Raw genomic sequence first — 71,623 nt, forward strand, 5'->3', positions numbered from 1 at the left:
TCGTCGTTTCCCACCGACCGGTCTAAGATCGCTTATATCATCACCCTGCTGTCGGAAAAAGCCCTGGCCTGGGCTACTGCTGTGTGGGATGCCCATACTTCATGCTGTGCCAGCTACTCTGCCTTTGCTGAGGAATTCAAACGAGTGTTTCAAGGCCCAAGCAGTGGTTCTGACTCAGCCAAACAGCTCCTGACTCTCCACCAAGGTTGGCGCAGCGTGACGGACTATGCCATTCAGTTCCGCACGGTGGCAGCAGCGAGTGGTTGGAACAACGAGGCGCTCACGGTGTGCTTTCTGAAAGGCCTTTCCGACACTATCCAAGATGAACTGGCCACTCGGGAACCACCGGACAATCTCGAGTCCCTGATCAAGTTGGCCTCACGCATTGACCAGCGTCTGAGAGAGAGAGAACTCAACCGTAGACCTCTAGCCCTATCAGTCCCAGCTCCGAGTCCCCACCTTTATCCTCGCTGGCTCCACCGGAACCCATGCAGATTGGACGCATCTCCCAGGCTGAGAGAGACCGCCGGATGAGGGAGCGACGCTGTCTATATTGCGGCAAACCGGGCCATTTCCGTTCCACGTGTCCCGGGCTCCAGGGAAACACTCTGTCCCGTACAGACCGGGGGAACTGTAACGGGAAACATAACCTCCTCCCATCCGTCCAACTCCCGTCTGCTCATTCCAGTCACCCTCTCCTGGGACAACCACAAGCTTCACCTTCAAGCCTTGGTAGACTCTGGAGCCGCAGGTAACTTCATGGATGGTGTCTGGGCGAAGGAGAATGGCGTTCCCTCTGAACCTCTAAGTGAACCCATGAGGGTCACTACATTGGATGGAAGCCCTTTGGGATCTGGACTTGTCACTCATGTCACTACCTCCTTGCGACTTTCAGTTTCACAACACCAGGAATTGATGAACTTTCATTTGATCTCCTGTTCCGAGTTCCCTCTCGTCCTTGGATACCCCTGGCTTCACAGCCATAACCCTCACATCGACTGGTCTGTGGGCACTATCAAGCAGTGGGGTCCTACGTGCCAAGCTACTTGTATTTTCCAGAATTCCCCGAGTTCTACTCCCGAGTCTTTAGAATCCATCGACCTGACCCGAGTTCCCGAGTGTTACCATGACCTCAAACTGGTGTTTAGCAAACAGAGGGCCACCATGCTACCACCCCATAGACCTTACGATTGCCCCATCGACCTGTTTCCGGGCACTTGCCCCCCAGGGGTCGGATCTTTTCCCTATCTCCACCCGAACGAGCTGCTATGGATACCTACATCAAGGACGCTCTGGAAGCAGGCCTCATGCGTCCATCCACCTCCCGGCGGGAGCAGGGTTTTTCTTTGTTGCCAAGAAAGACGGTGGATTACGTCCTTGCATCGACTACCGGGGACTCAATGCCATAACCGTCCGTAACCGTTACCCGCTACCCCTTATGGCCACAGCCTTCGAGCTGCTCCAGGAAGCAGTTGTTTTCACTAAGCTTGACCTGCGGAACGCATACCATCTTGTGCGGATCAGACCTGGTGACGAGTGGAAGACCGCTTTCAACACGCCTACTGGTCACTATGAATACTTGGTGATGCCCTTCGGCCTGACCAACGCCCCAGCGGTGTTCCAAGCGCTCATAAACGATGTGCTTAGGGATATGCTTAACATATTTGTGTTCGTTTACTTGGATGACATCCTCATCTTTTCGAGCTCCCTTCAAGAACACACTAAGCATGTCAGACAAGTACTCAAACGCCTCCTGGACAGCCATCTGTACGTTAAGCCGGAAAAATGTGAATTCCATTCATCCCGAGTACAATTCCTGGGATTTGTAGTGGAACCCGGTCGAGTCCAAATGGACCCCAGGAAGGTAGGGGCGGTAGCGGATTGGCCCACCCCCAAATCCCGTTAAGGAAGTTCAGCGTTTCCTGGGCTTCACAAACTTTTACCGCAAGTTCATCAAGAACTTCAGCTTGGTGGCAGCCCCTCTCTCAGCTTTAACCAAGGGTGGCAATGCAAGGTTTTTGTGGGGAAGAGAAGCTGAGACGGCCTTCCAAGGACTCAAGCAGCGCGTTCTCTCTGCTCCCATCCTGATACTACCGACTACGGATGAACCATTTGTGGTGGAGGTAGACGCATCAGAGGTTGGTGTTGGAGCTGTCCTGTCTCAGAGGGGTGAAGACAAGAAGCTTCATCCGTGCGCTTTCTTCTCACACCGGCTTACCCCGACTGAGAGGAACTACGATGTGGGGGATCGTGAACTCCTAGCGGTTAAGATGGCATTGAAGGAATGGAGACACTGGCTCGAGGGGGCTTCTCACCCGTTTCAAGTGCTTACGGACCACAAAAATCTGGAGTATATCCAGCAGGCGAAGCGGTTGAACTCTATACAAGCTAGATCGTCTCTTTTCTTCAATCGATTCCAGTTTATCCTCACCTATCGGCCCGGGTCGAAGAATCTCAAACCGGATGCCCTGTCCCGAGTCTACGCTCCTGCCATTCGAGATGACACGGACATGCCTGTCCTTCCTGCTGCTAAGATTGTGGCTCCGATCTCGTGGCAAGTTGAGGATACCGTGAGACGTGCTCAAGCTAGCGAACCGGACCCGAAAGGAGGTCCTGCCAATCGGTTGTTTGTCCCCAAGGCAGTGAGGACTCAGGTCCTTCTGTGGGGGCACTCCTCTCGCCTCACCTGTCATCCGGGCGTAGGTCGCACCTTGGAGTTCATCCAGCGTAAGTTCTGGTGGCCTACCATAAGAGAAGACGTTGCCACTTTCGTCAATGCCTGCCCCGTGTGCTGCCAGGGCAAATCTTCTCACCTCCGCCCTCAAGGACTCCTTCACCCTTTACCTGTTCCCCACAGACCCTGGTCCCATATCTCATTGGACTTTATTACTGGACTTCCTCCATCCCATGGCAATACTACTATCCTAGTCATAATCGACAGGTTTTCAAAGGCGGCCAGGTTCGTCCCTCTGACTAAGTTACCTTCTGCCAAGGAAACGGCTGAGTTAGTTATTAATCATGTGTTCCGAGTCTTCGGCATTCCTCAAGATATGGTTTCTGACAGAGGTCCCCAGTTCGCCTCAAGGTTTTGGAAGGCCTTCTGCCAACTCATGGGGGCTTCTGCCAGTCTATCTTCAGGGTACCATCCGGAGTCCAACGGCCAAACAGAGAGGATGAATCAAGAGCTGGAAACCACCCTCCGATGTATGACTCGTGACAACCCGTCCACATGGTCATCCTTTATTGTTTGGGCCGAATACGCGCACAACACCTTGCGCTCCTCCTCCACTGGTATGTCCCCGCACGAGTGTCAGTTTGGCTATGCTCCTCCATTGTTCCCGGACCAGGAGGCAGAAGTCAGAGTGCCTTCAGCCTTGAAGTTCGTCAGACGCTGTCGGCTTATGTGGAGGAAGACCCGTCTTAATCTTATGCGTTCCTCACAGAGGTACCAACAACAAGCCAACAGACGTCGCCGTCCCGGGCCTACCCTGCGCCCCGGCCAGAGAGTCTGGCTCTCCACAAGAGACTTACCACTACGGGTGGAGTCTCGCAAGCTGTCCCAGAAATACATCGGTCCCTTCAAGGTTGCCAGGAGAGTTAACCCAGTTTCTTATCGCCTACACTTACCCAGATCCCTTAAGATTAATCCCACATTTCACATTTCATTGTTAAAACCTGTTGTTTTTTCTCCCCTTGTCCCGGCAGACAGACCTCCGCCTCGTGTCATTGGAGGCCAGCCGGCTTATACCGTCCATCGGATACTGGATTCCCGCCGGGTGCAGCGGTCCTGGCAGTATCTGGTGGACTGGGAAGGCTACGGTCCCGAGGAGCGCTCCTGGGTTCCTGCCAAAGACATCCTGGACCCTGACCTCATTCGTCAGTTCAGGGCCCTCCACCCTGAGAGAGCTGGTAGGAACGTCAGGAGCCGTTCCTAGGGGGGGGATTCTGTCAGGATTTGGCCAGGGTTGTTCCGGGTTTTGGTCACTAGATGCCCCCATTGTGCTTTTTGACCTTATGTTTTTTTCCCTTGATTCCCATTATTATTTGCACCTGTGCCTCGTTTCCCCTGATTGTATTTAAACCCTTAGTTTCCCTCAGTTCTGTGCTCTGTGTTTGTATGTTAGCACCCAGCCCTAGTGTTCTGTGTATTCTTGTCGATTCCGGTGGACGCTCTTGTGGAATTCTGTTTTTGTTTTTTGAGTATCTCTTGAGGCTTTTTTGTGCTATACCTACCACCTTTTGGATTTGCCATTTTGTATTGAAGGACTTCTCCTTTTTACTTTATTAAATACACCGTCTTAAGTACTGCTGTGTCTGCCTCATCTTCTGGGTTCTGCTGACTATTCGTGGCTCAGTTGGTTAAGTGACTGTTTCTCACTCCGGAGACCCAGGTTCGTAACCGGGTCCTGACAGGTTATTGACTGACAAAGACCTAATAAAGCAGTCAACATTTAAACCATATTGTTGTGTTCTGGTGCACTATCCCAGTTCATTACTAGAGACATACAGGTATTCTATCCTACCCACTGCATACAGAACAGAGTACAATTCATTATTAGAGACATACAGGTATTCTATCCTACCTACTGCATACAGAACGGAGTACAATTCCAACAGGATATCAGAGATGCAGAAGAAGAGTATTCATGTGGTGATGATGTATGCTGTGTTGGAGTGCTCAGCCTGCTGGGTAAACTTCCCCTTAATTCTACCATCATGTCGTCATGTTACTGACCCTACTACACTACATATGACACAACCGCTGCTCACACTATTAGGACATCTACTCTGACTTACTTCAGCTTCATCAGTTTATATGTGGGATCCACCAGAGAGGCTGAAAGCAGTCCCCCTGCAGAGTCTCCTGGGTGATTGTAGCTCAGATCCAGCTCTTTCAGGTGGGAGGGGTTTGATATCAGAGCTGAAGACAGAGCAGCACAGCCCTCCTCTGTGACCAGACAGCCAGACAGCCTACAGAGAGACACAGCAGCTGTCTAGGTTGATGTACTGATGTCAATCATCTTGTAGGACACAAATACATTTGTCCATGACACAAACATTGTGACGAAAAATCAGGTTTATACAGTATTTGCTTTACTAAGCTCAGTACAGACCTGACTGAAACAGCTGTACTTACCCCAGTGTGTGTAGTTTACAGTCTGGATCCTCCAGTCCAGCAGACAGCAGTGTAACTCCTGAGTCCTGCAGGTCATTGTCTCTCAGCTCCAGTTGTTTCAGTTGTGAGTTGGGTGAACTCAGTCCTGAGGCCAGATCTGAACAGCAACCCTCTGTCAGACCACACTGACCAAGACTAGAGGGCAGAAGAGCACATGATTAACACATGTTTAAAACATCCACATAGTAACTCATACTGAAGACAGTTAACTCACACTAGTGTCTGTATGTTGCAGAGTGGACTGGTTAGTCCAACACAGAGCAGCTCCACTCCTCTGTCTCCCAGGTCATTGTAGCTGAGGTCCAGTTCTCTCAGGGGGCAGTTTGGTGTCTGCAGAGCTGAGGCCAGAGTCTCACAGGATTCATATGTGAGTTTACAGTCTACCAGTCTGGAGAGAGGAGATATGTCGATACACTGTTAAATATGCAAAGCTTTAAGAAAAAGAGATGCATTAAGACAATAACAGAAGGAAATGATTAACCAATGTTAAATACATACTAACTCAGTCAAGATATTTAACTTTAGTGTCATATATTTATCACATTTGATGAATGTTTCTGCATATTTAAGAAGATGTTCAAATAATGTTAAAAACATAATTACTACAAATATATAAACACTATAAAGACAGTGGATACTGAAGATATGTAACTCACACTAGTGTCTGTATGTTGCAGAGGGGACTGGTTAGTCCAACACAGAGCAGCTCCACTCCTCTGTCTCCCAGGTTATTGTAGCTGAGGTCCAGTTCTCTCAGGGGGGAGTTTGGTGTCTGCAGAGCTGAGGCCAGAGTCTCACAGGATTTATATGTGAGGTAACAGTCAGCCAGTCTGGAGAGAGGAGATATGTCGATACACTGTTAAATAAGCAAAGCTTTAAGAAATTGAGATGCATTAATACAATAACAGAAGGACATGATTAACCAATGTTAAATACATACTAACTCAGTCGAGATATGTAACTCACACTAGTGTCTGTATGTTGCAGAGTGGACTGGTTAGTCCAACACAGAGCAGCTCCACTCCTCTGTCTCCCAGGTCATTGTAGCTGAGGTCCAGTTCTCTCAGGGGAGAGTTTGGTGTCTGCAGAGCTGAGGCCAGAGTCTCACAGGATTTATATGTGAGTTTACAGTGATCCAGTCTGGAGAGAGGAGATGATCTGTTAGATATACAAATCCTTCATTATAATGACACTGTAAACATCAACTCAATAACAGAACTTACAGTGCTCTCTTGCAGGTTTTCACTACAGGCAGCAACCTCTGATAACCTTCCTCTGATGTTTTGTACGTCTTCAGGTCAAACTCCTCCAGCACCTCCTCTGACATCAGTAACAGGTAGGCCAGGGCTGAACATTGGTCAGGTTTTAGTCTTGTTTCTGAAAGAGTTCCTGAATGCAGGGAGGTCTGCATGTCTTCAACTAGAGAGTTGGAACCAAGTTCATTCAGACAGTGGAACAAGTTGATGATCCTTTCTGGCGAGGATTCCTCCTTGATCTTGTATGAAAGGTACCTGACTGTTCTCTTAACTGCTTCCTCATTGGTCTGTGTTGTACTTCCTGTCTGTGTCAGAAGGCCTCGTAACAGATTCTGATTGGACTCCAGTGAGAGACCCAGAAGGAAGCGGAGGAACAGGTCCAGGTGTCCATTCTCACTCTTCAAGGCCTGGTCCACTGCTGTCCTGTGTAAGTCAGACAACTGGATTGACTCCTTCTCTTCATCATCACTAGTGGGGGAGAAAACATTTTCCTTCTTGCCCAGACATGATTCTAAAGCATGCACTGCTGCTAGAAACTCCTGAATGCTCAGATGCACAAAGCTGTAGACCTTATCTTGGTACAGTGCCGATTCTTCTTTAAAGATCTCTGTACACAATGCTGAGTACTCTGATGCCTCTGTGACATCAAGGCCACACTCTCTCAGGTCCTCCTCATAGAAGATCAGGTTGCCCTTCTGCAGCTGTTGGAAAGCCAGCTTGGCCAGTTTCAGGATCATCTCTTTGTCTGACTGAGACAGTTCCTTTGGGTTTGTCTCTGTGGCTTTGTTGTACTTCTTGTTCTTCGCAATGATTTGGATGAGTATGAAGTGTGAGTACATCTGGGTCAGAGTTTTGGGGACTTCATCCTTCTCTGCCTCTTTCAGCATCATCTCAAGGACAGTGGCTGATATCCAACAGAAGACTGGTATGTGGCACATGATGTGGAGGCTCCTTGATGTCTTCATGTGTTTGATGATTTCATTGGCCAGATTCTGATCTGTGATTTTCTTTCTGAAGTACTCCTTCTTCTGTGGATCATTGAACCCTCGTACCTCAGTCACCTGGTCAACACACTCAGGAGGGATCTGATTGGCTGCTGCAGGTCGTGAAGTTATCCAGAGTACAGCAGAGGGAAGCAAATTCCCCTTGATGAGGTTTGTGAGCAGCACGTCCACTGAGGTTGGCTTCGTGACATCACAGCACTTCTCATTGTTTTTGAAGTCTAGAGGAAGTCGACACTCATCCAGACCATCAAAAATGAAAACAGTTTTGGTTTCACCATCTTCAATGCTGTCAATCTCTTTCAGCTCTGAGAAGTAGTGGGAAAGAAGTTGCATCAGACTGTATTGGTCCTTTTTCAGGTTCAGATCACGGAAAGGAAGAGGAAACATGAAATTAACGTCCTGATTTGCTTTCCCCTCTGCCCAGTCAAGGATGACCTTCTGCACAGAGACTGTTTTTCCAACACCAGCGATTCCTTTGGTCAGCACAGTTCTGATAGGTTTGTCTTGTCCAGGTAAAGGCTTGAAGATGTTGTTGCATTTGATTGGTGTCTCTTGTGTGGTTCGTTTCTTGGATGCCATCTCTATCTGTCTAACCTCATGTTCATTATTGAGCCCTCCACTTCCACCCTCTGTGATGTAGAGCTCTGTGTAGATGTCTTTGAACAGACTTTGGTTTCCATGGTGTCCAATTCCTTCAGATATGTGTTGATACTTGTGTTTCAGTTTAGCCTTGATGTCTTGTTGGACTGTCAGCAGAGTTTGACCTGTATGAAAACAATGAGAGTTGGGACTCATAGGTTTGTTTGTATGTTTTAAAAAAGGCCTTTGTACCATTCTTTGTAATATTATATGAAACACAGTCTTACTTCTTCTGTCCAGAAGGTTGTGTGTGATCTTTAATACATCCTCACTGTCCAAACTCTCCACTTCCTTATTGTCATCTGGCAATGGTTCCTGGCTGAAAGCAGGTGGCTGATCACTCCTCATTGATAGCAGGCTGGTTGTAGGTGACTCTGCTCTGGGCTTCTGGACACTGAACAAAACAGGGAGGCAGATCACCTCACATCAATATCACATTAATACCTCATCTACTTCATTTTAACATTTACATTTACATTTAAGTCATTTAGCAGACGCTCTTATCCAGAGCGACTTACAAATTGGTGAATTCACCTTCTGACATCCAGTGGAACAGCCACTTTACAATAGTGCATCTAAATCATTAAGGGGGGTGAGAAGGATTACTTATCCTATCCTAGGTATTCCTTGAAGAGGTGGGGTTTCAGGTGTCTCCGGAAGGTGGTGATTGGCTCCGCTGTCCTGGCGTCGTGAGGGAGTTTGTTCCACCATTGGGGGCCAGAGCAGCGAACAGTTTTGACTGGGCTGAGCGGGAACTGTACTTCCTCAGTGGTAGGGAGGCGAGCAGGCCAGAGGTGGATGAACGCAGTGCCCTTGTTTGGGTGTAGGGCCTGATCAGAGCCTGGAGGTACTGCGGTGCCGTTCCCCTCACAGCTCCGTAGGCAAGCACCATGGTCTTGTAGCGGATGCGAGCTTCAACTGGAAGCCAGTGGAGAGAGCGGAGGAGTGGGGTGACGTGAGAGAACTTGGGAAGGTTGAACACCAGACGGGCTGCGGCGTTCTGGATGAGTTGTAGGGGTTTAATGGCACAGGCAGGGAGCCCAGCCAACAGCGAGTTGCAGTAATCCAGACGGGAGATGACAAGTGCCTGGATTAGGACCTGCGCCGCTTCCTGTGTGAGGCAGGGTCGTACTCTGCGGATGTTGTAGAGCATGATCCTACAGGAACGGGCCACCGCCATGATGTTGGTTGAGAACGACAGGGTGTTGTCCAGGATCACGCCAAGGTTCTTAGCGCTCTGGGAGGAGGACACAATGGAGTTGTCAACCGTGATGGCGAGATCATGGAACGGGCAGTCCTTCCCCGGGAGGAAGAGCAGCTCCGTCTTGCCGAGGTTCAGCTTGAGGTGGTGATCCGTCATCCACACTGATATGTCTGCCAGACATGCAGAGATGCGATTCGCCACCTGGTCATCAGAAGGGGGAAAGGAGAAGATTAATTGTGTGTCGTCTGCATAGCAATGATAGGAGAGACCATGTGAGGTTATGACAGAGCCAAGTGACTTGGTGTATAGCGAGAATAGGAGAGGGCCTAGAACAGAGCCCTGGGGGACACCAGTGGTGAGAGCGCGTGGCGAGGAGACAGATTCTCGCCATGCCACCTGGTAGGAGCGACCTGTCAGGTAGGACGCAATCCAAGCGTGGGCCGCGCCGGAGATGCCCAACTCGGAGAGGGTGGAGAGGAGGATCTGATGGTTCACAGTATCGAAGGCAGCCGATAGGTCTAGAAGGATGAGAGCAGAGGAGAGAGAGTTAGCTTTAGCAGTGCGGAGCGCCTCCGTGATACAGAGAAGAGCAGTCTCAGTTGAATGACTAGTCTTGAAACCTGACTGATTTGGATCAAGAAGGTCATTCTGAGAGAGATAGCGGGAGAGCTGGCCAAGGACGGCACGTTCAAGAGTTTTGGAGAGAAAAGAAAGAAGGGATACTGGTCTGTAGTTGTTGACATCGGAGGGATCGAGTGTAGGTTTTTTCAGAAGGGGTGCAACTCTCGCTCTCTTGAAGACGGAAGGGACTTAGCCAGCGGTCAGGGATGAGTTGATGAGCGAGGTGAGGTAAGGGAGAAGGTCTTCGGAAATGGTCTGGAGAAGAGAGGAGGGGATAGGGTAAAGCGGGCAGGTTGTTGGGCGGCCGGCCGTCACAAGAAGCGAGATTTCATCTGGAGAGAGAGGGGAGAAAGAGGTCAGAGCACAGGGTAGGGCAGTGTGAGCAGAACCAGAGGTGTCGTTTGACTTAGCAAACGAGGATCGGATGTCGTCGACCTTCTTTTCAAAATGGTTGACGAAGTCATCTGCAGAGAGGGAGGAGGGGGGGGAGGAGGATTCTTGAGGGAGGAGAAGGTGGCAAAGAGCTTCCTAGGGTTAGAGGCATATGCTTGGAATTTAGAGTGGTAGAAAGTGGCTTTAGCAGCAGAGACAGAGGAGGAAAATGTAGAGAGGAGGGAGTGAAAGGATGCCAGGTCCGCAGGGAGGCGAGTTTTCCTCCATTTCCGCTCGGCTGCCCGGAGCTCTGTTCTGTGAGCTCGCAATGAGTCGTCGAGCCACGGAGCGGGAGGGAAGGACCGAGCCGGCCTGGAGGATAGGGGACATAGAGAGTCAAAGGATGCAGAAATGGAAGAGAGGAGGGTTGAGGAGGCAGAATCAGGAGATAGGTTGGAGAAGGTATGAGCAGAGGGAAGAGATAATAGGATGGAAGAGGAGAGAGTAGCGGGGGAGAGAGAGCGAAGGTTGGGACGGCGAGATACCATCCGAGTAGGGGCAGTGTGGGAAGTGTTGGATGAGAGCGAGAGGGAAAAGGATACAAGGTAGTGGTCGGAGACTTGGAGGGGAGTTGCAATGAGGTTAATGGAAGAACAGCATCTAGTAAAGATGAGGTCGAGCGTATTGCCTGCCTTGTGAGTAGGGGGGGAAGGTGAGAGGGTGAGGTCAAAAGAGGAGAGGAGTGGAAAGAAGGAGGCAGAGAGGAATGAGTCAAAGGTAGACGTGGGGAGGTTAAAGTCGCCCAGGACTGTGAGAGGTGAGCCGTCCTCAGGAAAGGAGCTTATCAAGGCATCAAGCTCATTGATGAAATCTCAGAGGGAACCTGGAGGGCGATAAATGATAAGGATGTTAAGCTTGAAAGGGCTGGTAACTGTGACAGCATGGAATTCAAAGGAGGCGATAGACAGATGGGTAAGGGGAGAAAGAGAGAATGACCACTTGGGAGAGATGAGGATCTCGGTGCCACCACCCCGCTGACCAGAAGCTCTCGGGGTGTGCGAGAACACGTGGGCGGACGAAGAGAGAGCAGTAGGAGTAGCAGTGTTATCTGTGGTGATCCATGTTTCCGTCAGTGCCAAGAAGTCGAGGGACTGGAGGGAGGCATAGGCTGAGATGAACTCTGCCTTGTTGGCCGCAGATCGGCAGTTCCAGAGGCTACCGGAGACCTGGAACTCCACGTGGGTCGTGCGCGCTGGGACCACCAGATTAGGGTGGCCGCGGCCACGCGGTGTGGAGCGTTTGTATGGTCTGTGCAGAGAGGAGAGAACAGGGATAGATAGACACATAGTTGACAGGCTACAGAAGAGGCTACGATAATGCAAAGGAGATTGGAATGACAAGTGGACTACACGTCTCGAATGTTCAGAAAGTTAAGCTTAACAACTGTATAGTGGAACTTATAGAAGTCCTGATGTTTCTTTTAAAGCTACAGTCTGCAATTGGTAAATCCATGTTTGGTATTTTAAATTAATTATGTAGATCTACATTCCATGTCATTTGGGATCACTTTTCATTAGTTAAATTTTTTTAATTGCAATGTATATTTTGCAATTCATCTCTTACCTCTTTGAACTGGTGTCGAGAGTCATTTTAGAGGCAGTGGTCTCCTCCTCTGTCTCCCCAGAGAGACTTGTTTTAGAAGCAGTGGTCCCCTCCTCTGTCTCCCCAGAGAGACTCATTTTAGAGGCAGTGGTCCCCTCCTCTCTCTCCCCAGAGAGACTCATTTTAGATGCAGTGGTCCCCTCCTCTGTCTCCCCAGAGAGACTCATTTTAGAGGCAGTGGTCCCCCCCTCTGTCTCCCCTGAGAGACTCATTTTAGAGGCAGTGGTCCCCCCCTCTGTCTCCCCAGAGAGACTCATTTTAGAGGCAGTGGTCCCCCCCTCTGTCTCCCCAGAGAGACTCATTTTAGAGGCAGTGGTCTACTCCTCTCTCTCCCCAGAGAGACTCATTTTAGAGGCAGTGGTCTCCTCCTCTCTCTCCCCAGAGAGACTCGTTTTTGATGTAAGTCACAGCTCACTCAGCTACAATAAGAAATAACAGAACAGTCAATATGTCTGAACATTGAATAACCATTAACAATGACAACACTTTTATTGTCAGAGGTCAGAGTTCAGATACTTCTTGTTGCATTTAAACATACACAGTCCAATATTATTAATTTGGTTTGGATCCCCACTAGCTGACTCAGTAACAACAGCTTGTCTACCTGGTTAGATCCCCTGACTCCATAACAACAGCTAGTTTTCCTGGTTGGATCCCCTGACTCCATAACAACAGCTAGTCTCCCTGGTTGGATCCCCTGACTCCATAACAACAGCTAGTCTACCTGGTTAGATCCCCACTCGCTGACTCCAGAACAACAGCTAGTCTACCTGGTTAGATCCCCTGACTCCATAACATACCTTAAGGGAACATTTTGACATTTGCTGTACGGTTAGTGAGAAAGTCCATATTGCAAATGTACGGTCCCTTACTAGACGTCCGAAAACGTTTGTAAAATTCGCGGACGGCGTCGGGCCGAGCGGCAGGGCCGGACCTACCGGGAAGTCATCAAATGAACTTTGTCGGATATTCGGTTTCCGTTTGATAAAATAATCAAATTTTGGTCATTTTTCCGCTGTCCCGGAAAATCCCACAAGAGGGCATAAGCAATCATATTGCAATTGGACAAAACATCACGAATCACGACGGGGCCTTATCTCGAAAACGGAAAATATTTCGAGCCGACACTTGGTGAGCGTAGGTTTGGCGTAATGGGCAGTTGGCCCCGAACAAGATGGCGTCTAGGCCTCAATGGTTTTTGAGTTATGGCCATTTCTCTGGGATTAAAGGTCCAAAATGAAAATAGAGAAATTATTTTTCCACTTCAAGTCAAGGAGCCTCCGGTGTCAATAAAGAAAGAACCAGCCATTTATCTATCGTCATTTAAGAGAAATCGTACAATGACAGATTGGTGATGTTCAAAGATAGTTTTTTTTAACAGTTAAGGATCCAGTTGCAGAGTGTTCATACAAATCTTTTTAAAGTGTGCTGCGGAGCTCTGCGAGATTTCTGTGATTTTCTATGATTTTCTGAAATAACACACACTCACTAAACCCTCCGTAAATACCTCAGTTCTTAACGTAAAGACTTAAAACTCAGGATTCTGTAAAGGCATACCCCAATCAGGATATGAGTTTATTTATAGCTTCCTGTGCCAACCAGAAGTGCCTTTAATTGGGTCACACTGTCTGTTTTGAAGGGTTAAAAAAGTCACATCTTTCCAAAACTTCATATGTGTGACTAGGTAACCCTCCTAAACTGTAAATCAGTCATTTCTCCCAGCAGATGTCAAAGATAAGCTCTCACACACACACACAGCAAGGATGGAGTGAACAAGTGTGGTGCCTCAAGACACAGAGAGCAGGCAATAGCATAAACATAATATCTAGGCCGTGCCGAGTTCAACGAGATATCCCGCTTGACCGTAGCTCGCTCGGTCTGAGCGCAGCGACCATGAGAAAAGTAGGCCCAAAATGAAGCCTGCCCCACAATGTCATTTGCTTTTGGGTGACAGCGGCGGAACCGTTGGGTTTAGAAGGACAATTCAACCACAGGAATGTTCCTAAGGTCCTCCCGATCTATGCAAGCCTAACCTTGACTGTGTGGCATTAACCTTTCACAGTTAAAAGAAGGTGTTTACATCAAAAAGTTTGCATTGACTTCTCTCCCCATAGGAATACATTGGCTTCACCTCGAAATTTAACCTGAGGCCTATGTGGGTTATGAATGCCTTATGAACCTGTCTTCTATGACATTCCATCAGACCACTATGAGGTCTACCTGTGTCGATTCTATGCTTCAACCCTGTGTAAATCAGTCAGTTCTTAACGTAAAGACTTAAAACTCAGGATTCTGTAAAAGCATACCCCAATGAGGATGTGTGTTGACTTATAGCTTCCTGTGCCATAATTGGTGTCTCAGGGGCTGTTTCGAGGGGTTAAAAAAGTCAGATCTTTCCAAAACTTCATATATGTGATTAGGCAACCCCATGAACTGTAAATCAGTCATTCTTCCCATAAAATTTCAAAGGAAAACTAAATCACACACACACACAGCTTGGAAGGAGGGACCCATTGGGGTGCGTAGATACATACACTGCCTGCATTAGTTAACCTTGTTGGACCTTTTAAAGAACCGTCAGACCTAGAGTTCCGAAACTTTAGAATCCTGTTCTCGACCTCAGGTCGATAGTGCGTGGTGAGTTAGGTGGCTCTAGAAGGTTCTCGGACCGAGAAACAGCCTCGTACGTTTGCAATGACTTCAATTCATTTTTGCATCACGAAAATGACGACATTTAGAAATGTCCCAGAGTCACAAGACTAGGTGCATTGCGACCGTCTCGGCCCATAGAGACAAAACCCAACGTTTCTGTCCGATAGCTCATTCAAGGACCCCGTAGCAAGTCATGGAAAAAAGTGGATTTTCAGCACCATTTAGAGTTTTGCTCGGACACCAAATGACCTATCGAGCCAAAACTTGGGATTCGGGGTCGCCTCAGCTAGGCCTACACATAATATCAGAAATGGACCCGCAGCTAGAACGTAACTACGTGTTTTATGTTTTTTTTATGGTTTAAACTGAAGGCCTTGTGAATTTTGGGCCAGCTCTGAAGTATGTGATAGTTGGCTACTAAACGAGCTGGAAAAAGTGGGTTTGGTGTCAGTTTGTATCAGTTTGATGTCAGAATGATATCTAATTGACTGATGGACGGTGACTTGCTGGTGACTCTTGTCCATTTGCAATATGTTTAAACAGTGAGGTACCATCACCATAGTGACATTCTGAAATCAACCCTAACGAGGGATGGAGAGGTACCAGAATCACTGCCCAGCCATCCCGAGTTCATCGGGCCAGTCAATTTTGCATTCCTGCACGATTTTTATAGCATGACAAATTCGTGATGGTAAATGCCCATTGAACCATATTGCAAAAGTGAGAAAACATCACCAAATGGACATAATGAAATTAACAGAACGAGCGATGGAAAGGAGCAACTATCACTGCCAGGCCATCCTGTGTACATCAGGCCAGTCAATTTTGCATTTCTGCATGATTTTTGAGCATGCCAAATTCATGATGGTAAATTCCCATTGAAACATATTGCAAATGCACATGCACTTGCAATATGATTCAACAGTGAAAAAACATCACCAAATGGACATGATGAAATCAACAGAACGAGTGATGGAAAGGAACAACAATCACTGCCCGGCCATCCCGAGTTCATCAGGCCAGTCAATTTCTTATGACATTTGGCCCCCACAAAACATATGCCTTATGCACAAGTAAAAAATAAATAATATTTTTCTACTTTTGACTTTTGACTTCCTATGAAATCATACTTTACACGAATCAACGCCAGAATGGGTGGTATTGGACACCGTGTACATGGTTTGTCCAATGCCAATGTTTTCCCATTCATTTTTTCCCATTCATTTTTGTCCATTTCAGGGGGGTATTCTCTTACAACAGCTCGTCTACCTGGCTAGATCCCCTGACTCCATAACAACAGCTCGTGTGCCTGGTTGGATCCCCATTAGCTGACTCCATAACACCTGGGGTCCAAACACAACTAACTAAAAGACATTACAGTTTACAATGAAAGACGGTAGTCAACATTATAAACATTTACCAAGTAGACATTACAGACTGTTAAAACAGCTGACAGGTATTTCTTCCTAACCCTTCGGCCTCATCAAGCAGCGCTTCAGAAAGATCAGAGTGAAAACTTTGTCTGAGATTGCTGGTGTTGTGAAGAACAGCACAGTGACAGGGGTCATCATCCCACAGCTGGTTGGACTGGAGGATGGTACGGTGCTGGTGGAAAGTTATGGCTGGCAACAACACCTGACTCCGGTCTTCAGGCCACTGCCACAGATCAAGAAGTACCAGCACTTCAGGTGAATATCATTTTCATTGCATTGTATGAGGTTATTCTTCATTTCTAAACTCAGGAGGTGAATTGATGTTATGCAAGGTGGTAATGTCTTCTCAATTGGTGTAGTTATTTCCTGTTTTACAGCATTGATGCTCTGAAGCCTGGTGTTGTTGTCACCAAGGAGCGTTGGGACTCAGTCGGGACCAGGTTTCAGCTGCTGCACAACGCTGACATCCTTCCTCCCATAGATGGTCTGCCTGTACAAGCACCACCTGGACTGGACACAGCTCGACAAACTGATATTTTTGAGAAGATCAGGGAGTTGTGCTACGAAGAAGCTATGGACAACACATGCCCTGCACCAAAAGTCAAGGGCAGGACAGAAACAGGCTCTCTGAATATAGATTCCCTTGTTCATGCGTGGTTCAGACAGCCCAGTTCATCATTGGGGGAGAGTTCACAGTCATCAGCACTGTCTGCAGTGCTTCTAGTCACATGACTCTCTCCTAACACACACCATACGTTGTTGCTACTTTAAAAAAATATCCTGCTGCTCAGCCACTTTACCTATACTGATTGTATACATGTAACTACCTCATCTATCACCAGTATCACTGATATGCTTATTGATATTGTTCTTCTACATACTATATAACTACCTCATCTATCACCAGTATCACTGATATGCTTATTGATATTGTTCTTCTACATACTATATAACTACCTCATCTATCACCAGTATCACTGATATGGTTATTGATATTGTTCTTCTACATACTATATAACTACCTCATCTATCACCAGTATCACTGATATGCTTATTGATATTGTTCTTCTACATACTATATAACTACCTCATCTATCACCAGTATCACTGATATGGTTATTGATATTGTTCTTCTACATACTATATAACTACCTCATCTATCACCAGTATCACTGATATGGTTATTGATATTGTTCTTCTACATACTATGTAACTACCTCATCTATCACCAGTATCACTGATATGCTTATTGATATTGTTCTTCTACATACTATATAACTACCTCATCTATCACCAGTATCACTGATATGCTTATTGATATTGTTCTTCTACATACTATATAACTACCTCATCTATCACCAGTATCACTGATATGCTTATTGATATTGTTCTTCTACATACTATATAACTACCTCATCTATCACCAGTATCACTGATATGGTTATTGATATTGTTCTTCTACATACTATATAACTACCTCATCTATCACCAGTATCACTGATATGGTTATTGATATTGTTCTTCTACATACTATATAACTACCTCATCTATCACCAGTATCACTGATATGGTTATTGATATTGTTCTTCTACATACTATATAACTACCTCATCTATCACCAGTATCACTGATATGCTTATTGATATTGTTCTTCTACATACTATATAACTACCTCATCTATCACCAGTATCACTGATATGCTTATTGATATTGTTCTTCTACATACTATATAACTACCTCATCTATCACCAGTATCACTGATATGCTTATTGATATTGTTCTTCTACATACTATATAACTACCTCATCTATCACCAGTATCACTGATATGCTTATTGATATTGTTCTTCTACATACTATATAACTACCTCATCTATCACCAGTATCACTGATATGCTTATTGATATTGTTCTTCTACATACTATATAACTACCTCATCTATCACCAGTATCACTGATATGGTTATTGATATTGTTCTTTGTCAGGGTAGGTTCCTTGTTCCTTGTCAATCATTGGCTTACTGGTGAAATCAGCAATCAGACAATAACTTCTTTAAGTAAATCAATCAAACCTTTACTAATGCAACTGCAGACAGAATTTGACAATGGAAACATAGCATGTATGTTTCTGCAACCATACCAAAGGGCTGGTTATCTATATAGACTATATACCCATGATCACTCCCTAGTGGAATGATCACCTACGTCAATGTATGTGTGTTTCCATAAGCTGAGGTTACCTTATAAAGTAACCTGGTACAGTAGCTTCTGTGAATTTATTAGCATTGTCCGCTGTCACAGAAGATCAACATGTCAAAACCAGACAGTGGTTACTTCTCTTTATCTAGTTTCAGTCTGACTCAGACCCAGCCTACAAGCACACTCTCACAACAGCCAGAGCTTAACCACAAAGACTAATATAGATGCTTGTGCAACGTATAGTGGCAGCGTTTTAGACACATAGCAACAGTATCTATTCAAAGGCCTGCAGCAAAACATATGAATCTTAAGGTCCCCTTAATCAATAATTAATTAAGATTAATCCAACATCTTCTACATACTGTATCACTGGTATGGGTATTGATATGGTTCTTGTACATACTGTATATTATGTAGTTCTTTCTCTACATTGACACTTGTTATTTATATCATTTATTTTGACACTATATATTTCTGATATTGCTACTATGTCAGTAACCATTTGTCTGTACAGTTTCTGCCTTCTGTAGAGACCCATCCACGTTGCTAGATGTGGCTGGAGGGTATAGCATTTCTATCACATGACCCATCCACGTTGCTAGATGTGGCTGGGGGGTATAGCATTTCTATCACATGACCCATCCACGTTGCTAGATGTGGCTGGGGGGTATAGCATTTCTATCACATGACCCATCAGTTTAGTGTCTCGATTAGCATCATCTAAAATGTATAAAATATTTATATCTGGACACTTTCTGTTGATCTGGAATTGTTCCTTATTGTAGGCTACTACTTTTAGTCTCAATCTTTACTACACTACTCACTGTTTATCACATGATCTCACATGTGAATCCTTAAACAGATGGGTGGAGCTAAGGCTTAAGAGGGTGTGAACAATGCTGAATGGGTGGTGTCAAAGGAGAGCTCTCCAATAGGTGCACCTAAACATCAGGGGCCATTTTCTCAATGATGGGGTTTCAACTCTCAAAGCAGAATTACTTTCCCATTGTTCCTCAAATGCAGAGTATGATACACCATTTTGTATCTCTATTTCTGATTTGATCAAATGAAGAAAAATAACACATTTCAAATGCTGCTACATAAGACCGAATCAATCGGTCACATTTAGTTTCAATGCCCATTACCGCACCTGTTTTTTTACCGGATTGACTATTTTTTTCTCCAAAGAAACTAGTTTACGTGACACACGTCTTCCTCCGGGAAGTGAAAGAGCGCAAAGATTATAGCGCAAAGACAATAATCACGATCATGTGAAGTCAATCACACATACCCTACCTACCTCAAAGCCCTGTAGACTATAATATAGCATTGATTCGTATTGACTAGGCTGATCAATATGAATCAGCATCAATGTAAGGAAACCTAAAATTATAATTATTGAAAGTTGAAATCAGTATTTAACACGTTTGTGATTGTCTTACCCCATAAATCACCTCTCTCTGCGATGGCCTAACTTCCCCAAAACACTTTTCTACAAAAAAACAATTACGCTACATACCTTAGAAACATTTTCTCCTACCGACAGTGTCCAGTTTTTCCTTGGCTTCCTTATAAATGTACTTCATGTTTCAACACAATGGGCGGGTTCAACAGTTATTGGTTTATCCGAAGACACACAAAGCACACGCGCAGACAGACATGAAGACAGACACACAGACGCACACGCACTCTCCTTCCCGCTCACTTTAACCCATACATATGCACAGTTTCTAGTGGTTGAAGTATTGCATTTCAAGAAGGCCAGTAGATTAGTATTTAGTGTAAATGTGGGATATGATGGACACGCTTATTCATAACAATAAAAACATAATAATAATAATAAAAACATGATGCAATCATTTACAGTTAGTGAGAAGAGAGAACACCCATTCCGTTTATCTTTGCATTTAAAATAACTAAAAATAGACATCTATTCCCGAGGCTATTATTTATTTAGTTTCCATGATAATTGCATAATAAATTCCTCACCTTTTCTGTGATGTTTTCATTCTCACGGGGTATCATATTATGGCCTACAACGAGGTCACCATTTGTTCCATCTCTCGTTTAATTGGACCCACTTCCCAGCAGTAAATAGATCAACTACGGTATTTCAAGCAGCCTATTTTGCTCTATGCCAGTGGTCACCAACCGGTCAATCGCGATTGCCTCGTCGATCTCCAAGGCATTTCTAGATGATCGCCAAACATTTCTGTAAAAAAACGATTAAGTCTTGTGTTTCTATTTTTATTATTAGTCTCGGCTGTTGGGCTGTTGGTGGTCGGTGCAGACAATTCAGCTGCTGCCCTGCGCGGCGGGTAGGCAAACTGTTGCCATTTCATCTGTCTGAATGTACAAACTGTTTCCATTTCATGTGTCTGAATGTACAAACTGTGAGTCTGTGTGTGTCTGTCTGTCTGTCTTCAGTGTTCGTTGTCTCTTCCACCATCGTCTTCCTGCCGACCTGTCCAGATTGTTAACTGACCCAAACCACAAATCCATGGACACACCAACACCACTATGGAAATATACAACAATTCTCTGCAGGGCCTGACAAGTTCTGTCAGGTTGGATGAGGACTGTTGCTGCGCAGCTATTTTCAGGTCACGTCAGAGATGGTTGATATGGATCAAGTCCTGGCTGGTTGGGTAACTGAGAATGTGTCTGTGGAAACTGGCTCTGAGAATGGTTGTGTTGATATTCAGTCTCTCTCATGAACCTCTAACAGGAAACCTGCTGATAGACTGAGGTGGTTGTGTTGATATTCAGTCTCTGACTGAATAGGACTGACTGACCCTCCTGCTAGAAGAGCCACACTTCCAGGAGGCTGCAGAAGGAGAGAGGCTGTGTGGTTGTTCCTTCAGTAAGTTTATTGTTATTATAGTGGTCATGTTTGATTGACATTGTTACGAATCCCTTTTGGCCCGACAGTCTAGGGGGATGGTAATGAGACCCGTAACATAACTCATGCAAATTATTATTGTGACAAAGGAAAAGTGTGAACGAAATAACCACGACAACAGAAATCTACCGTCAAACTCTAGGTTTATTTATAAACACACGGTAATGGGGGGAGCAGGAAAAGGGGCTGAGCTGGACCCAAGGAAAGAAACAATAAGTATTCAAAAACACCCCTAAGCTAGACTAGCCTACTTTAACAACAGCTAACTAACTAACCAAAAATACAGTGGGTGGGCCGCCCAGTTCTAACTAGTGTATTTAACAAAGTTCACCTACGGGTAGTGTATGCCCATGGGCGACTTGTCTTGGTTTCCCCCTTTTCCCACCAGCAATCAAACACAAACACCATAACCAAAAACAATACTCACAGGTGATGACAAAGTGCTATGAGGTGCTTAAACAAAAGAGAGGTTAAGACACAAAGCGAGAGTGAAACACAGAGACCTACAGACATGACATTTACAGAGAGATTGAGCTGAGCTCTAGAACAAACAAATGATGGGGTTTTTAAACCATGGGGAAGGAACTGTGATAGGTCAGGAAATAGGAGGAGGTGTGTCTTCTGATTGATGATTGATTGTTGACTGATTGGGGAGTGATGATTTTCACCTGAGAGGGGAGAAGGAGAGAAAAGAAACACACACACAGGATAACTGTATCCGTAACAGACATTTTCTGTACATTGTTGTGACCATGATTTAAAGCAGCAGACAGCAAGAACATGTTAAACCATCCTGCCAGTCTACTCTGCCTGGTCTCCCCACCTCCAGGGGTTGACTACAACTGTTGATCTGAAGCTGTGAACAAAGACAGGGGTCCAGCTCCCCAAGGTTGATCATCCTGGAACATGAATCATTTCCTTTTCTCAACACCATCTCAAATCAAATCAAATTTTATTTGTCACATACACACGGTTAGCAGATGTTAGTGCGAGTGTAGCGAAATGCTTGTGCTTCTAGTTCCGACAATGCAGTAATAACCAACAAGTAAACTAGCTAACAATTCCAAAACTACTACCTCATACACACAAGTGTAAGGGGATAAAGAATATGTACATAAAGATATATGAATGAATGATGGTACAGAGCAGCATAGGCAAGATACAGTAGATGGTATTGAGTGCAGTATATACATATGAGATGAGTATGTCAACAAAGTGGCATAGTTAAAGTGGCTAGTGATACATGTATTACATAAGGATGCAGTAGATGATATAGAGTACAGTATATACGTATACATATGAGATGAATAATGTAGGGTATGTAAACATTTTATTAGGTAGCATTGTTTAAAGTGGCTAGTGAAATATTTTACATCATTTCCCATCAATTCCCATTGTTAAAGTGGCTGGAGTTGAGTCAGTGTGTTGGCAGCAGCCACTCAATGTTAGTGGTGGCTGTTTAACAGTCTGATGGCCTTGAGATAGAAGCTGTTTTTCAGTCTCTCGGTCCCAGCTTTGATGCACCTGTACTGACCTCGCCTTGTGGATGATAGCGGGGTGAACAGGCAGTGGCTCGGGTGGTTGTTGTCCTTGATGATCTTTATGGCCTTCCTGTGACATCGGGTGGTGTAGGTGTCCTGGAGGGCAGGTAGTTTGCCCCCGGTGATGCGTTGTGCAGACCTCACTACCCTCTGGAGAGCCTCACGGTTGTGGGCGGAGCAGTTGCCGTACCAGGCGGTGATACAGCCCGACAGGATGCTCTCGATTGTGCATCTGTAGAAGTTTGTGAGTGCTTTTGGTGACAAGCGGAATTTCTTCATCCTCCTGAGGTTGAAGACGCGCTGCTGCGCCTTCTTCATGATGCTGTCTGTGTGGGTGGACCAATTCAGTTTGTCTGTGATGTGTACGCCGAGGAACTTAAAACTTACTACCCTCTCCACTACTGTTCCATCGATGTGGATAGGGGGGTGTTCCCTCTGCTGTTTCCTGAAGTCCACAATCATCTCCTTAGTTTTGTTGACGTTGAGTGTGAGGTTATTTTCCTGACACCACACTCCGAGGGCCCTCACCTCCTCCCTGTAGGCCGTCTCGTCGTTGTTGGTAATCAAGCCTGCCACTGTTGTGTCGTCCGCAAACTTGATGATTGAGTTGGAGGCGTGCGTGGCCACGCAGTCGTGGGTGAACAGGGAGTACAGGAGAGGGCTCAGAACGCACCCTTGTGGGGCCCCAGTGTTGAGGATCAGCGGGGTGGAGATGTTGTTGCCTACCCTCACCACCTGGGGGCGGCTCGTCAGGAAGTCCAGTACCCAGTTGCACAGGGCGGGGTTGAGACCCAGGGTCTCGAGCTTGATGACGAGCTTGGAGGGCACTGTGGTGTTAAATGCCGATCTGTAGTCGATGAACAGCATTCCTCTTGTCCAGATGGGTTAGGGCAGTGTGCAGTGTGGTTGAGATTGCATCGTCTGTGGACCTATTTGGGCGGTAAGCAAATTGGAGTTGGTCTAGGGTGTCAGGTAGGGTGGAGGTGATATGGTCCTGGACTAGTCTTTCAAAGCACTTCATGATGACGGAAGTGAGTTCCGGGGCAGTAGTCGTTTAGTTACCTTAGCTTTCTTGGGAACAGGAACAATGGTGGCCCTCTTGAAGCATGTGGGAACAACAGACTGGGATTGTGATTGATTGAATATGTCCGTAAACACACCAGACCCTGCCACATACCTCTTGTGTCTGAGCCGTTGAATTGAGATTCTACTTTGTCTCTATACTGACGCTTAGCTTGTTTGATAGCCTTGCGGAGGGAATAGCTGCACTGTTTGTATTCGGTCATGTTTCCAGTCACCTTGCCCTGATTAAAAGCAGTGTTTTGTGCTTTCAGTTCCACGCGAATGCTGCCATCAATCCACGGTTTCTTTTTTGGGAATGTTTTAATCGTTGCTATGGGAACGACATCTTCAACGCACGTTCTAATGAACTCGCACACCGAATCAGCGTATTCGTCAATGTTGTTGTCTGACGCAATACGAAGCATATCCCAGTCCACGTAATGGAAGCAGTCTTGGAGTGTGGAATCAGATTGGTCGGACCAGCGTTGAACAGACCTCGGCGCGGGAGCTTCTTGATTTAGTTTCTGTCTGTAGGCAGGGATCAACAAAATGGAGTCGTGGTCAGCTTTTCCGAAAGGAAAATGGTGAGTTGACGCTGCTCTTATGTTCAGTAGTTCTTCTCAACTGTATGTAATGAAACCTAAGATGACCTGGGGTACCAATGTAAGAAATAAGACGTTAAACTTCTTGATACTACCCATCCCGTATCCGGGATCGTGAATACAGCCTCAGGCTCATTACCATAACGCAACATTAACGATTTCTGAAAATCGCAAATGAAATTAAACTAATATGCCTGCTCTCAAGCTTAGCCTTTTCTTAACAACACTGTCATCTCAGATTTTCAAAATATGCTTTTGAACCATAGCAAATCAAGCATTTGTGTAAGAGTATTGCTAGCTAGCTTAGCATTTAGCGTAGCATTTAGCCCGCAACATTTTCACAAAAACCAGAAACCAAATAAATAAAATCATTTACCTTTGAAGAACTTCGGATGTTTTCAATGAGGAGACTCTCAGTTACATAGCAAATGTTCAGTTTTTCCTGAAAGAATCTTTGTGTAGGAGAAATCGCTCCGTTTTGTACATCACATTTGGCTACCGAAACGAACCGAAAATTCAGTCACCAAAACGTCAAACTTTTTCCAAATTAACTCCATAATATCAACCGAAACATGGCAAACGTTGTTTAGAATCAATCCTCAAGGTGTTTTTTCACATATCTCTTCATTGATATGCCGTTCGTGGAAGCCTGCTTTCGTCTCAGAATCCCATGGAAAAATACCAGCAGCTGAAAATGACGCAACAATTTCGACGGAGGACACCGGGCGGACACCTGGCAAAAGTAGTCTCTTATGGTCAATCTTCCAATGATATGCCTACAAATACGTCACAATGCTGCAGACACCTTGGGGAAACGATAGATAGGGCAGGCTCATTCCTGTCGCATTCACAGCCATATAAGGAGACAACGAAAAACAGAGCCTCAAAAATCCAGCTCATTTCCTGGTTGCAGTTTCATCTTGGTTCTGCCTGTAGCTCCTGTTCTGGGGCACTCACAGACAATATCTTTGCAGTTCTGGAAATCTCAGAGTGTTTTCTTTCCAAAGCTATCAATTATATGCATAGTCGAGCATCTTTTTGTGACAAAATATTGTGCTTAAAACGGGCACGTCTTTTTATCCAAAAATGAAATAGCGCCCCCATAGATTTAACAGGTTAAAAACCAAAAAACTGCATAGTTTCCTAGGAATGCAAAGCGAGGCGGCCATCTCTGTCGGCGCAGGTACTGTCGATGATGTCACGTGCCTTCTCTGTCCTCTCAGCTATCACCTTCACTGACTCCATTTCCTCACTTCCTTCAGACAGAGTGAGTTGTAGTCCCATAAAGAATCTAAGGAAGGTCTTTGGTCAAGATGTCAACATGGTGGTGTGTATCTTTGACTAGCCTGACTATCAGCTTCACCATCTGTATAGGACAAGAGATCATTCCATGTCAATCAGGAGCTCTCCCTGGTCAGGCCCAACTCAATGTACCATAGGGCACATGTCAATCAGGAGCTCTCCCTGGTCAGAACCAACAGTTTATATATGGTGATACACATACAAGTTATATTTGCATGATTTAGCATAATTAATTAATCATTACTGTTTTGTTCAATTCATGTGACTGACCAATACTGGTTCATAACATTTGACAGACCAACACCTCACCAGTCTTCTTCTCTCTAAGCTGAGACCTTGAAACTGAGATATCTCGTTCTCAAAACATCATCTGGGCTTACTGCCAAATTATAGCTACTGATAGTGAGGATTTGTACAGTCAACCACTTGACGAACACACACATTGGTTTATAAAACAGCACATGAATAAAACACAAACAGTGGTTTATAAAACAGCACATGAAGGGCACTTTCTGGCATTTTCTGTATGATTGATGAGAAACTCCATATTGCAAATGTACGGTCCCTTACTAGACGTCCACGAATGTTTCTAAAATTTGCAGACGGTGGCGGGCCGTGCACCGGGCCAGATCTTCCCGAGAAGTCATCGAACGATGTCTCTCGGACATTCAGTTTCCGTTTTATACAATTTTCAAATTTTGGTTATTTTTCTGCTGTCCCGGTAAATACCACCAGATGGCAAATGTAATCATATTGCAAATGTACAAAACATCACCAATCACTTCATGGCCATTTCTCCAAAAACGGAAAAGACTTTGAAGATGAAACTTGGTGAGCATAGGCTTGGTTACAGATCCGGTTGCGGCATGTTTACACGAATCCGTTAACTTCTCATGACTCTCAAACCCGCATGCGGGAGCGTAACAATAGCCTCAAACTAATTAGCATAACGCAGCGGACATAAATCTTCCTAGAAAATCTTCCTATTCATGAAAATCACAAATGAAATATATTGAGACACAGCTTAACCTTTTGTTAATCGCACTGTCATCTCAGATTTTCAAACTATGCTTTACAGACAACGCTAGACAAGCATTTGTGTAAGTTTATCATGGCATAATGCTATGGCTACGCTCTGCTACCAGCAGGCAACATTTTCACGAAAATAAGAAAAGCAATCAAATTAAATCATTGACCTTTGAAGAACTTTGGATGTTTTTACTCAGGAGACTCCCAGTTAGATAGCAAATGTTTCTTTTTTTCAAAAATATTATTTTTGTAGGCGAAATTGCTCCGTTTGTTCTTCTCGTTTGGCTGAGAAATCGACTGGAAAATGCAGTCACTACAACGCCAAACTTTGTTTCCAAATTAGCTCCATAATATCGACAAAAACATGGCAAATGTTGTTTAGAATCAATCCTCAAGGTGTTTTTCACAATACATCCGTCGGGACAATTGGTTTCTCATAAGAAGCGATTGGAAAAATGGCTACTTGTGTACTTTACGCAAGATTTTCTGCGGGAGACATCATGTGACCACTTGCTAAATGTGGTCCCTTACGGCTATTCTTCAACATAAATGCGTAAAAAGACGTCACAATACTGTAGACACCTAGGGGAATACATAGACAACGTAAGCTCATTCGTAGCTCATTCACAGCGATATAAGGAGTCATTGGAATGAGGCGGTTTCAAAAAATGAGGCACTTCCTGATTGGATTTGTATCTGGGTTTCGCCTGTAACATCAGTTCTGTTGCACTTACAGACAATATCTTTGCAGTTTTTGAAATGTCAGAGTGAACGTTCCTGAGGTCCTCTCGATCTGTGCAAGCCTAACGTTGACAATTTGGCATTAACCCTTAACAGTGAAAAGAAGGGGTTTACATCAAACAGTTTGCATTGACTTCTTTCCCCATACAAATACATTGCCCACACCCCTAAATTCAACCTGAAACCTATGTGGGTTATGAATGTCTTATGAACCTGTCTTCGATAACAATCCATCAGGCCACTACGAGGTCTACCTGTGTCGATTATATGCTTCCTGGAGCAACCAGAAGAGGTTAAATTAACCCAAAAGTTGTTTTGATGTACATAATCTGCATTTGTGAAAATCACTGCATTCAACCCTGTGTAGATCAGTCAAAACTTAACAACTTAACAACTTTAAACTCTGACTTTAAGGATTCTGTAAAAGCCTACCCCAACGAGGATATGTGTTTACTTTTAGCTTCCTGTGCCAACCAGTAGTGCCTTAAATTGTGGTCATAGGGGCTGTTTTGAAGGGCTAAAAAGGTCAGATCATTTCAAAACTTCCAATGTGTGACTAGGTAACCCTCATGAACTGGAAATCAGTCATTTCTCCCATCAGATTTCCAAGAAAAGCTCACACACAGCTAGGACATAGTGACACAGTGTGGGGTTTAGAGACATACAGAGCCTGCAATAGTCACCTTCATTCGAACTATCAAAGAACCGTCAGACCTAGAGCTCTGGAACTTTAGAAACCTGTTCAGGAGCTCAATATGATAACTCACTGTGCGTTATGTGGCTCTGGAAGGTTCTCAGACTGAGAAACAGCCTCGTACATTTGGAATAACTTCAATTCATTTTGATCATTACGAAAATGACGACATTTAGAAAAGTCCCAGAGTCGCAAGACTTGGTGCATTGAAACCACCTCAGCCCATAGAGACGGACCCCAACGTTTCTTTCCGATAGCTCATTCAAGGACCCCGTAGTAACAGCCGGAAAATGTGGATTTTCAGCACCAATTAAGATCGCTGCTCGGGCTCCAAATAACCTATCGAGCCGAAACTTGGGATTCAGCTAGGCCTACACATGCTGTCGGAACTGGACCCGCAGCTGTATTTTATGTTTTTATTATGCTTTAAACAGAAGGAGCTGTGTATTATGGGGATGCTCTAAAATATGTGATAGTTGGTTTCTAAACGAGTTGGAAAAAGTGGGTGTAGTGTCAGTTTGTATCAGTTTGGTTTCAGAATGATATCTAATTGACTGATGGACGGTGACTTTCTGGCTGACCTTTGTCCATTTGCAATATGTTTAAACAGTGATAGACCATCACCAAATTGACATTCTGAAATAAACACCAACGAGCGATGGAGAGGAACCACTATCCCTATCAAAAAAATAGTTTAAAAAACAACAGAGTCCCACTTCTCCCTGATCATACATGACAAATAGACAATCTAGGTTGATTCATGACTTAACATAGTGCTATATATCATCTGGGCAGTATAAATGCCATTTGGACATGATTCACTGACTTTTGCGTTTGGAAACCAACTTCCTATGATCGTACATGGCAAATGGACATAACATCTTGATTTGGCACTTTCAATAATTTCATATTGCATTTGGACATTTCTTATGGCATTTGGCAATGGTTCACTGACTTTTTACTTCGACTTTTGACTTCCTATGAAATCATATTGCAAATGGACAAAACATATACCTTATGGAGCGGCAGGGTAGTGTTGGACTAGTAACCGGAAGGCTGCAAGTTCAAACCCCTGAGCTGACAAGGTACAAATCTGTCGTTCTGCCCTTGAACAGGCAGTTAACCCACTGTTCCTAGGCCGACATTGAAAATAAGAATTTGTTCTTAACCTCTTACATCTATGGGGGCGCTATTTCATTTTTGGATGAAAAACGTTCCCGTTTTAAACAAGATATTTTGTCACAAAAAGATGCTCGACTATGCATATAATTGCTACCGTTCGAAAGAAAACACTCTGACGTGTCCAGAAATACAAAGATCTTCTCTGTGCGTGCCCTACAACGTGAGCTTCAGGCAAAACCAAGATGAGATGGCATCCAGGAAATGACAAGGATTTTTGAGGCTCTGTATTCCATGGTCTCCTTATATGGCTGTGAACGCGAGAGGAGTAAGTCTGCCCTTTCTGTCGTTTCCCCAAGGTGTCTGCAGCATTGTGACGTATTTGTAGGCAGATCATTGGAAGATTGACCATAACAGACCACATTTACCACGTGTCCGCCCGGTGTCCTGCGCCGAAATTGGTGCGCAAAAGTCACCTGCCAGTATTTTTCCAAACGATACAGAGAGTAAAGCAAGCTTCCACGAACTGCATGTCAATGAAGAGATATGTGAAAAAACACCTTGAGGACTGATTCCAAACAACGTTTGCCATGTTTCGGTCGATATTATGTAGTTAATCCGGAAAAAGTTTTACGTTGTAGGTGACTGCATTTTCGGTTCGTTTCGGTAGCCAGACGCAATGTAGAAAACGGAACGATTTCTCCTACACACAGACGCTTTCAGGAAACACTGCGCATTTGGTATGTGACTGAGAGTCTCCTCATTGAAAACATCAGAAGCTCTTCAAAGGTAAATGATTTTATTTATTTGGTTATCTGGTTTTTGTGAAAATGTTGCGTGCTACATGCTACACAAAATGCTATGCTAGCTTTGCATACTCTTACACAAATTAGTCAATTTCTATGGTTCAAAAGCATATTTTGAAAATCTGAGATGACAGTGTTGTTAAGAAAAGGCTAAGCTTGAGAGCAGAAGCATTATTTTCATTTTATTTGCGATTTTCAGAAATCGTTAACGTTGCGTTATGCTAATGAGCCTGAGGCTTTAGTCACAAACCCGGATCCGGGTTGGGGAGTTTCAAGAAGTTAACTTACTTTCCTAGTAAAATAAAGGTAAAAAAAAAAAAAAAAAAATGGACAAGTAAAAAAATATATACTTTTAATTATGACAATGAAATATGACAAGAGTATGTTCATACTGTTCTTATACATGTATAATTGACAAAAAAAATCTAAAGATACTCGAAAAACAGTCCAGAAAGCTCTTTTTTAGGGGGTTGATAAGTTTTAGAAAAAAAATTCAAATTTTCAAAATGTGACTCTTGGGTCATGACTTGATGTGCATTTGCAATATGAAAATCTATGGTGGAGCGCGCTCGCCATCGTTTGGATTTTTGCTGTATGACACTTGGCATTTGCCCTATGACATTTGCCATAAGCTTTGAATGAAATGGCGTATATTTGAGTGGTATTGGACACCGTGCATATGTTTCGTACAGTGCCAATATGTTACCATTAATTTTATCCATTTCAGGGGGGGGGTCTTTGTAAGTGTCTTTGTCCACAGACTAAAAGACAGGCCTCAGCATCTTCAGATTAGGTGAAGAAGTGTCTTTGTCCAAAGACTAGAAGACAGGCCTCAGCATCTTCAGATTAGGTGAAGAAGTGTCTTTGTCCACAGACTAGGAGACAGGCCTCAGCATCTTCAGATTAGGTGAAGAAGTGTCTTTGTCAAAAGACTAGGAGACAGGCCTCAGCATCTTCAGATTAGGTGCTACAAGACAGAGGATGGAGGAGAAGGGAAGAGAGAGATCAGAAAGTATGGAGAAGAAGGAGGTGTTAGATACCTGAGATAATAATGTGATGATGGACATATGATACATCTGAGATAACGATGAGATAATGATGGAATAATGGTCCTATGATACACCTGAGGTAATGATGAGATAATGATGAGATAATGATGTGATGATGGTCCTATGATAAGAGTAATTTATTACAGGCAGCAACACAAAAACATGGTTCCATTCTGAAAAACAATCTCTCTTTGATCTGGGTAGCTATGTTTTTATTTGACCTATATTTAATCATTCCACATATTCAATGGAGGGAGAAAAGAAACTGGTCTTACCTCGATTCACTCAAGAACTTAACAAGATGGTGTTCATGTTCACTGAGAGCTTTGAGACAAGCTCCCATCACTTCTGGTCCTTTAGGGAGGACTGCGTTCAGTAGTTCTCTCATTCGCTCCTGTTCAGTTGTTTCGGCTTTTATTCTGGAGTACTCTTCATCACCAATCATGTACTTTGACCGTAGAACATCTGCTATTGGCTTTGTGTTTTTGACTCCCTGAATGAGTTCAGCCCTGTGTTTCTGAAGAAACTCCTCAGCAGGAATCCCAAGGAGTATTAATGCTGAAGGGGGGGGGGGGGGGGTCAATTAAATTAATATGGTTTTAGGGTTAACAGCAGCTGTTTCTACATCTTGCAGTCTCTCCAGTTACCATTCCTCTGATAGTCATTTTTTGAATAGAGCTCCAAGGTTGTAGGCAATTCCAATTGTAGTCAGTCAAAACGTAAAAATGAAATTCCTATTCGGTTTATTGAGAAGTCACTGAAAGTCAAAAGTAGAATCCCTTTTCCAGTTATTGAATAGGAATTTCAGTTTCCTTCCTGAATGGACTGATTGATTTGGAATTGACGCCGACCCTGGCTGACACGATTGTCTATTCGACATAACATACAGAGCCTTGCAAAAGTGTTCACACCCCTTGGATTTCTCTATTGTGTTACATAGTGGGATTAAGATGGATTTCATTGTAATGTTTTGTCCACAGTCTACTGAAAATACTCTGTAATGTCAAATTGGACCTGTCCCCCATACAACATCTGGAAGGTCCCTCAGTCAAGTATCGCATTTCAAGCACAGATTCAACTTTCTACAAAGACAAGGCCTCATATACAGTGCCTTTGTCAGTATTTATATCATTACACCTTCATCACCCCGCTGAACATGACTCATGAAGGTCTTCATCACCCCACTGAACACGAATCATGAAGATCTTCATCACCCCACTGAACATGACTCATGAAGGTCTTCATCACCCCACTGAACACGACTCATGAAGACCTTCATCACCCCACTGAACACGACTCACGAAGGTCTTCATCACTCCACTGAACATGACTCATGAAGACCTTCATTAGTGTCCTTCATCCAAACTTGATGAGATTTTAGCTCTATAACCCAGTTTATAAAACTCGTCCACAAAAACAAACTTACATGTTGGATGAGAGTCGTTGCTGTACACATCTGAAAAACAAACAATAGAAAATATCATAAAACATTTTAATAGCATCTGTTAGAAAAGGACATTGATGATTGACATACTGTTCATGTATAGTATTACTTACCTTTTGATACCACTGATTTCCATACTGTCCTCTCATCATCCCCGATTAACTCCATCTCAATATCCACCCCTGTGTTTCCCATAATCATCTGACAACAGCTTGGTGTGGTGTCTGCAGGTAACAGCTGAATCTTCTGTAGGAGGCCATATGGTGCAGCGATTGAGACAACAGATGGAAATAGAATGATATTCCAGTTATTCATATACAATATGACAGATTCATGTCCTCAGCCTGATAAAACTACACCTCTGGATTGATGGAAGTGGAGCGGGGATTCTTGAACGCAAACCAACTGTTCAGCTTTAAGGACCCATTTGGACTTGACAGGACGAATTCTGAAAATCCTTTGGACACCTGGTTTTTCTCCCGTTCCTGAACAGCCTACAAAATGAGCAATGTAGTAGTCAGTCAGAACAATGTAGTCTCGTAATTCACACAACATGCAGCTCACTGAGCAATCCATTTTTGTCAACAACAAAAAATGTTTTTTTTGTTTTACGATCCCTATTGTACCAGGATATTATTTTAAAGGTGTACCAGGTAAGTTGACTGAGAAGAGATACTCTTTTACAGCAACGACCTGGAGAAGAGTTACAGGGGAGAGGAGAGGAGGAAAATGAGCCAATTGGAAGCTGGGGATGATTAGGTAGCCATGATGGTATGAGGGCCAGAATGGGAATTTAGCCAGGACACCGGGGTTAACATCCCCACTCTTACGATAAGTGCCATGGGATCTTTAGTGACCATGGAGAGTCAGGACACCGGGGTTAACATCCCCACTCTTACGATAAGTGCCATGGGATCTTCAGTGACCATAGAGAGGACACCCGTTTAACATGCCATCTGAAATACAGCACCCTACTCAGGGCAATGTCCCCTTCACTGCCCAGGGGCATTGGGTTCTCCTTCGACCAGAGGGAAGAGTGCCGTCTACTGGCTCTTCAAATGAACGAGACAGAAAAAGATTTCTCACATTGCTGAATGTTGTCTTTGTAATCTAGAGATTTTCAACAAACTATGAGCTTTCCTTCAGTAGGTTTCAACATACTGTTGTCACTTCAGTGATAGTGGCTCACCTCTTTCTGACTGGAGTTTCTGAGGAGCAGGTACAGCCTTGAAATGACTGTTGACCTTTTTACTGCCATGTAGAGGACCACGTCACAGTGGACATCTTTCTTACGAGACAGTGATTTCCATATAACAGAGATAGGTGAGAACTTGGGATGGAGAATCTTAGCATGGAATCTGGTGACCTCATGCACTTCCTCTAAAGACACTCCATGTTCCTCTACATGAAGAATCTTCATCTCATTCCTCAGGGAAGGGTTGGTCCCTGAACAACACAGTACAAAGGAGACAGAAAGACAAAAAAACCACAAAGAATGTGCAGTACCAGATCACAGTAAACTCAAACTCCCAGAATAGTTCATTCATTAATTCAGGAAGTGAAACTCAGTTACACGGAAATGTATTTCTGAATACTATTTCTATATGGTTTTACCTAAACAGACAAAGTGTGGCAGATGAACTTCCTCCAGTTCACCTAACTCCATAGTGATGTCCAGCAATGGACCACCTTGTGTGTACTGCATGTCTTTCAGAAGTTGACTGTAGGGTTCCCAGTTCCTGAAGTGATACTTCAGAATGACATCTCTCTCACACAGCCAGCGGAGCCCAGACACTGTACACTCATAACTCCCTCTGGGTGTCCTGTGTCTGAGGGCAACAACAAGATATGGTAGAGAGGGTCCATGGTCAAATGGAGAGGTTGGATTAGAAGACTATTCCCAAAGGTAATGGGGAAATACACTAGCAGGTGGAATGAAATGTTACAAGTAGTTATTTTACCTGAACATTGTCACTCCCTGGACAGTGGAAGTCAAGGGTTCAATCTGAAGCCAGTGTGTGGAGTCCTGAACAAGGACAAGCATGTCAGTAATACATATGGTGCCTGTTTCCTGGACACAGATTGAGTCTAGTGCTGCACTAAAAAGCATGCTCAATGGAAGTTTCAATAGAAATTTCTTTAAGGTCCAGGACTAGACTTAATGTGTCCGGGAAACTGGCTCATTACCAAAGTAACTCATCAAATATATTTATTCAATGTTACATGGAATGCTGGTGATTTAGCAATTAAACAGTCTAATGACAAAATATGACAACAGCTAAAGTCCTGCATGCCTCCAAGCAGAACACTGGACTGTCTCTATCCCAGTATGAATGGTTGGTCAGTACACACCTGGCTTTGAGACTGTGTTTATATTACTAAAGCAGAACACAGGACTGTCTATATCCCAGTATGAATGGTTGGTCAGTACACACCTGGCTTTGAGACTGTGTTTATATTACTAAAGCAGAACACAGGACTGTCTATATCCCAGTATGAATGGTTGGTCAGTACACACCTGGCTTTGAGACTGTGTTTATATTACTAAAGCAGAACACAGGACTGTCTATATCCCAGTATGAATGGTTGGTCAGTACACACCTGGCTTTGAGACTGTGTTTATATTACTAAAGCAGAACACAGGACTGTCTATATCCCAGTATGAATGGTTGGTCAGTACACACCTGGCTTTGAGACTGTGCCTGACTCCTGCAGGTATGTTAAAGTAAGAATTGACATTATGACTTACCTCAACATGGTCACAAGTCTTACAGCTCTGAGGAATCCCTGAATTCAAAAGTAGTTATTTAAAATGGACAATCTCATGTAATAATGCATTAATAATTATTAAATAGAATTGTAATAAAAATGAATATAAGTGAGCAGCAGTCTCAGAATGTACACTCTTTAGTATACCATAATCTGACATTAGTGTTATATTAATGAATGTTTGTGGAAGCAGGAAACAACATTGTTCTGGTCCATGTTTTGTAGATGTTGGGGGTCTGATAACTGGTAGATTCTAGGATGAGAGCTTAAAGGTAGAGTCAGCTAAATGATGATGTACGAGCAGCACCACAGATATTGTAATGAGCAAGATGTCTGACTTCTCTCTCACAGTCACACACAGTATCTGCCCATGTGCAAGTGTTCTCTTCACTCCCTTACAGAATGTTTGCCACGGGACCAAAACAGCAGAGAAGTTTTGCCAAGCTCTCTAATGTTCTTAGTTGTTGGAGAAATTGATCCACTCTGCTGTTTACGTTGTGCATCTACGTCATATCGCTGACTCTACCTTTAAGTTTGTTTTGACCAAATAGATTGTTATTGTGTTCCTTGCCTGGGAATAAACTATAATGAACACTTTAAACTATTTTGATTTAAAAACAATGAAATCAATTAACACTCACATTTCTCAGGTCCAGGCTTGATCCAAAACTCTTCACCATGGTCTCTGGTGTTCTCAGGTCCAGGCTCGATACAACTCTCTCCACCATGGTCTCTGGTGTTCTCAGGTCCAGGCTTGATCCAACTCTCTCCACCATGGTCTCTGGTGTTCTCAGGTCCAGGCTTGATACAACTCTCTCCACCATGGTCTCTGGTGTCCTCAGGTCCAGGCTCGATACAACTCTCTCCACCATGGTCTCTGGTGTCCTCAGGTCCAGGCTCGATACAACTCTCTCCACCATGGTCTCTGGTGTTCTCAGGTCCAGGCTTGATCCAACTCTCTCCACCATGGTCTCTGGTGTCCTCAGGTCCAGGCTTGATCCAACTCTCTCCACCATGGTCTCTGGTGTTCTCAGGTCCAGGCTTGATCCAACTCTCTCCACCATGGTCTCTGGTGTCCTCAGGTCCAGGCTTGATACAACTATCTCCACCATGGTCTCTGGGGTCCTCAGGTCCAGGCTTGATACAACTCTCTCCACCATGGTCTCTGGTGTTCTCAGGTCCAGACTTGATACAACTCTCTCCACCATGGTCTCTGGTGTCCTCAGGTCCAGGCTTGATACAACTATCTCCACCATGGTCTCTGGTGTCCTCAGGTCCAGGCTTGATACAACACTCTCCACCATGGTCTCTGGTGTTCTCAGGTCCAGGCTTGATACAACTCTCTCCACCATGGTCTCTGGTGTCCTCAGGTCCAGGCTTGATACAACTATCTCCACCATGGTCTCTGGTGTTCTCAGGTCCAGGCTTGATACAACTCTCTCCACCATGGTCTCTGGTGTCCTCAGGTCCAGGCTCGATACAACTCTCTCCACCATGGTCTCTGGTGTTCTCAGGTCCAGGCTTGATACAACTCTCTCCACCATGGTCTCTGGTGTCCTCAGGTCCAGGCTTGATACAACTATCTCCACCATGGTCTCTGGTGTTCTCAGGTCCAGGCTTGATACAACTCTCTCCACCATGGTCTCTGGTGTTCTCAGGTCCAGGCTTGATACAACTATCTCCACCATGGTCTCTGGTGTTCTCAGGTCCAGGCTTGATACAACTCTCTCCACCATGGTCTCTGGTGTTCTCAGGTCCAGGCTTGGTCCAACTCTCTCCACCATGGTCTCTGGTGTTCTCAGGTCCAGGCTTGATACAACTCTCTCCACCATGGTCTCTGGATTTGGTCAAGCAGAAGGATAGACTGTGATTAAACTAAATACAACTTATAAATGCTATATATAAAATACTTACAGTCTTCATAAGCAGTACAAAGGGTGTTTAAAGCTTGACAGACTAGCTCCCTATGTAGGGTGCATTACCTAAATTTGACATAACCCACTATGTCACCTTCCATTAAGTCAATACTGATGGTGACATTTAACTAAGCAAGTCAGTTCAGAACACATTGTTATTTACAATGACGGCCTACGCCAGCCAAACCCTCCCCTAACCCGGATGACGCTGGACCAATTGTGCGCCTAACACATTAAAACACACAACTACTAATCATATAACTGTCTGTAGGTCCAACATTCTTCTCGCCAATGTCCAGTCTCTTGACAACAAGGTTGATGAAATCCGAGCAAGGGTAGCATTCCAGAGGGACATTAGAGACTGTAACGTTCTTTGCTTCACGGAAACATGGCTCACTGGAGAGACGCTATCGGAGGCAGTGCAGCCAGCGGGTTTCTCCACGCATCGCGCCGACAGAAAGAAACACCTTTCTGGTAAGAAGAGGTGCAGGGGCGTATGCCTTATGGCTAACGAGACATGGTGTGATCACAGAAACATACAGGAACTCAAATCCTTCTGTTCACCTGATTTAGAATTCCTCACAATCAAATGTTGACCGCCTTATCTACCAAGAGAATTCTCTTCGATTGTAATCACAACCATATATATGCCCCCCAAAGCAGACACATTGATGGTTCTGAACAAACTTTATTTGACTCTTTGCAAACTGGAATCCATACATCCTGAGGCTGCATTAATTGTAGCTGAGGATTTAAAAAATGCTAATCTGAAAACAAGACTCCCTAAATTTTATCAGCATATCGATTGCGAAACCAGGGCTGGAAAAACCTTGGATCATTGTTATTCTAACTTCCGCGACGCATATAAGGCCCTGCCCCGCCCTCCTTTCGGAAAAGCTGACCACGACTCCATTTTGCTGATCCCTGCCAACAGACAGAAACTAAAACAAGAAGCTCCAACGCTGAGGTCTGTCCAACGCTGGTCCGACCAAGCCGAAGATGTCGTGCCCATAGCAACGATTAAAACATTCCCTAACCAGAAACCGTGGATTTATGGCAGCATTCGCGTGAAACTTAAAGCATGAACCACTGCTTTTAATCAGGGCAAGGTGACTGGTAACATGACTGAATACAAACAGTGCAGCTATTCCCTCCGCAAGGCTATCAAACAAGCTAAGCGTCAGTATAGAGACAAAGTAGAATCTCAATTCAACGGCTCAGACACAAGAGGTATGTGGCAGGGTCTACAATCAACCACGGACTACAAGAAGAAATCCAGCCCAGTCACGGACCAGGATGTCTTGCTCCCAGGCAGACTAAATAACTTTTTTGCCCGCTTTGAGGACAATACAGTGCCACTGACACGGCCTGCAACGAAAACATGCGGTCTCTCCTTCACTGCAGCCGAGGTGAGTAAAACATTTAAACGTGTTAACCCTCGCAAGGCTGTAGGCCCAGACGGCATCCCCAGCCGCGCCCTCAGAGCATGCGCAGACCAGGTGGCTGGTGTGTTTACGGACATATTCAATCAATCCCTATACCAGTCTGGTGTTCCCACATGCTTCAAGAGGGCCACCATTGTTCCTGTTCCCAAGAAAGCTAAGGTAACTGAGCTAAATGACTACCGCCCCGTAGCACTCACTTCCGTCATCATGAAGTGCTTTGAGAGACTAGTCAAGGACCATATCACCTCCACCCTACCTGACACCCTAGACCCACTCCAATTTGCTTACTGCCCAAATAGGTCCACAGACGATGCAATCTCAACCACACTGCACACTGCCCTAACCCATCTGGACAAGAGGAATACCTATGTGAGAATGCTGTTCATCGACTACAGCTCGGCATTTAACACCATAGTACCCTCCAAGCTCGTCATCAAGCTCGAGACCCTGGGTCTCGACCCCGCCCTGTGCAACTGGATACTGGACTTCCTGACGGGCCGCCCCCAGGTGGTGAGGGTAGGCAACAACATCTCCACCCCGCTGATCCTCAACACTGGGGCCCCACAAGGGTGCGTTCTGAGCCCTCTCTGTACTCCCTGTTCACCCACGACTGCGTGGCCACGCACGCCAAAACTCAATCATCAAGTTTGCGGACGACACAACAGTGGTAGGCTTGATTACCAACAATGACGAGACGGCCTACAGGGAGGAGGTGAGGGCCCTCGGAGTGTGGTGTCAGGACAATAACGTCAACAAAACTAAGGAGATGATTGTGGACTTCAGGAAACAGCAGAGGGAACACCCCCTATCCACATCGATGAAACAGTAGTGGAGAGGGTAGTAAGTTTTAAATTCCTCGGCATACACATCACAGACAAACTGAATTGGTCAACTCACACAGACTGCATCGTGAAGAAGGCGCAGCAGCACCTCTTCAACCTCAGGAGGCTGAAGAAATTCGGCTTGTCACCAAAAGCACTCACAAACTTCTACAGATGCACAATCGAGAGCATCCTGGCGGGCTGTATCACCGCCTGATACGGCAACTGCTCCGCCCTCAACCGTAAGGCTCTCCAGAGGGTAGTGAGGTCTGCACAACGTATCACCGGGGCAAACTACCTGCCCTCCAGGACACCTACACCACCCGATGTTACAGGAATGCCACAAAGATCATCAAGGACAACACCCACCCGAGCCACTGCCTGTTCACCCGACTATCATCCAGAAGGCGAGGTCAGTACAGGTGCATCAAAGCTGGGACCGAGAGACTGAAAAACAGCTTCTATCTCAAGGCCATCAGACTGTTAAACAGCAACCACTAACATTGAGTGGCTGCTGCCAACACACTGACTCAACTCCAGCCACTTTGATAATGGGAATTGATGGGAATGATGTAAAATGTATCACTAGCCACTTTAAACAATGCTACCTAATATAATGTTTACATACCCTACATTATTCATCTCATATATATACGTATAGGATTAGGGTTACTGTACTCTATATCATCTACTGCATCCTTATGTAATACATGTATCACTAGCCACTTTAACTATGACACTTTGTTTACATAGTCATCTCATATGTATATACTGTACTCGATACCATCTACTGTATCTTGCCTATGCGGCTCTGCACCATCACTCATTCATATCTTTATGTACATATTCTTTATCCCCTTACACTGTGTATAAGAAATTAGTTTTGGAATTGTTAGTTAGATTACTTGTTGGTTATTACTGCATTGTCGGAACGAGAAGCACAAGCATTTCACTACACTCGCATTATCATCTGCTAACCATGTGCATGTGACAAATAAAATTGGATTTTATTTTATTTTATTTGACCTCTACTACTAATCTAACTGTCTGTAGGTCCAACAGAACACATTAAAACACACCACTACTACTAATCTAACTGTCTGTAGGTCCAACAGAACACATTAAAACACACCACTACTAGTTATCTAATTATAGAAAATATTCCAGAGGAAACATGTCACGAATCCCGCTTCCTGAGTCTGTGTTTGCCTGTGTTTCTGTCCTGGAGTGTGTTTCCGGTGTCCTGGAACGCACCCTGTCTGGTTGCCGGGCAATGTAGCCAGTTGGGAGTTCTGATTACCCGCACCTGTATCCCATCAGCTACTTGCCCACCTGGTCCTGATCATCATCTCTCCTCTTCATAAGCCCGGACCTGACATCCATTCCCTGCCGGATCGTTAGCCATGAGCAGTATGTCGTGCCATAGTATCAGCCTCAAGTTGGATAGAATTTGTTTTGTTGTTTTTTTACGTATTGCTTGCCTTAAACTTACCTCCGTTTGTTCTGTCTTCAGTTACTCACCTGGATCATTTACCCCATTCCCGCCTGGTCATCGGAGAATTCCGCTACCCCATTGGATCCACCTATTTACTCCCATCAACTCACCACCGCTACCCGCTACGCCACCTGGATATATCTACCCATTCACATTCACTTGTAAATAAATACTCACCTTCTTCCTACTCTCCTTGTCCTGGTCTGCTTCTGGGTTCGATTTTGAAAGAACGTGACAGAACGATCCGGCCTAGGATGAACCCAGCGGACCTGGACTCCATTTGCCATGCCATTACCCAGCAGGGGAAGATATTGGGACAACACAAGACGGCGCTACAGGAGATAGCGGGTTCAATTCAGAACTTATCTGCTAGCTTGACACAAATCCAGGATCAGCTCTGTTTTCCGGCGATTCATTCACCACCTGTTTCACCCATCTCACCTGCCGTGTCTGGTGCGGTTTCCTTCCGTGAACCCAAGGTACCGACGCCTGATAAATATGAAGGGGATTTGGGAAGATGCCGTTCGTTTCTTATGCAGTGTGGGTTAGTGTTTGATCTGCAGCCCCATTCTTACGCCACTGACAAGGCTAGGATAGCCTTTGTTATTGAACTGCTGCGTGGAAGAGCTCTGGAATGGGCTTCAGCTGTTTGGGAACGACAGGAGACCTGCATGGCTTCTTACCAGGAGTTCGCGGGAGAGATGAGAAAGCTTTTTGACCATCCAGTCCGAGGTAAGGACGCAGCTAAACGATTGTTTACTCTTCGCCAAGGAGCTCGCAGTGTGGCAGACTTTATGATCGAGTTCAGGACATTGTCTGTGGAGAGTGGTTGGAATGAGGAGTCACTACAATGGGCTTTTTACCAGGGGTTGTCGGAGCAACTCAAGGACGAGCTGATATCCTATCCAGAGCCTAGTGACCTAGACAGCTTGGTCACTTTATCTATTCGGGTAGATAATAGAGTCCAAGAGAGAAGGAGGGAGAAGCAGTGGGGCCCATCCAATCAATCAGCAACTCGGTTACCATTTGGTTCAGGAAGTGAACCAGAACGTATTGATCGTTATTCCCCACACGGGATTAGTGGAGGGTCTTGCCACCAGATCCTGAACCAATGCAAGTGGGGCGACACGGGCTAACTAAGGAGGAGCGCCAACGTAGACGTGAGACCAACAGCTGTCTCTACTGTGGTACCTCGGGACATTACATCTCCGCTTGTCCACAGCACCCGTTAACTTCTTGAAACTCCCCATCCCGGATCCGGGATCGTGACTAAAGCCTCAGGCTCATTAGCATAACGCAACGTTAACGATTTCTGAAAATCGCAAATAAAATTAAAATAATGCGTCTGCTCTCAAGCTTAGCCTTTTCTTAACAACACTGTCATCTCAGATTTTCAAAATATGCTTTTGAACCATAGAAATTGACTAATTTGTGTAAGAGTATGCAAAGCTAGCATAGCATTTTGTGTAGCATGTAGCACGCAACATTTTCACAAAAACCAGATAACCAAATAAATAAAATCATTTACCTTTGAAGAGCTTCTGATGTTTTCAATGAGGAGACTCTCAGTCACATACCAAATGCGCAGTGTTTCCTGAAAGCGTCTGTGTGTAGGAGAAATCGTTCCGTTTTCTACATTGCGTCTGGCTACCGAAACGAACCGAAAATGCAGTCACCTACAACGTAAAACTTTTCCGGATTAACTACATAATATCGACTGAAACATGGCAAACGTTGTTTGGAATCAGTCCTCAAGGTGTTTTTTCACATATCTCTTCATTGACATGCAGTTCGTGGAAGCTTGCTTTACTCTCTGTATCGTATGGAAAAATACTGGCAGGTGACTTTTGCGCACCAATTTCGGCGCAGGACACCGGGCGGACACGTGGTAAATGTGGTCTGTTATGGTCAATCTTCCAATGATCTGCCTACAAATACGTCACAATGCTGCAGACACCTTGGGGAAACGACAGAAAGGGCAGACTTACTCCTCTCGCGTTCACAGCCATATAAGGAAACCATGGAAAACAGAGCCTCAAAAATCCTTGTCATTTCCTGGATGCCATCTCATCTTGGTTTTGCCTGAAGCTCACGTTATAGGGCATTCACAGAGAAGATCTTTGTATTTCTGGACACGTCAGAGTGTTTTCTTTCGAACGGTAGCAATTATATGCATAGTCGAGCATCTTTTTGTGACAAAATATCTTGTTTAAAACGGGAACGTTTTTCATCCAAAAATGAAATAGCGCCCCCAGAGCATCAACAGGTTAAACTGCCCGGCTCGCTAGTTTTGGGAGGAATTTTAGCGAGCCAGTTTCAACCTCTCAAAGATCCTGTCAGACCCCGTTTTCCTGCGACCCTTATGAATAAGGATCAGAGCTTAGAGATGAACGCTTTTATCGATTCAGGTGCCGATGGCAGCTTTATTGATGCCGACTTGGTGGAACAGCTGGGGCTTTCCAAGGAGCAATTGCCGGAAGCCATTGAAGCAACCACTCTGAATGGCAGTAGTCTGGCACGGATCACTATGAGGACTGAACCGGTTAAGATGTTGTTGTCGGGGAATCATTCAGAGTTTATCTCCTTCTTCATTCTTTCCTCGCCCCATGTTCCTCTGGTTCTTGGTTATCCCTGGCTGAAGGAACACAATCCCTCGTTTGATTGGGTGACGGGTAAGGTAACTAGTTGGAGCATTGATTGTCATGCTAACTGCCTTAGGACTGCCTGTTCCCCTGCCGTTTCCAGTCAGGTCAGTGACTCTGCTCCTCCTGATTTGTCCCTGGTTCCAGAAACATATCACGAGTTCGGTGAAGTATTCAGTAAACAGAAGGCTCTGTCCCTTCCTCCCCACCAACCTGGGTCGAAGAACGGGAAGGCGGACGCCCTGTCCCGGATGTTCTCCAAGACGGAGGAGAGTGGGGCCAAGACTGAGACGATTCTTCCCCAGAACGTTGTTGTGGGAGCCGTTACATGGAGGATTGAGGAGGAGGTGATGGCGGCTCTTCGGACACAGCCCGGGCCCAGTTACGGTCCACCCGGTCGGTTGTTCGTGCCTGAGTCGGTTCGTTCTGCTGTCCTTCAGTGGTCCCACGCCAGCAAGATAGCTTGTCACCCTGGTGTTGCTCGGACTATGGCGCTACTGCGCAGACAATTTTGGTGGCCTGCCATGGGAGAAGATACCCGGAGGTTTGTTGCCGCTTGTCCTGTTTGTGCGCAGAATAAGAGTACCAATCGGGCCAGCTCTGGGCTTCTTCACCCCCTACCTATTCCCCGGCGACCTTGGTCGCATCTGGCCCTGGAGTTTGTCACGGGGTTGCCCTCTTCTGTTGGTAACACGGTTATTCTGACCATTGTGGATAGATTCAGCAAGTTTGCCCACTTTGTTCCCCTCTCCAAGCTGCCTTCTGCCACTGAGACGTCCGAGATCCTGGTTAGGGAGGTGTTCAGGGTCCACGGGTTGCCCTGTGACATTGTTTCTGACCGTGGTCCTCAGTTCACCTCTGCTGTCTGGAAATCCTTCTGTTTGGCCATTGGAGCTACAGTCAGTCTCACATCTTGATTTCACCCCCAATCTAATGGTCAGGCGGAGAGAGCCAACCAGAAGATGGAGTCCACGCTGCGTTGTCTTGTCTCCTCTGATCCCACCTCTTGGTCATCTCAATTACCCTGGGTCGAGTATGCCCATAATACCCTTCCTTCATCTGCCACTGGGATGTCCCCCTTCCAATGCCTGTACGGATACCAACCTCCCTTGTTTCCTTCTCAGGAGAGGGATCTTTCGGTTCCTTCTGTCCAGGCCCACATTCGTCGTTGCCACCGGACCTGGCATCGGGCCAGGAAGGTCCTCCTTAGAGTTTCTGACCAATATCAGATCCAGGCGAATCGTCGCCGTATTCCTGCTCCCGCTTATACCATCGGAGATAAGGTTTGGTTGGCTACACGGGATCTTCCTCTACGGACTGAGTCAAGGAAACTGTCACCAAAGTTCATTGGTCCGTTTGTGGTGGAGAGAATCATTAACCCTGTTGTGGTCCGACTCAAATTGCCGGCAACGCTTCGAGTACACCCCACCTTTCATGTCTCCTGCCTCAAGCCGGTTCTCCTTAGTTCTCTGTTGCCCCCTCCTCCTCGTCCTCCTCCTCCTCGGATGATCGGAGGTGGTCCTGCCTACACGGTGTGCCGCATAATGGATTCCAGACGGCGGGGTCGAGGTTTCCAATATCTCGTGGATTGGGAAGGATATGGTCCAGAGGAGAGGAGTTGGATTCCTCGGCGTCAGATCCTTGATGACGACCTGCTTCGTGACTTCTACCGCCTCCACCCTGGTGCTCCAGGTAGTCCGCCCGGTGGCGTTCGTCGGAGGGGGGGTACTGTCACGAATCCCGCATCCTGAGTCTGTGTTTGCCTGTGTTTCTGTCCTGGAGTGTGTTTCCGGTGTCCTGGAACGCACCCTGTCTGGTTGCCGGGCAATGTAGCCAGTTGGGAGTTCTGATTACCCGCACCTGTATCCCATCAGCTATTTGCCCACCTGGTCCTGATCATCATCTCTCCTCTTCATAAGCCCGGACCTGACATCCATTCCCTGCCGGATCGTTAGCCATGAACAGTATGTCGTGCCATAGTATCAGCCTCAAGTTGGATAGAATTTGTTTTGTTGTTTTTTTACGTATTGCTTGCCTTAAACTTACCTACGTTAGTTCTGTCTTCAGTTACTCACCCGGATCATTTACCCCATTCCCGCCTGGTCGTTGGAGAATTCCGCTACCCCATTGGATCCACCTATTTACTCCCATCAACTCACCACCGCTGCCCGCTACGCCACCTGGATATATCTACCCATTCACATTCACTTGTAAATAAATACTCACCTTCTTCCTACTCTCCTTGTCCTGGTCTGCTTCTGGGTTCGATTTTGAAAGAACGTGACAAAACAAATGATGAAACATTGCTATTTGACTCACCTCTGAATGTGTTGGTCATTTATCTGACACGGGGTCACAGAGGAGGAAACCTCAAACCCAAACCCAGGATAGAGGGGTTCAGTGAATGTGGTGTGTTCTGTGTGAAGGTGTGTCAGTGTACCAGAGGAGGACACACTATAGAAGGACAAAGTACCAGCTGACCAGTCCAGAAACACACCAACTGTGCTAGGACCAGGACCAGGGATGGATCTGCTATGGACTCCAGCATGGTAAAAGTGATAATCACTGTCAGAGCAGACTAAACACCAGGACTCCTTATTGTGTCCAATCCAACTGTCATCCTCTTCTCCCTTCCTCTTTATTCTTTTGTACACCACACCAATGTAAGCCTTGCCACCATCCCAGTCACCATCCCTCTCCACCTCCCAGTAATAACGACCTCCAGATAAGCCTTCTCTGCAGAGAACTTGGTGACGACAATCAAATCTGTCTGGATGGTCTTCATAATGCTGCTCCTCCACCACACATGTCATTTTACAGTTCCCCTCAGACAGTATCAGGTATGGGTGTGCTGTATTTGGGTCCAGGGTGAGATGACAAGCATCTGTAGACAAAGTGAGAGTTTAATCAAACCACATCTTCATTTATAATGTTGTATTGTAGGTACAGAACAAGTATTGATCAGTTACTATGTTACTATAGTTCTGAGTATTCAGTTAATTAGGATTGAAGAGACTTACATTTCCTCAGCCCTGATTTCAGCCTGCACTCTCCACCATGATCAACACTGTAGGAGAAACAGGTTATTGACTGACAAAGACCTTATACAGCAGTCAACATTTAAACCATATTGTTGTGTTCTGGTGCATTATCCAGTTCTGGTGCACTATCTAGTTCATTACTAGAGACATACAGGTATTCTATCCTACCTACTGCATACAGAACAGAGTACAGTTCATTACTAGAGACATACAGGTATTCTATCTGCATACAGTGCCTTGCAAAAGTATTCCCCTTGGTGTTTTTCCTATTTTGTTGCATTACAACCTGTATTTTTAATAGATTTTTATTTGGATTTCATGTAATGGACAAAATAGTTTAACTCTTGAAACTCCCCATCCCGGATCCGGGATTGTGAATAAAGCCTCAGGCTCATTAGCATAACGCAACGTTAACGATTTCTGAAAATCGCAAATAAAATGAAAATAATGCGCCTGCTCTCAAGCTTAGCCTTTTCTTAACAACACTGTCATCTCAGATTTTCAAAATATGCTTTTGAACCATAGCAATTCACTAATTTGTGTAAGAGTATGCTAAGCTAGCATTTTGAGTAGCATTTAGCACGCAACATTTACACAAAAACCAGATAACCAAATAAATAAAATCATTTACCTTTGAAGAGCTTCGGATGTTTTAAATGAGGAGACTCTCAGTTACATAGCAAATGTTCAGTTTTTCCTGAAAGAATCTTTGTGTAGGAGAAATCGCTCCGTTTTGTACATCACATTTGGCTACCGAACCGAAAATTCAGACACCAACAACGTCAAACTTTTTCCGAATTAACTCCATAATATCGACCGAAACATGGCAAACGTTGTTTGGAATCAATCCTCAAGGTGTTTTTTTCACATTTCTCTTCATTGATATGCAGTTCGTGGAAGCCTGCTTTCTTCTCTGAATTCCATGGAAAAATACTTGCAGCTGAGGTTTGCGCACCAATTTCGGCGCAGGACACCGGGCGGACACCTGGTAAATGTGGTCTCTTATGGTCAATCTTCCAATGATATGTCTACAAATACGTCACAATGCTGCAGACACCTTGGGGAAACGACAGAAAGGGCAGGCTCATTCCTCTCACATTCACAGCCATATAAGGAGACAATGGAAAACGGAGCCTCAAAAATCCTGCTGATTTCCTGGATGCCGTTTCATCTTGGTTTTGCCTGTAGCTCACGTTCTCGGGCACGCACAGAGAATATCTTTGCAGTTCTGGAAACGTCAGAGTGTTTTCTTTCCAAAGCTATCAATTATATGCATAGTCGAGCATCTTTTTGTGATAAAATATTGCGCTTAAAACGGGCACGTCTTTTTATCCAAAAATGATATATCGCCCCAGAGTTTCAACAGGTTAAATTGGTGAAGTGGAATTTAAAAGTGAACTTGTTTGAAAATATTCAAAATGGAAAAGTGGTGTGTGCATATGTATTCACCCCTTTGCTATGAAACCCCTCAATAAGATCTGGTGCAACAATTACCTTCAGAAGTCACAAAATTAGTTACATAAAGTCCACCTGTGTGCAATGTAAGTGTCACATGATCTGTCACATGATCTCAGTATATATACACACCCCTGTTCTGAAATGCCCCAGAGTCTGCAACACCACGAAGCAAGGGGCACCATGAAGACCAAGGAGCTCTCCAAACAGGTCAGGGACAAAGTTGTGGAGAAGTACAGATCAGGGTTGGGTTATAAAAAAATATCAAACTTTGAACATCCCACGGAGCACCATTAAATCCATTATTAACAAATGGAAAGAATATGACAACCCAACAAACCTGCCAAGAGAGGGCCGCCCACCAAAACTCACAGACCAGGCAAGGAGGGCATTAATCAAGAGGCAACGAAGAGACCAAAGACACTCCAATCTTTGCAGCTCCTTCAGGGTTATCTGTCCATAGGACCACTTTAAGCCATATACTCCACAGAGCATTACGGGAGAGTGGTCAGAAAACAAGCCATTGCTTAAAGAAGAAAATAAGCAAACACGTTTGGTGTACGCCAGAAAGCTTGTGGGAGACTCCCCAAACATATGGAAGAATGTACTCTGGTCAGATGAGACTAAAATGTAGCTTTTTAGCCATCAAGGAAAACGTGATGTCTGGTGCAAATCCAACAACTCTCATCACCCCGAGAACACCATCCCCACAGTGACGCATGGTGGTGACAGTTTCATGCTGTGGGGATGTTTTTCCATTTGCAGGGACTGGGAAACTGGTCAGAATTGAAGGAATGATGGATGACGCTAAATCCAAGGAAATTCTTTACGGAAACCTGTTTCAGTCTTCCAGAGATTTGAGACTGGGACGGAGGTTCACCTTCCAGCAGGACAGTGACCGTAAGCATACTACTAAAGCAACACTCAGGTGGTTTTAGGGGAAACATTTACATGTCTTGGAATGGCCTTGTCAAAGCCCAACATCTCAATCCAATTGAGAATCTCTGGAATGACTTAAAGATTGCTGTTTACCAGTGGAACCCATCCAACTTGAAGGAGCTGGAGCAGTTTTGCCATGAAGAATGGGTAAAAATCCCAGTGGCTGGATGTGCCAAGCTTATAGAGACATATCCCAAGAGACTTGCAGTTGTGATTGCTGCAGAAGGTGGCTTTACAAAGTATTGACTTTGTGAGGGTTAATAGTTATACTCAAGTTCTGTTTTTTTGTCTTCTGTTTTTTTGTCTTTTGTCTCATTTCAAAAGAAAAAATATGTTTCATCTTCCAAGTGGTAGGCATGTTGTGAAAATCAAATGATACCTGCTGTGAATCAAATTATCCATTTTAATTCCAGGTTGTAAGGCAACAAAATAGGAAAAATGCCAAGGGGGTGAATACTTTCTGTAATGTAATGAGTACAATTCATTACGACAGACATACAGGTATTCTATCCTACCTACTGCATACAGAACGGAGTACAATTCATTACTAGAGAAATACAGGTATTCTATCCTACCTACTGCATACAGAACGGAGTACAATTCATTACTAGAGAAATACAGGTATAGTATCCTACCTACTGCATACAGAACGGAGTACAATTCATTACTAGAGAAATACAGGTATTCTATCCTACCTACTGCATACAGAACGGAGTACAATTCATTACTAGAGAAATACAGGTATTCTATCCTACCTACTGCATACAGAACGGAATACAATTCCAACAGGATATCAGAGATGCAGAAGAAGAGTATTCATGTGGTGATGATGTATGCTGTGTTGGAGTGCTCAGCCTGCTGGGTAAACTTCCCCTTAATTCTACCATCATGTCCTCATGTTACTGACCCTACTACACTACATATCACACAACCGCTGCTCACACTATTAGGACATCTACTCTGACTTACTTCAGCTTCATCAGTTTATATGTGGGATCCATCAGAGCAGCTGAAAGCAGTCCCCCTGCAGAGTCTCTTGGGTGATTGTAGCTCAGGTCCAGCTCTTTCAGGTGGGAGGGGTTTGACCTCAGAGCTGATGACAGAGCAGCACAGCCCTCCTCTGTGACCAGACAGCCAGACAGCCTACAGAGAGACACACAACAGCTGTCTAATTTGATGTACTGGTGTCAATCATCTAGTAGGACACCAATTAATTTGTCCATGAAAGAAACATTGTCATGAAACATCAGATTTGAGTAACATCAGAGTATTTGTTTTACTAAGCTCAGTACCGACCTGACTGAAACAGCTGTACTTACCCCAGTGTGTGTAGTTTACAGTCTGGATCCTCCAGTCCAGCAGACAGCAGTGTAACTCAGCTCAGTACACCTGACTGAAACAGCTGTACACCCCAGTGTGTGTAGTTTACAGTCTGGATCCTCCAGTCCAGCAGACAGCAGTGTAACTCCTGAGTCCTGCAGGTCATTGTCTCTCAGCTCCAGTTGGTTCAGTTGTGAGTTGGGTGAACTCAGGACTGAGGCCAGATCTGAACAGCAACCCTCTGTCAGACCACACTGACCAAGACTAGAGGGGAGAATATCACATGATTAACACATGCTTAAAACCTCCACATAATAACTCATACTGAAGATATTTAACTCACACTAGTGTCTGTATGTTGCAGAGGGGACTGGTTAGTCCAACACAGAGCAGCTCCACTCCTCTGTCTCCCAGGTCATTGGAGCTGAGGTCCAGTTCTCTCAGGGGGGAGTTTGGTGTCTGCAGAGCTGAGGCCAGAGTCTCACAGGATTTATATGTGAGTTTACAGCGATCCAGTCTGGAGAGAGTAGATGATCTGTTAGACATACAAATCCTTCATTATAATGACACTGTAAACATCAACTCAATAACAGAACTTACAGTGCTCTCTTGCAGGTTTTCACTACCGGCAGCAACCTCTGATAACCTTCCTCTGATGTGTTGTATGTCTTCAGGTCAAACTCCTCCAGCACCTCCTCTGACATCAGTAACAGGTAGGCCAGGGCTGAACATTGGTCAGGTTTTAGTCTTGTTTCTGAAAGAGTTCCTGATCGCAGGGAGGTCTGCATGTCTTCAACTAGAGAGTTGGAACCAAGTTCATTCAGACAGTGGAACAAGTTGATGATCCTTTCTGGTGAGGATTCCTCCTTGATCTTGTCTGAAAGGTACCTGGCTGTTCTCTCAACTGTTTCCTCATTGGTCTGTGTTGTTCTTTTTGTCTGTGTCAGAAGGCCTCGTAACAGATTCTGATTGGATGCCAGTGAGAGACCCAGAAGGAAGCAGAGGAACAGGTCCAGGTGTCCAATCTCACTCTTCAAGGCCTGGTCCACTGCTCTCCTGTGTAAATCAGACAACTGTATTGACTCCTCTTCATCATTGTCATCCTTTTTGTCTTCATCGGAATCATCGTAATCATTATCATCGATTGACGTCAACTTGTCAGGCTTCAACTTGTAGGACCAGAATTTGAATCGGCTGTTTTCATAATAATCTTGGCCCTTAGTGACTGCTGTGACATCATCACTGGTGACTGCTTTGGGGGAGAAAACTTTTTCCTTCTTGCCCAGACATGACTCTAAAGCATGCACTGCTGCTAGAAACTCCTGAATGCTCAGATGCACAAAGCTGTAGACCTTGTCTTGGTACAGCCCAGATTCTTCTTTAAAGATCTCTGTACACAATGCTGAGTACTCTGATGCCTCTGTGACGTCAATGCCACACTCTCTCAGGTCCTCCTCATAGAAGATCAGGTTGCCCTTCTGCAGCTGTTGGAAAGCCAGCTTTGCCAGTTTAAGGATCATCTCTTTGTCTGACTGAGACAGTTCCTTTGGGTTCGTCTCTGTGGCTTTGTTGTACTTCCTGTTCTTCACAATGATTTGGATCATGAAGTGTGAGTACATCTGGGTCAGAGTTTTGGGGACTTCATCCTTCTCTGCCTCTTTCAGCATCATCTCAAGGACAGTGGCTGATATCCAACAGAAGACTGGCATGTGGCACATGATGTGGAGGCTCCTTGATGTCTTCACGTGTTTGATGATTTCATTGGCCAGATTCTGATCTGTGATTTTCTTCCTGAAATACTCCTCCTTCTGTGGATCATTGAACCCTCGTACCTCTGTCACCTGGTCAACACACTCAGGAGGGATCTGATTGGCTGCTGCATGCCGTGAGGTTATCCAGAGGACAGCAGAGGGAAGCAGATTCCCCTTGATGAGGTTTGTCAGCAGCACGTCCACTGAGGTTGGCTTCGTGACATCACAGCACTTCTCATTGTTTTTGAAGTCTAGAGGAAGTCGACACTCATCCAGACCATCAAAAATGAAAACAGTGTTGGTTTCACCATCTTCAATGCTGTCAATCTCTTTCAGCTCTGAGAAGTAGTGGGAAAGAAGTTGCATCAGACTGTATTGGTCCTTTTTCAGGTTCAGATCACGGAAAGGAAGAGGAAACATGAAATGAACGTTCTGATTTGCTTTCCCCTCTGCCCAGTCAAGGACGACCTTCTGCACAGAGACTGTTTTTCCAACACCAGTTATTCCTTTGGTCAGCACAGTTCTGATAGGTTTGTCTTGTCCAGGTAAAGGCTTGAAGATGTCGTTGCATTTGATTGGTGTCTCTTGTGTGGGATGTGTCTTGGATGCCATCTCTATCTGTCTAACCTCATGTTCATTATTGAGCCCTCCACTTCCACCCTCTGTGATGTAGAGCTCTGTGTAGATGTCTTTGAACAGACTTTGGTTTCCATGGTGTCCAATTCCTTCAGATATGTGTTGATACTTGTGTTTCAGTTTAGCCTTGATGTCTTGTTGGACTGTCAGCAGAGTTTGACCTGTAGGAAAACAATGAGAGTTGGGACTCATCAGTTAATGTGTGTGTTTTATAAGGGCGTTTGTACCGTTCTTTGTGATATTGTATGAAACACAGTCTTACTTCTTCTGTCCAGAAGGTTGTGTGTGATATTTAATACATCCTCACTGTCCAAACTCTCCACTTCCTTATTGTCATCTGGTAATGGTTCCTGGCTGAAAGCAGGTGGCTGATCACTCTTCATTGATAGCAGGCTGGTTGTAGGTGACTCTGCTCTGGGCTTCTGGACACTGAACAAAACAGGGAGACAGATCACCTCATCTACTTCATTTTAACAACTGTAGAGTGGAACTTCTGAAGTCCTGATGTTTCTTTTAAAGCTACAGTCTGCAATTGGTAAATCCATTTTTGGCCTTTTAAATGAATGATGTACAGTCATGGCCAAAAGTTTTGAGAATGAATATTAATTTTCACAAAGTCTGCTGCCTCAGTTTGTATGTTGGCAATTTGCATATACTCCAGAATGTTATGAAGAGTGATCAGATGATTTTCAAAGCCCCTCTTTGCAAATGAGCTGAATCCCCAAAAATCATTTCCACTGCATTTCAGCCCTGCCGCAAAGGACCAGCTGACATCATGTCAGTGATTCTCTCCTTAACACAGGTGCGAGTGTTGATGAGGATAAGGCTGTAGATCACTCTGTCATGCTGATTGAGTTCGAATAACAGACTGGAAGCTTCAAAAGGAGGGTTCTGTTTGGAATCATTGTTCTTCCTCTGTCAACCATGGTTACCTGCAAGGAGACACGTGCCGTCATCATTGCTTTGCACAAAAAAGGGATTCACGGGCAAGGATATTGCTGCCAGTAAGATCGCACCTAAATCAACCATTTATCGGATCATCAAGAGCTTCAAGGAGAGCGGTTCAATTGTTGTGAATGAAGGCTTCAGGGCTCCCAAATTCCAGCAAGCGCCAGGACCGTCTCCTAAAGTTGATTCAGCTGCGGGATCGGGGCACCACCAGTACAGATTTTGCTCAGGAATGGCAGCAGGCAGGTGTGAGTGCATCTGCACGCACAGTGAGGTGAAGACTTTTGGAGGATGGCCTGGTGTCAAGAACGGCAGCAAAGAAGCCACTTCTCTCCAGGAAAAAAGTCAGGGACAGACTGATATTCTGCAACAGGTACAGGGATTGAACTGCTGAGGACTGGGGTCATTCTCTGTAATTGTCAATAAAACAAGCCTTTGACAATTATGAAATGCTAGTAATTACAATAAAGAAGCAGTATTCCATAGTAACATCTGACAAAAGCATATCTAAAGACACTGAGGCAGCAAATTGAGAACTTTGTCAATCCTCAACAGGTGGGTGGACAAAAACCCACAAATTCTGAAAACTCCAAGCATTGATTATGCAAGAATGGGCTGCCATCAGTCAGGATGTGGCCCAGAAGTTAATTGACAGCATGCCATTCAGAGGTCTTGAAAACTTTTGACTCTTTGCATCAACGAATTGTCAATAAAAGACAAACATTTGATATAATTTCCATAGTAACATCTGAACAAATATCTAAAGACACTTTTTCCCTTTAGTTTTATATCTTTAAGATAAATGTATATTTTACATTTAATCTCTTACCACTTAGAACTGGTGTCTTGAGTCATTTTAGAGTCAGTGGTCCCGTCATTTTAGAGGCTAGTCCCGTCTCTCCCCAAAGAGACTCATTTTAGAGGCAGTGGTCTCCTCTCTCTCCCCAGAGAGACTCATTTTAGAAGCAGTGTTCCCAGAGAGACTCATTTTAGAGTCAGTGGTCCCCTCCTCTCTCTCCCCATAGAGACTCATTTTAGAGGCAGTGGTCCCCTCCTCACTCTCCCCAGAGAGACTCATTTTAGAGGCAGTGGTCCCCTCCTCTCTCTCCCCAGAGAGACTCGTTTTAGAGGCAGTGGTCCCCTCCTCTCTCTCCCCAGAGAGACTCATTTTAGATGTAAGTCAAAGCTCACTCAGCTACAATAAGAAGAAACAGAACAGTCAATATTCTGAACATTGTTGAAGAACCATTAATAATGACAACACATTTACTATCTGTGGTCAAAGAGTACAATCAGCGACTTCATATTGTATCCAACATACACAGTCCACTATGTTATTAAACATACACAGTCCAATATGTTATTAAACATACACAGTCCACTATGTTATTAAACACACACAGTCCACTGTGTTATTAAACACACACAGTCCACTATGTTATTAAACACACACAGTCCACTATGTTATTAAAGATACACAGTCCACTATGTTATTAAACACACACAGTCCAATATGTTATTAAACACACACAGTCCACTATGTTATTAAACACACACAGTCCACTATGTTATTAAACATAGACAGTCCAATATGTTATTAAACATACACAGTCCACTATGTTATTAAACATAGACAGTCCACTATGTTATTAAACATAGACAGTCCACTATGTTATTAAACATAGACAGTCCACTATGTTATTAAACACACAGTCCAATATGTTATTAAATACACACAGTCCAATATGTTATTAAACACACACAGTCCAATATGTTATTAAACACACACAGTCCACTATGTTATTAAACATACACAGTCCACTATGTTATTAAACACACACAGTCCACTATGTTATTAAACACACACAGTCCAATATGTTATTAAACACACACAGTCTAATATGTTATTAAACACACACAGTCCACTATGTTATTAAACACACACAGTCCACTATGTTATTAAACACACACAGTCCAATATGTTATTAAACACACACAGTCCACTATGTTATTAAACATACACAGTCCAGTATGTTATTAAACACACAGTCCATTATGTTATTAAACACACACAGTCCAATATGTTATTAAACACACACAGTCCAATTAAACACACACAGTCCACTATGTTATTAAACACACACAGTCCACTATGTTATTAAACACACACAGTCCACTATGTTATTAAACACACACAGTCCACTATGTTATTAAACACACACAGTCCACTATGTTATTAAACATACACAGTCCACTATGTTATTAAACACACACAGTCCCATATGTTATTAAACATAGACAGTCCACTATGTTATTAAACACACACAGTCCAATATGTTATTAAACATAGACAGTCCACTATGTTATTAAACACACACAGTCCACTATGTTATTAAACACACACAGTCCACTATGTTATTAAACATACACAGTCCACTATGTTATTAAACACACACAGTCCACTATGTTATTAAACATAGACAGTCCACTATGTTATTAAACACACACAGTCCAATATGTTATTAAACATAGACAGTCCACTATGTTATTAAACATACACAGTCCAATATGTTATTAAACATACACAGTCCAATTAAACATACACAGTCCAATATGTTATTAAACACACACAGTCCACTATGTTATTAAACACACACAGTCCAATATGTTATTAAACACACAGTCCAATATGTTATTAAACATACACAGTCCAATATGTTATTAAACACACACAGTCCAATATGTTATTAAACACACACAGTCCACTATGTTATTAAACACACACAGTCCAATATGTTATTAAACACACACAGTCCAATATGTTATTAAACACACACAGTCCACTATGTTATTAAACACACACAGTCCACTATGTTATTAAAGATACACAGTCCAATATGTTATTAAACACACACAGTCCAATATGTTATTAAACACACACAGTCCACTATGTTATTAAACACACACAGTCCACTATGTTATTAAACACACACAGTCCAATATGTTATTAAACATACACAGTCCAATATGTTATTAAACACACACAGTCCAATATGTTATTAAACATACACAGTCCAATATGTTATTAAACACACACAGTCCACTATGTTATTAAACACACACAGTCCACTATGTTATTAAACATACACAGTCCACTGTGTTATTAAACACACACAGTCCAATGTGTTATTAAACACACACAGTCCAATATGTTATTAAACACACACAGTCCACTATGTTATTAAACACACACAGTCCACTATGTTATTAAACATACACAGTCCAATATGTTATTAAACACACACAGTCCAATATGTTATTAAACATACACAGTCCAATTAAACACACACAGTCCAATATGTTATTAAACACACACAGTCCACTATGTTATTAAACACACACAGTCCACTATGTTATTAAACACACACAGTCCACTATGTTATTAAACACACACAGTGCACTATGTTATTAAACATACACAGTCCAATATGTTATTAAACACACACAGTCCACTATGTTATTAAACACACACAGTCCAATATGTTATTAAACATACACAGTCCACTATGTTATTAAACACACACAGTCCAATATGTTATTAAACATACACAGTCCAATTAAACACACACAGTCCAATATGTTATTAAACACACACAGTCCACTATGTTATTAAACATACACAGTCCAATATGTTATTAAACACACACAGTCCACTATGTTATTAAACACACACAGTCCACTATGTTATTAAACACACACAGTCCACTATGTTATTAAACACACACAGTCCACTATGTTATTAAACACACACAGTCCACTATGTTATTAAACATACACAGTCCACTATGTTATTAAACACACACAGTCCCATGTTAAAACACACACAGTCCAATATGTTATTAAACATACACAGTCCACTATGTTATTAAACACACACAGTCCAATATGTTATTAAACACACACAGTCCACTATGTTATTAAACATACACAGTCCAAATAAACACACACAGTCCAATATGTTATTAAACACACACAGTCCAATATGTTATTAAACACACACAGTCCACTATGTTATTAAACACACACAGTCCAATATGTTATTGAACACACACAGTCCACTATGTTATTAAACACACACAGTCCAATATGTTATTAAACACACACAGTCCAATATGTTATTAAACACACACAGTCCACTATGTTATTAAACATACACAGTCCACTATGTTATTAAACATAACAAAATAAACACAGTCTACCTATGTTATTAAACACACACAGTCCAATATGTTATCCACACACAGTCCAATATGTTATTAAACTCCAATATGTTATTAAACACACACAGTCCACTATGTTATTAAACATACACAGTCCAAATAAACACACACAGTCCAATATGTTATTAAACACACACAGTCCAATATGTTATTAAACACACACAGTCCAATATGTTATTAAACACACACAGTCCACTATGTTATTAAACATACACAGTCCAATATGTTATTAAACACACACAGTCCACTATGTTATTAAACCACACAGTCCACTGACTCCATAATATGTTATTAAACAACAGCTAGTTATACCTCCACTATGTTATTAAACACACACAGTTGTTATTAAACACACACAGTCCAATATGTTATTAAACACACACAGTCCACTATGTTATTAAACACACACAGTCCACTATGTTATTAAACATACACAGTCCAATATGTTATTAAACATACACAGTCCACTATGTTATTAAACACACACAGTCCACTATGTTATTAAACATACACATAACAACAGCTAGTTATTAAACATACACAGTCTATGTTATTAAACACACAGTCCAATATGATCCCACAGTCCAATATGTTATTAAACACACACAGTCCACTATGTTATTAAACACACACAGTCCACTATGTTATTAAACCCAGTCCACTATGTTATTAAACACACAGTCTATGATATTAAACACCATAACACACAGCTAGTTATTAAACTCCACTATGTTATTAAACTGTCCACTATGTTATTAAACATACACAGTCCAATATGTTATCCCACAGTCCACTATGTTATTAAACACACACAGTCCACTATGTTATTAAACATCACAGTCCACTGTTTTTAAACATACAGTCCACTATGTTATTAAACATACACAGTCCAATATGTTATTAAACACACACAGTCCACTATGTTATTAAACACACACAGATCATACACAGTCCACTATGTTATTAAACACACACAGTCCAATATGTTATTAAACACACACAGTCCATATGTTATTAAACATACACAGTCCAATATGTTATTAAACTAGTCCACTATGTTATTAAACATACACAGTCCAATATGTTATTAAACACACAGTCCACTATGTTATTAAACACACAGTCCACTATGTTATTAAACATACACAGTCCAATATGTTATTAAACACACAGTCCACTATGTTATTAAACACACACATCCACTATGTTATTAAACACACACAGTCCACTATGTTACTCCAATATGTTATTAAACATACACAGTCCAATATGTTATTAAACAATATGTTATTAAACACACACAGCTATGTTATTAAACTACCTATGTTATTAAACATCCCCAATATGACACACACAGTCCATAATTAAACACACACAGTCCACTATGTTATTAAACACACACAGTCCACTATGTTATTAAACACACACAGTCCAATTAAACATACACAGTCCACTATGTTATTAAACACACACAGTCCACTATGTTATTAAACACACACAGTCCAATATGTTATTAAACACACAGTCCAATATGTTATTAAACACACAGTCCACTATGTTATTAAACATACACAGTCCCATATGTTATTAAACATACACAGTCCAATATGTTATTAAACACACACAGTCCACTATGTTATTAAACACACAGTCCAATATGTTATTAAACACACAGTCCACTATGTTATTAAACATACACAGTCCCATATGTTATTAAACACACACAGTCCACTATGTTATTAAACACACACAGTCCACTATGTTATTAAACATACACAGTCCAATATGTTATCAAACATACACAGTCCAATATGTTATTAAACACACACAGTCCACTATGTTATTAAACATACACAGTCCAATATGTTATTAAACACACACAGTCCATAATTAAACACACAGTCCACTGTGTTATTAAACACACACAGTCCAATATGTTATTAAACATACACAGTCCAATATGTTATTAAACATACACAGTCCAATATGTTATTAAACACACACAGTCCAATATGTTATTAAACACACACAGTCCACTATGTTATTAAACATAGACAGTCCACTATGTTATTAAACATACACAGTCCAATTAAACACACACAGTCCAATATGTTATTAAACACACACAGTCCACTATGTTATTAAACATAGACAGTCCACTATGTTATTAAACATACACAGTCCAATTAAACACACACAGTCCAATATGTTATTAAACACACACAGTCCAATATGTTATTAAACATACACAGTCCACTATGTTATTAAACACACACAGTCCAATATGTTATTAAACATACACAGTCCAATATGTTATTAAACACACACAGTCCAATATGTTATTAAACATACACAGTCCACTATGTTATTAAACACACACAGTCCAATATGTTATTAAACACACACAGTCCACTATGTTATTAAACATACACAGTCCACTATGTTATTAAACATACACAGTCCACTATGTTATTAAACACACACAGTCCAATATGTTATTAAACACACAGTCCACTATGTTATTAAACATACACAGTCCAATATGTTATTAAACACACACAGTCCACTATGTTATTAAACACACACAGTCCAATATGTTATTAAACACACACAGTCCAATATGTTATTAAACATACACGGTCCACTATGTTATTAAACATACACAGTCTATGTCATACACTCCAATATGTTATTAAACACACACAGTTATGTTATTAAACACACAGAGTCCAATATGTTATTAAACACACACAGTCCCATAATTAAACATACAGTCCAATATGTTATTAAACACACACAGTATGTTATTAAACCTCCAATATGTTATTAAACACACACAGTCCAATATGTTATTAAACACACAGTCCAATATGTTATTAAACACACACAGTCCAATATGTTATTAAACACACAGTCCAATTAAACATACACAGTCCACTATGTTATTAAACACACACAGTCCAATATGTTATTAAACACACAGAGTCCAATATGTTATTAAACACACACAGTCCAATATGTTATTAAACACACAGTCCAATATGTTATTAAACACACACAGTCCAATATGTTATTAAACACACAGTCCAATTAAACATACACAGTCCAATATGTTATTAAACACACACAGTCCAATATGTTATTAAACATACACAGTCCAATTAAACATACACAGTCCACTATGTTATTAAACACACAGTCCACTATGTTATTAAACACACACAGTCCAATATGTTGTTAAACACACACAGTCCAATATGTTATCAAACATGCACAGTCCAATTAAACATACACAGTCCAATATGTTATTAAACACACACAGTCCACTGTGTTATTAAACATACACAGTCCAATTAAACACACACAGTCCAATATGTTATTAAACACACACAGTCCACTATGTTATTAAACATACACAGTCCAATATGTTATTAAACACACACAGTCCACTATGTTATTAAACACACAGTCCACTATGTTATTAAACACACACAGTCCCATACACAGTCCAATATGTTATTAAACACACACAGTCCACTATGTTATTAAACACACACAGTCCACTATGTTATTAAACACACACAGTCCAATATGTTATTAAACACACACAGTCCACTATGTTATTAAACACACACAGTCCACTATGTTATTAAACACACACAGTCCATCCCACAGTCCAATATGTTATTAAACTCCATAATATGTTATTAAACATACACAGTCTATGTTATTAAACACACACAGTCCACTATGTTATTAAACACACACAGTCCAATATGTTTTTAAACTACACAGTTGTTATTAAACATCCCTATGTTATTAAACACACAGCTAGTCCACTGTGTTATTAAACATACACAGTCCAATATGTTATTAAACACACAGTCCAATATGTTATTAAACACACACAGTCCAATATGTTATTAAACAACAGCTAGTCACACACAGTCCACTATGTTATTAAACACACACAGTCCACTATGTTATTAAACACACACAGTCCACTATGATCCCAGTCCAATATGATCCATAACACACACAGTCTAGTTATTAAACATACCAGTCCACTATGTTATTAAACACACACAGTTGTTATTAAACCCCTCCAATATGACTCCATAATGTTATTAAACATGCACAGTCCACTATGTTATTAAACATACCACTATGTTTTTCATTTGATTTGATCCCCATTAGCTGACTCCATAACAACAGCTAGTCTACCTGGTTGGATACCTGGTTGGATCCCCTGACTCCATAACAACAGCTAGTCTACCTGGTTGGATCCCTGACTCCATAACAACAGCTAGTCTACCTGGTTGGATCCCAACAGCTAGTGATTCCATAACAACAGCTAGTCTACCTGGTTGGATCCCCTGGTTGGATCCCCTGACTCCATAACAACAGCTAGTCTACCTGGTTGGATCCCTGACTCCATAACAACAGCTAGTCTACCTGGTTGGATCCCCATTAGCTGATTCCATAACAACAGCTAGTCTACCTGATTGGATCCCCTGTCTCCATAACAACAGCTAGTCTACCTGGTTGGATCCCCTGACTCCATAACAACTAGCTAGTCTATCTAGGTTGGATCCCCATTAGCTGACTCCATAACAACAGCTTGTCTACCTGGTTGGATCCCCATTAGCTGACTCCATAACAACAGCTAGTTTACCTGGTTGGGTCCCCTGACTCCATAACAACAGCTAGTCTATCTGGTTGGATCCCCTGTCTCCATAACAACAGCTAGTCTACCTGGTTGGATCTCCCATGACTCCATAACAACAGCCCATTTTCTGGGTCTACCTGGTTGGACATCAATTACATCCCCTGTCATAACAACAGTAGTTCATTAATCCCCTGACTTAACAACAGAAATAATTTGATAATTTGATATAGACATGCCTGCATTGGGTCTTTACAGCTAGAATCCTTAGTTTCTACATCCATTTTTGGACTTGTGAATTAATGATATACTGTGACGACCCTCCCACTCTGTCTGCCGTATTCTCTCTTTGTTCTCGTTTCCTTATTAGGATGCCTGTGGGCGGAGTTTGGAGGGTCGTCAGCTACATGGGAAACACCTGGGTCTAGTGTGTCCAAGGACAAATACACCACTTCCCCATTCTTGGAGGAGACTCTCTCCATGCAGACACCTTTTGGATTTTGTTGTGTATCTTGGTGGTTTCTGGTTGTTTGTTTTTGCACCTTTCAACACCCTGCATTGTCACATTCATGCAAAAAACGGACTAATCTAAGCCATTACCATTGTTTTTTTGTTACTCCTTACTCCATGGGCTTTGTAAACAAGAAGAATAGAACTTATAAATGCCTCATGAGTTAAGTTCAACTGTCGAACTGCATCAGAACCCACAATATAAGCTTGTTTTACCCCAATGTTTGTAAACATGTAGCCTTAAAACATGGCTAAAACTGTAATTTAATGTTGATATCATGTCTGGTCAGTCCTTGCATCCATAGCTTCGTCTATTAATCCGTCGATATCGCCCTTCCGCATCTGCGGTTGAAGATGGCAGAGCTTCAACGGTGTTTGTCAGACCACGAGACATCCCGAAAATCATTTTTCTCACAAAATCTTATATAGCGTCTGAACGTTTTTTCCTAAAAGCTATTATGGCCTATAAACTATTATGACCATATTATATTGTATTTATAATAACAATAACATTTAACATGTATTTTCGATAGGCAATGAGTTGAAAAACTACAAACCTCAGATTTCCAACTTACTGGTTGGATTTTTCTCGGGTTTTAGCCTTCCATATGAGTTCTGTTATACTCACAGACATCATTCAAACAGTTTTAGAAACTTTAGAGTGTTTTATATCCAATAGTAATATTAATATGCATATATTAGCTTCTGGGCCTGAGTAGCAGGATGTTTACCCTGGGCTTTTCATCCAAACATGCTGCCCCCTATCCCAAACAGGTTTTAAACCTAACCTTAACCACACTGCTAACCTTGTGCCTAACCATTACCTCAGATTAAGGATAATTAACGTGGCAGGTTAAGATAATTAATGTGGCAGGTTAAGATAATTAATGTGGCAGGTTAGGATAATTAACGTGGTAGGTTAGGATAATTAACGTGGCAGGTTAGGATAATTAACGTGGTAGGTTAGGATGACTAATGTGGTAGGTTAGGATAATTAACGTGGCAGGTTAGGATAATTAACATGGTAGGTTAGGATGACTAATGTGGTAGGTTAGGATAATTAACGTGGTAGGTTAGGATGACTAATGTGGCAGGTTAGGATAATTAACATGGTAGGTTAGGATGACTAATGTGGTAGGTTAGGATAATTAACGTGGCAGGTTAGGATGACTAATGTGGTAGGTTAGGATGACAAACGTGGCAGGTTAGGATAATTAACGTGGTAGGTTAGGATGACTAATGTGGCAGGTTAGGATAATTAACATGGTAGGTTAGGATGACTAATGTGGCAGGTTAGGATAATTAACGTGGTAGGTTAGGATAATTAAAGTGGCAGGTTAGGATAATTAACGTGGCAGGTTAGGATAATTAACGTGGCAGGTTAGGATAATTAACATGGTAGGTTAGGATAAAAAGTGGTAGGTTAGGATAATTAACATTAGGATACTGTAGGTTAGGATAATTAATGTGGTACTTAGTAGGTTAGGATAATTAACATGGTGGTACTGTAGGTTAGGATAATTAACATGGCAGGTTAGGATAATTAACGTGGCAGGTTAGGATAATTAACGTGGTAGGTTAGGATAATTAAATGTGGTACTGTAGGTTAGGATAATTAACGTGATAGGTACTGTAGGTTAGGATAATTAACATGGTAGGTTAGGATAATAATGTGGTAGGTTAGGATAATTAAAGTAGGTTAGGATAATAACGTGGCAGGTTAGGATAATTAACATGGTACTGTAGGTTAGGATAATTAACGTGGCAGGTTAGGATAATTAACGTGGTACTGTAGGTTAGGATAATTAACATGGTAGGTTGGGATAATTAACATGGTACTGTAGGTTAGGATAATTAACATGGTGGGTTAGGATAATTAACGTGGCAGGTTGGGATAATTAACATGGTACAGTAGGTTAGGATAATTAACATGGTAGGTTAGGATAATTAAAGTGGTACTATAGGTTAGGATAATTAACGTGGCAGGTTAGGATAATTAACATGGTACTGTAGGTTAGGATAATTAACATGGTAGGTTAGGATAATTAAAGTGGTACTATAGGTTAGGATAATTAACATGGTAGGTTAGGAAAATTGACATGGCACTGTAGGTTAGGATAATTAACGTGGTACTGTAGGTTAGGATAATTAAATGGTAGGTTAGGAAAATTGACATGGCAGGTTATGATAATTAACGTGGTAATGTAGGTTAGGATAATTAACGTGGTAGGTTAGGATAATTAACGTGGTAGGTTAGGATAAATAATGTGGTAGGTTAGGATAATTAACGTGGCACTGTAGGTTTGGATAATTAACATGTTACTGTAGGATAGGATAATTAACGTGGTAGGTTAGGATAATTAAACTGGTACTGTAGGTTAGGATAATTAACGTGGAAGGTTAGGATAATTAACATGGTAGGTTAGGATAATTAATGGTACTGTAGGTTAGGATAATTAATGTGGTAGGTTAGGATAATTAACATGGCAGGTTAGGATAATTAACGTGGTACTGTAGGTTAGGATAATTAATGTGGAAGGTTAGGATAATTAACATGGTAGGTTAGGATAATTAACGTGGTAGGTTAGGATAATTAATGTGGTAGGTTAGGATAATTAACATGGCAGGTTAGGATAATTAACGTGGCAGGTTAGGATAATTGACATGGTAGGTTAGGATAATTAACATGGTACTGTAGGTTAGGATAATTAACGTGGCAGGTTAGGATAATTAACATGGCAGGTTAGGATAATTAACATGGCAGGTTAGGATAATTAACCTGGTAGGTTAGGATAATTAACGTGGTAGGTTAGGATAATTAACATGGCAGGTTAGGATAATTAACGTGGTACTGTAGGTTAGGATAATTAACGTGGAAGGTTAGGATAATTAACATGGTAGGTTAGGATAATTAACATGGTAGGTTAGGATAATTAACGTGGCACTGTAGGTTAGGATAATTAACGTGGTACTATAGGGTTAGGACAATTAACATGGCAGGTTATGATAATTAACATGGTAGGTTAGGATATTTAAAGTGGTAGGTTAGGATAATTAACGTGGTAGGTTAGGATAACTAACATGGTAGGTTAGGATAATTAACGTGGTAGGTTAGGATAATTAACGTGGTACTATAGGTTAGGATAATTAACATGGTAGGTTAGGATAACTAACATGGTAGGTTAGGATAATTAAAGTGGTCGGTTAGGATAATTAACGTGGTACTATAGGTTAGGATAATTAACGTGGTAGGTTCGGATAATTAACGTGGTACTGTAGATTAGGATAATTAACGTGGCAGGTTAGGATAATTAACGTGGTAGGAGAGCAAAATGTTTCAACAACGAGAGTTTCTATTGGACAAATTCAGGTAGTTCCCTCTCCTTATCATTTAGTGCAGGGATGGAGAACAATGATAAGGTGGGGGCCACAAAAAACAGAAGACATCATGAGGGGCCGCGGTGTGTCTCGTGGGTCTGCGTACCCACATCCGTACAGCCCCATGGGTCAGGAGAAAACATTTTCAGGTTTACAGATGATTCTACTCATGTTGCCATGGGGACATGTTGCCATGGGGTGAGGCAAATGTAAACAGTTTTTAATATGATAATTGATGATCAGTGGGACCCACCCCGGTTGGTAATTCAAACATGCTTACCACAAGTTTAGCGACAAGACTAATTTACCAATCTAAAAACATGTAGCTAACATGGGCTAATAGACTGACTGCTGATGCACAACCACATTTACAAACTGCACCGTGTGTTTTCTATTATTCTGACGGTCAACAGGAAGTTGAGACCCAGGCTGAGTTCCAAAACAATGTTTTTTATTATTGGTTGCGGGCCGCCAGTTGCACGTCCCTGGTTTAGTGAAGAGACTCATGTTCTGCTTGAGTTCATTTGAGTTGCGATCCGTTTATCTCGCCCGGCGCACCGGGGTTTTCATTCTGAGAAAAGGCGTGCTGATGATCCAACCCGGGGTTCACAACGCGCATAGTTGAGCCGGTGACGTTATATCGAGCGCATCTGCAGTTCGCCAAACGGACCACCGCCTTCCTGATCTGTCACCAGAAAGTTTTAACTTAATATTTGATTTAGCCCTACATATAAATAGTTAATATGCACATTGTTGAACGTCACATTTACTTGACGAGACAAACTATTTGATTTAATGACGGCTACACATAATTCCGATGCACGTCTCCTTTCAGGAAGTGAACGTGAGCCAGTTTTTCAGATAATAATCACCTTAATATGCTGTCATTCACCGACAACAATAATACCATACCTCATAGCACCGTAAGCCTTTCTCACATCACATTGGATCTTATTGATTAGGCTAATCACTATGAATCAATACCAATGTAAATAAGCCTAAAATAATAATTATTGAACGTTTAAATCAATATTGTATTAACTTGGCGGATGTCTTAACCCCTAAATCATCTCTCTCTTTATGATGACTTAACGTCTCAAAAATACTTTTCTACATTACATTGTAAAAGAAAGCTACAAACATCTGAAACATTTTTATTCGACGATAACGTCCGTTACTTCCTCTACTTCCTTATACAAATATTTCCTGTTTCAACTAGTGATGGGTCGTTCAATAACGACAGGTTGTTTTTGGACGGATCTTTTTGGTGAACGTCGGTAACCGAATTGTATCGGTGAAAGAGCCATTCATTTCGCTCCCTGGTTTACATACAGCTACGAGGTGCTTTTTGAGCTCAAAACAACGATTACCTGCAGATAAATTACACAATAATTCTATGAAGAGGGTGAATCCTTACTGCAGAAACAATAAATAGCTGGCCCAGCGCGTCATTCTTGTCAAGGCTTTGTTGTGCGTAAAAAACAAACAGTTGATCTAATCATTTAAATACTAGTTATCGAAAAAAAAGAAAAACGCCCACTTAATTTTTTGGTCAAAACCTTTTGTATTTTCCTGATGTTATGAATTTTAGTGACGTTGCCAGTTCTTGTTCCTGAATGTATTTCGTTATTTGGTCCTCAAAACTTGAACTCGAGATTTACCATTTGGAGATTGCAACGTTACCCGCAGCCATATGATTGGTCGGGTAAGCTAATGCGTCATCACACGCCCTCATCTGATTGGTCGGGTAGGCGGACCTTCTGACTTTGTGGATGTGGTAACTAGTGAACAAAGCAGATCACCACCTTTCTGAGTTTATCAACTTAATGTCGCATTCAAAACCACAGGGATCTCGGTAAAAAACTAAATCTGACTGGGAAAAATCGATTTGAACCGTCCTCTTTCTCGAGAGCTGACATCGTATTTTTCAGAGCTCCCAGTTGTTCCCAGTTGTTGTGATCGTGGCATAAACTTTTCACATAAGCCCTTCATTTAGTTTCAATACCCGTTCCCGCACGTCACTTTTACTTGCCCGAATTGACGAGAATGACTTTTATTTTTCAAAGAAACTAGTTTACGTGATACACGTCTTCCTCCGGGAAGTGAAAGAGCGCAAAGATAATAATCACGATCATGTGAAGTCAATCTCCCAAACCCTACCTACCTCATAGCCCTGTAGACTATAATATAACAGTGATTCATATTGACAAGGCTGATCAATATGAATCAGCATCAATGAAAGGAAGCCTAAAATAATCATTATTGAAAGTTGAAATCAGTATTGTAATAATTTAACAATTCTGTGGGTCTTACTTCTCTGTGCGATGGCCTAACTTCTCCGAACCACTTTTCTACATAAAATTGTAAAAGAACGGTACAGTACAAACCTTAGAAACATTTTTCTTCTACCGATATTGTCCATTTCTTCCTTCACTTCCTTATAAATGTACTTCCTATTTCAACACAGTGGGCTGGTTCAACACGTATAAGTTTATATTACATATTCACATTTATGTCATGTAACGTTTTCATGCACTTAATGCCAGAATTCAGCCCATGAATTCATATTCTACCTGGTAAAAGTGTATTTTGTATTATTTTATATCAGGATTTGATTGAGTGATGTTTTGCAGTGGTACCAGCAGAGGGCAGTATGACAACAACCAGGTTCGGCAGAAGGACGCAAGACGGTCATATCTGTGTTGTTATGGTAACATGATAGGATGGGTAACCAATGACAGACAATGATTCTGCCAACCCCCCAAAAATATTGATTATACTGTATAGCATAGGAAGTTAAAAATAGACTATTTATAATGTGAAGTGACATTGAACTAATCACACTAATCAAAGACACATTCACACACAGAGACCAACACACATTCAGAGATAGACATGCACAGACAAATACATTCCATTCCTTTTCCTGTCATTTATTGAAAATGTATTTGACAGAGATACTTCACATCAATCATCATTTCTGTAAATGTGACAGATTTAGCCAGCTAGCTAGTTTAACTGCAGTCCCTGGGCAGGTAGATCAACGTAGGTTGAACAGCTCCTTATATGTCCTTCAGACACTCTCAAGTCATTGGTAAAGGAGTGACAGGTTAACAGCTCCTTATATGTCCTTCAGACACTCTCAAGTCATTGGTAAAGGAGTGACAGGTTAACAGCTCCTTATATGTCCTTCAGACACTCTCAAGTCATTGGTAAAGGAGTGACAGGTTAACAGCTCCTTATATGTCCTTCAGACACTCTCAAGTCATTGGTAAAGGGGTGACAGGTTAACAGCTCCTTATATGTCCTTCAGACACTCTCAAGTCATTGGTAAAGGAGTGACAGGTCACACAGCTCCTTATATGTCCTTCAGACACTCTCAAGTCATTGGTAAAGGAGTGACAGGTTAACAGCTCCTTATATGTCCTTCAGACACTCTCAAGTCATTGGTAAAGGAGTGACAGGTTAACAGCTCCTTATATGTCCTTCAGACACTCTCAAGTCATTGGTAAAGGGGTGACAGGTTAACAGCTCCTTATGTCTGTCAATGGACAATGTGTTCCAGGCATGAGGCTCTCACTGAGAAAACTGCTGATAGACTGAGATGGTTGTGTTGATATTCAGCCTCTCTCATGAACCTCTAACAGGACAACACTGTACAATATATTCATCAAATACATTTATGTGGTTTTAAGTTGAATGCCAAATTCTCAGAGCCAGTTTCCCAGACACATTCACAGTGACTTTGCAAATACAGTAAATACATTCCAATAACATAACAATACATGTTTACAATATATATACAATACATGTTTACAATCTCCTCCAATCGGGTGTCATTTCAGATGGTAATCTTAGACTCTCCTCATCTCCTCCAATCGGGTGTCATTTCAGATGGTAATCCTAGACTCTCCTCATCTCCTCCAATAGGGAGTCATTTCAGATGGTAATCTTAGACTCTCCTCATCTCCTCCAATAGGGTGTCATTTCAGATGGTAACCCCCCCCCCCCTCATCTCCTCCAATAGGGTGTCATTTCAGATGGGAATCTTAGACTCCCCTCATCTCATCCAATCGGGTGTCATTTCAGATGGTAATCCGAGACTCCCCTCATCTCCTCCAATAGGGTTTCATTTCAGATGGTAATCCGAGACTCTCCTCATCTCCTCCAATAGGGTTTCATTTCAGATGGTAATCCGAGACTCTCCTCATCTCCTCCAATAGGGGGTCATTTCAGATGGTAATCCTACCCCCCCTCATCTCCTCCAATAGGGTGTCATTTCAGATGGAAGTCCGTTTTCTAATACTCATACTAACCACACTGACAGTACTATTTGTGATGTGATTTGAGTATATAGTATGCTTATTCGTCATAGTATGATCTAGTTTAGTTTGCCAAAAGTTCCCGGATCTCGTACCTATTCGCCAAAATATGAAGTTTACAAGCAGAGCACAGTACTTCCGTACTTTGGGCCCATAATGCAATTCTTCATGAAGTGGGTGGGGCTTCACATAGTTTTCAGATTTGAAGAAAATAGTGGAAAGTATGTTGCTCAAGTCCAACGACAGCGGATACAAATTCATTGCTTTAACTAATTATGACAAATGTTAAGAAAATGTTGAGCAATGTAAGAAAGTAATTACTTTTCAAATAAGTTACCTTACACGTTATGTTGGCTGACAATTTGTTAGTTATGCTGTCCTTACGAACCACACAGCATATCATTACGCTGTCCTTACGAACCACATAGCATATCATTACAGCTGTATGTACCGGTATGTTAGCTACCTACCTAACGCTACAGTAGTTGGCTACTTATACATCAAACGTGTCAGTATATTAACTACAGGCTAACTGACTACTCAACGCTTATTGACTTGATTATTCCCGTCATTCGTAGCTTAGCTAAATGGTATAGTCCTTGTGTTTTCGTAAATTCTCTCTGTCTCTCTACTCCGATTTCACAGCATCTCGCAGAACAGAGCGCAGAATAATGAATTTACGAGCCGCTCAACACCCGTTGAATAGGACCAGTGTCAGTAAACATCGGGGAAAAAAAGCGTAATTAAATTGTTTCCAGCAGCACCAGAAAGCTCAAATCATC

The 71,623-nt window shown here is 42.8% G+C and overlaps 2 protein-coding genes across 2 annotated transcripts; both read right to left on the bottom strand.

The window, feature by feature from the left end:
* Positions 1–4,793: 4,793 nt before the first annotated feature.
* On the bottom strand, positions 4,794–19,745 carry LOC135532577 (NACHT, LRR and PYD domains-containing protein 3-like). Its single transcript, XM_064960057.1, has 9 exons — positions 19,659–19,745; positions 11,896–12,353; positions 8,303–8,469; positions 6,400–8,200; positions 6,143–6,316; positions 5,833–6,006; positions 5,391–5,564; positions 5,138–5,311; positions 4,794–4,971 (listed from the first exon to the last, which is right to left on the bottom strand). Exons 2-9 carry the CDS (start codon positions 12,234–12,236, stop codon positions 4,794–4,796), a joined length of 3,183 nt encoding a protein of 1,060 aa, XP_064816129.1. The 5' UTR covers positions 12,237–12,353; positions 19,659–19,745.
* Positions 19,746–21,247: 1,502 nt separating this feature from the next.
* LOC135532576 (NACHT, LRR and PYD domains-containing protein 12-like) lies at positions 21,248–54,555 on the bottom strand. Its single transcript, XM_064960056.1, is given in 19 exon segments — positions 21,248–21,786; positions 31,339–31,621; positions 32,490–32,519; positions 32,621–32,753; positions 32,867–33,001; positions 33,697–33,953; positions 34,122–34,336; positions 34,469–34,533; positions 35,257–35,294; positions 35,918–36,345; positions 45,915–46,479; positions 46,616–46,662; positions 50,000–50,173; positions 50,350–50,406; positions 50,408–50,614; positions 50,694–50,867; positions 50,951–52,898; positions 53,000–53,166; positions 54,515–54,555. Coding segments are annotated over 19 exon segments (4,953 nt in total). The 5' UTR covers positions 54,541–54,555; the 3' UTR covers positions 21,248–21,782.
* Positions 54,556–71,623: the final 17,068 nt, after the last annotated feature.

Source organism: Oncorhynchus masou, unplaced genomic scaffold (assembly GCF_036934945.1).
Source record: "Oncorhynchus masou masou isolate Uvic2021 unplaced genomic scaffold, UVic_Omas_1.1 unplaced_scaffold_1915, whole genome shotgun sequence".
NCBI lineage: Eukaryota > Metazoa > Chordata > Actinopteri > Salmoniformes > Salmonidae > Oncorhynchus > Oncorhynchus masou.

Coding starts and splice junctions, on each gene's coding strand:
- LOC135532577 (XM_064960057.1), bottom strand. CDS start 12,236: ATGAGTCTCTCTGGGGAGACAGAGGGGGGGACCACTGCCTCTAAAATG. Junction 8,470..11,895: donor CTCGACACCAGTTCAAAGAG/GTAAGAGATGAA, acceptor TGTTTTGTTCAG/TGTCCAGAAGCCCAGAGCAG. Junction 5,312..5,390: donor TGCAACATACAGACACTAGT/GTGAGTTAACTG, acceptor TCTGCCCTCTAG/TCTTGGTCAGTGTGGTCTGA.